Source organism: Columba livia, chromosome 3, assembly GCF_036013475.1.
Source record: "Columba livia isolate bColLiv1 breed racing homer chromosome 3, bColLiv1.pat.W.v2, whole genome shotgun sequence".
In the NCBI taxonomy this organism is placed as follows: domain Eukaryota; kingdom Metazoa; phylum Chordata; class Aves; order Columbiformes; family Columbidae; genus Columba; species Columba livia.
Window position 1 is genome coordinate 70,801,373 of NC_088604.1, and position 62,739 is coordinate 70,864,111.

Consider the following 62,739-nt stretch of genomic DNA (forward strand, 5'->3'; position numbering starts at 1 on the left):
GCCTAATCATGTTCAATTGTTTCTCTTTTTTTTTTCTACATTTAAATAACTTAGCTTTCATCTGTACCATACATGTTTCATAATTATTTGCCTTTGTGCAATTGCTACATTATTTTGTTTCTCTACATGTCCCTTTATGCATTTGGATCTCAATTCTGGAGACCATCAAAGCGGAGTTAAATAGGGTACCGCAAGCCTGATAAAGATTCAAACTCTTTCCATCTGCTGGTGGATTAAAGGTGAAGTGCAGAAGGGAAGGGGCTGAAGCCTCAGTTCATGTTCTATTAAGTATTTATAGTGATATTTGTAAAGTTTTAAATACAAGGGAATCCTGTCTGTAAGCCTTACTTCAGGTGTATTGTCGTTTTTGGACTTTGCATGCCTGATAACATTTAATGTTAATCTGAGCTCATCTTACATTGTTGATTTTGTGTTTGCATTGACGACCTTATGTTGTAATCAGTCAAATATTACGTCAAGAATGACGTATTGGTATATGGTACATTTCATAAACTAGGTTACTTAGTGCTGCCCTGGTACATCTGTATTACTTATTCTCTACTGAATTTTGGAAAGGTGCAGAGACTGCATTCACTTGCATAGGGTTGTTCAGGAACTGTACAATGGTTTTCTAAAATACTCTGTATTGCTTGTGTGGTAGATCTACTAATTACTTACTGATGAGTCTTATGAAAAGGCACCAAACATGTTTTTCCCATCCAGATTTAATCTGGTGTCTTTGTTAGTGTTATCAGCTGCCCTGAGTGTACAGCATCATTAAAGAAAAGCTGTAGCACATGCCCGTTGCCTTTAACGCATCCTTAGGAGACTGGTGGATCGGTCCACCTAAGCGTTTGGCTGCCCATGTAATTTTCCAGAGATTTCCTTTCCTGAAGATATCTGAGGGGATTTTTCTCTTGACAAAAGCAGGAAACCCAAAGTGACTGAAGAAACCTTATTACACATGGTTCCCTCTTTTTGCCTTATCCTTCAGCCAGACTGAAATATCTAAAAGGAGAAATCTATTTTGAGTGTTGGAGTTACTCTGACCAGCATGGTTTAACAGAGTTATTGCTGAAATCCAAGGTAGCAGTCTTGCTTTCCATAGCTGAAGTGGGTTTATTTTGGTTTTTTTCCTATCTAGAGATGCTGTAGCTTTTTACATTGTAAAGCAAGAACAGTGACTGATAGGAGCCAGAGGAATCCAACTCAGGTATTGCATTGCTCCTATTACTCAGTGTTACCACACAGAGAGTTCAGATACATTTTTTGTGTGCAGACTTAATACCACAAAGTTCAGATTAGCCAACGTGCAGCATGAGATCACAGGTGTATTAGTGCATCCCCTGTCACACACATTTGTCGTCACATACTATGTGCTTTTCTAGGACTTTGTATCTTTTTTTCCCCCTCCCTGAAATCCTGCTGAATTTTACTACATGGATTAAAAAAAAAAGAAAAAAAAAAAAAAAAGAAAAATAAAATTCTCCCAACTCTGCTGATACTGTAGCTAAGGCAGGAGCAACAGCACATTTTCTAACATCTTCTTGCTCTTCAGTTGCAGCTTCAGTATGGTGCTTTGGCAGGCATGTCCATCAGGCTGAGTATCAGTTCTGCAAACAGGTCAGCACAGGACTTAGCACAGGAAGGAATGAGGACCGAAGATCTGGGCTGTGAGACAGATTAGTGTTTTCAGCACTTTTTTTTTTTTTTTAATTTCTGTTACTTTCTTTGACCTAGGCTTTTGGTTACTCCCTTTATTCTGTCCCTTGTTCCTTCAAATATCTTCATATTTTTGCATCCCAGCCCGTATTTCTAGGCTTCCTAGCCGCATTTCCCCACAGAGAAACATTTGTCTGCCCGCCCTGCTAAGGGTTTGGGACATCCCTGCTGCCACCTCCTGCCCTGCTCCCAGCGCCGGGTCCCTCTCGCCACCCCGGCTTTCCCCTCGCAGCACCCACCTCCCCGGGGGCAGCTCGGGAGCAGCACCCTGCTTTAAATGACTGTTGTGGTTTGTTTATCGTGGTTTGTTTTTTGTTTGTTTGTTTTTTCTGTTCACATAGATCTTATAAAATTCTACCATGTCATAAACAAACTGCCTATAAGCGACAATATAATGGTAGGGCATTTCATCTGCATCTTTCATTTCACGGAAAAGCAAACCCGAGTATCGGCAGGAGCTGTCCCGAGGCGGACGCGCAGCCCCCGGGTGCAGCAGCGGGCAGGCGCCGGGAGCCGCGCAGCAGCCCCGGGCGGGCAGGCGGAGGCGTTGCCGCTGTTCCCTCACCGCCCCGGGAGGGAGCTGAGGGGCCGCCCTCACGCCACCGACACCCGGGGGACGGGTGGGCCCGGCCGCCAATCAGCTCCGTCGCCCGGCCCCGGTGCCGGCAGCGGCCCGCCCCGCGCGGCGGCAGGCGAGGGGCGGGACCGGCAACACGCGAGGGGCTGTCCCGCCGCCGGCTCCACTGTCGCTCCGGACGTGGCCGCTGCTCTGACCGCCGCTCCTTTGACCGCCACTGCTCCCACGGCCGCTGCTCCCACCGCCGCTGCTCGCCTGCCGCTGCCGCCGCCATGAGCGCGGACCCCGTCGTCTTCGTCTCTGCCGCCAGGACCGCCGTCGGTGAGGGGCGGGGCGGCGGGTTCCCTGCCGGGGCCGGGCCGGGCGGCGGGTGCTCCGCCGCCCTTGCCGGGTGTCCCCCGGGCCGGTGCTGAGCTCTCTCCCTCTGTCTCTGCCCAGGCTCCTTCAACGGCGGCCTGTCGGCGCTGCCGGCACACGAGCTGGGGGCGGCCGCCATCCGGGAGGTGCTGCGGCGGGCCGGGCTGCGCCCCGAGGAGGTGTCGGAGGTGATCCTGGGCCAGGTCCTCACCGCAGGTACGGCGCTGCCTCCCCACGGCCACATCGCCCAGCGGCCCCATTGGAACAGCCCAGGTTTCACGTTTCAGAGCGTTATTCCTTGCCGTTGGGAACGTGGTTCCTTGACAAAGGCTGGAGGGGCATCCTGGGCGCTGCTCCGTACTCATTGCCGGGGTTCTGGAAAAGATGTGCTGGGGGGAGAGCTTGTTTAACGGTTTTTTGTTCCTTTATTTGGTTGGTTGGTTGGTTTCTATCTCGAAACTAGCCAACAGCGTACTTGTGAAAGTCAGTTTCTTTTCTTTGTTGCAGCATCCCTTCTCTCCCTGCCTTTGTCGTCTCTCGTAAATTTAACCTCATAAATAGGTAACTCTGAGAGATTTTAACAGTGAGGCCTGTATTTGCATTTATCTGCATGATCTGTGATGTGCTTGCTTGGAGACAAATATTCTGATTTCATGAAAATGTGCCTGTTAGGGAATTGTTTGTTTTGAACGGTCCTCTCCTTTTACCAGGGTAAAGTTTAATCAGCAGAGTCATAGGGCAGGTTTGTGATTTAAAGATGAAGACATAAAGGAAGTAATTTTTTTTTTTTCCTTACTTAAAGCTGATTCAGGTTCTTGTATATTTTTAGCTCACTGAATGATGTGCTCCCCTTATCCATTTCTTTGTGCACAAGGAGCTGGCATCACTTTGGCCTGGGGAGATGCAGATAAAGAATGTTTTCTTTGAAAATAGTGCTCTTATTATTTCCATCAGATTACAACAAAGAATAGAAGCTTTCAGGCCTGTCCTTGCATAATTGTGCTTTTACTTTCCGTAGGAGCTTTTAGGGAAAGTTGTCCGTTCGTGATGTGCAGGAGATGTCAAAAATAAACCCTTCAGCGAGTAGCAATCGAAAGGACCTTTCATCTTACACGTGCAACAAACTAGTGCTAATTTGAAGTTGGTGTTTTATCTGATCTGCCATCAAAAGCAGAGTGGCAGATGTAGAACTACCAGTAGCAAGTCCCTGATCTTGCAGATATTTTATTGATCGTCATAAATGAGAGCGGTCACTGAGCTGTTTACAGCTGGGAACTTCTCTATCTACCAGCTGAACATGGGAGCGAGACCTAAACTTTTGGTGGAATCAGGGTACCTGTTGTGAAAAGCGACAAGGCCAACATTTGTTTCTTAAAAACAGACAGAAGAAAAATAGATCCCGTTCCTGCAGGTGCTGGCCAGAACCCCGTCCGGCAGGCGAGCGTTGCCGCGGGGATCCCTTACTCTGTGCCCGCTTGGAGCTGCCAGATGATCTGCGGGTCGGGCTTGAAGGCCGTGTGTCTGGCTGCTCAGTCCATCCTGACAGGAGACTCCAGCATCGTGGTCGCAGGAGGCATGGAAAGTATGAGCAAGGTAAAGCAAATGATGGCACTCACATCGCGCTGGCTCACTGGGAGCAAATAGCATTAAGTTATGTGGAAACCCTGTGTTTCTAGGCTAACGCTCTGGAGACAGGTTGAAAGACCAGCTTCAGTTTCTGCACTTGAGAATGAATTTGCACATGCAACAGTTGACTTTGGTAGTTCTACTGAAAAGGTGCCGTGCAAACACGAACTACAGTTAAAATTCCATTTTAATTTCCATCTATCCCTGTCATGTTGAATGATTTGCTTGTGACAGCTGGCAATAGACAGTTTTTTTGTGTTGCAAGAAGCCCAAAGAAGGAATAACTGGAAATGTTGTTGTTCAGCAAGCACTTTGAGCTTGGAAAGGAAGCGAAGTACTTTCATTTCAAGGTGCTCAAACAAGGCTGTATTGAGGAATGGTGATGGGATGGTGATCTGATGCCTGAGAAGGGGGAGGTGTCTTGTGCTGGGGCTCGCTAGCTTCCTATGCTGGAAGTGATGCTGACGTTTGCTGGCAGTGAAGTGTGATTGGGAACCACCTAGAGCAGCCTGGTAGGACAGGGGACCTGTGGCCATATGGCCCCAGAGACGATTGATTTGATCTATGGAGAGAAAACACTTGCATCTTGGTGATCCACTGCTTGGGACATGCACAGGCCAGCTGGGAGACACCAGGGGGTAGAGATGGAGCAGACTGCCGAGGGGACTGCCGAGATTTGGGGTATCTACCTGCAGCCACAAGGCAGGGGTCTGTCTCTTCAGCTGTCTGGCTGTATTGTGCACCAGAGATATGAAACTTCTCACTCTTCTCAAAATACCTTCTTGCAGGCTCCTCATGTCATTCACATGCGAGCTGGGGTAAAAATGGGAGAGGCTTCTTTGCAAGACACTATAATCTTTGATGGCCTTACAGATGCTTTTTATCAGTATCATATGGGTATAACAGGTAAGCGGTGACAGTCCAGAAAACGAAATGGCTAACTGGAAAGGGGAAGAATCCACAGACAGGACATTTCAAAATAAAGTGTTTCATGCTGTTCTCAAGTTGTAGTCGTGAAAAAGAAAGAAATCCATAATATTGAAATGCATTTAAGGCGTTTTCTGCTTTGTTTGTAACAGTACCTTTTTTTTTTTTTTTTCTGTCTGAGCTAATAAATTATTCCCCCCGTAAAAGTACATTTTTTGGACTTCCTGGCTTGTGCCTCTTGGCGTCTTATCCCACCGCATGTCTTGCATTTGAGCAATTCAGTTAAACATCAGGAAAAATAGGCAAAATAATCCCTGTGTTACTGGAGCATTCAGCAGCACAGATTTACACGGGGGGCAGAATTACGTAAAGTGTACTGTGGATACGCATGGTTCTGCACCTCCAGGTTATTGCACCCTGGATGGGATCGTCAGCCAACCCCTTTTTCAGTCCCTGCTTACAAAACAGAGTAACTTCAGAACTGTTCCCTCCTCTGTCTGAAGTGTTATAGCTGTAGAGAGATGTAAGCATAATAATCGAGAGAAGCAGTAAACTCCAAAAGCTTGGTTGCATTTGTATTTAACTTGATATGCCGTCTGGGAGGAGATCCTGCATAGGAATTTTCATGCTTAGGAGAAAACAGAGAATCATGAGCAAACAGAATGAGGAAATCAGAATGAAAACTGACAAGCTTAGATGCTTGCGACAGAAAATGTTAATGACTGGTTACAATTTTACAACTTGGAATTTTAGCATTTCCTGATGGCAATTTACGTTTTGTTCCTATTGCAGCTGAAAATGTGGCCAATCAGTGGCAAGTCAGCAGAGGGGAACAAGACCAACTTGCAGTACAGTCCCAAAACAGGGCAGAGGCAGCCCAGAAAGCAGGCTATTTTACAAAAGAAATCGTTCCTGTTCTTGTACCTTCTAAAAAAGGTAGGCGTGAATGGATAATGAGAGCCGATTTTGATGAAAAATCTGTTCTCTGCTATGATTGATGGATGATTTCCCAGTTATACAGCCTTTTCAGCAAGCTGTTCTGTAAGCATGTAGCTGTTACTTGTTAGTTAACTATGTCAGGTTACATATATTAGGTATGTTCTCTTTAGGTCTGTTGGGGATGTATTATGGTGTTTGATCCAAAGATCTGTTTCTAGAGCAGGGGAATTCACCCAGCTCCTTGTGAGGTGGATGCAACAACTGAATTTTCCAAACAGAAATCAATAAATCATTTGCATGGAATAGACCTTGTAGGAAAAGTTCTGGCATTAGGCCGGTTACAAACTAATGATGAGCTTTCCTCTTACCAGTTTAGATAATAATATTTAATGACACTTGAAGAACAAGATCTGCTTTTATACAAGTAGACAGTATTTTAGTTGTTAGTGTTTGTGTCAGAAAACCCAGCTGTTGTCCTCAGAGAATCAGCTGGAGGGGGGTTTAATAATTAGCACGGAGTTGGAAGCTGTCTCCAACAGAGCGGCTTGTTGGTTAGAAGGAGTGTGGCATCTATCCCCAGTCAGCCTGTTGTTTGTGCCAGATTTCTGTTTGAGTCAAGTGCATGCAAATAGACCCACCTGTGAATATAACGCTTTGTTTTTCAGGTCCTATAGAAGTTAAAACAGACGAACACCCTCGACATGGGAGCAACTTGGAAACAGTGGCAAAGTTAAAGCCCTGTTTCCTGACAGACGGAACTGGGACAGTAACAGCAGCTAATGCCTCAGGTTGGTCTGTCTGGCTAAAAACAAAATGTAGAAGAACAGTAGCTGCTTGTGGCTCAAGGCAGAGTCTCTGTGAGGAGTTAGGCTGCCGGGTGGTTATTGCTGAATATATTTTGCAGGAAATGGCAACGTGTTTGACAACATAGGTAGAACTCAAATATAACTGTGGTGGAGGATTTCTTTACAGATGAATTGCATTTTGTTTGCTTGCTTTCTATGAAGCAATACAAGTGTTTGGACAGTAACAGTGGTTTCTAATACTGTGGGTCTGGACAAAGGAACACTTAGCAATTTGAGTTTGAAATTTCTACTCCTGTGGGACTAACTTTCCTGCTGTAGGCAGCCTTGAAACTTCTTCCTTGGTCCTTGCACTGCATCTTCCAAAGCCTGCCCAATAACGCTGACTGTGCCTCAACTCTTCCGCCTGCTGCTTTCTGCATAGAAGTCAGAAATGTGTCACATTTACAGCAGTATAGATGTTACCCATTTTAAGTGTTGGCGCCAGAGGTCAGACTTGGCTGATCAGAAAAAAAATACTGAGCTAATCCAAGAAAAGATCTGTGATTTTTTTGTTTTGTCTACATTGAACTTTACAAGCTGGAAAAGGTGGTACAGTAAAAGCCATAAAACCCAACAGATACATACAAGTCGTTTGTCATTACACAGGTATAAATGATGGAGCTGCAGCTGTAATTCTAATGAAGAAATCGGAAGCTGCTAGGAGAGGTCTTATGCCTTTGGCTCGGATTGTATCTTGGGCTCAGACAGGTGTAGATCCATCTGTAATGGGAGTAGCGCCCATTTCAGCAATAAGGAAAGCTGTAAGTAGTTATCTATGTATCTTATTTTAAAACCCTTGCTTCTAATTGTTTTTCATTTTCTGGCCATGTTTTTTCTATATTCTAAGAAAAACTTACTAGAAAAAATAAAGTTAAAACAACACTTACAATAGTGGAGAGTATATAAGATTAACATTTCTAGTGCTATCAGGCTAGTGCCTATTCATTGGGAAAAAAATTAAATGCATAGGCATATGAATGGAGTTCAGAACATAAACTAGTTGGGTTTGGATGCATATACTAACCTGATTTGGGGATGATTTGGTCCTGATACTATATGGTTCTGCTGCTGTGTCTGGCCAGGTTAATTTTTCACATCGCTGTCTGATTGTATTTGCAATAGTACAGCACTGAGAGAAGGGCCAGTGGGTGCATCTGCATTAGCCAGTGTGATGGCTCCCTTAATGTTTTAGTTTGCCCTGCAAAAAGAGAGGAACGTGCCAGCTGGATCCCTTTCAGGTGAAACTAAACAAGAAGGTGCAGTCCAGAACCACATCTAACGTGCTCAGACCATTATTGCACCCACTGATGTGCTGTGTTTGGTCCACAGGATGAGATCCTCATCTGAAGTGCCCTGAGTGAGCAGCCCCTACGGTACCACAGTGCTTGTTAGTACAGACTCAGCCCTGGGCAACCCCAGCTGAGAATGTGCTAAAATTGCGCTACGAAACTGAGCATAAAAAGTTCTTGTACAGCTGATAAGGACAGTTTTGCTTTAGTATTCTTTCTTTGGTTTATTTATACTGTGCAAAGGCCTTATTTTGTTCATCTCTGCAATGTCATAGCAACGTAGAAGCCTAACTTCAACTCACCCGAGCTCTGTGGCTTTTAACGGGAAAATAAGAACCGTAACGCTGAAGCTTTCCCTTACTAGATCTCAAACTGTTCTTTTAAATGAAGAATGCTATAAATGCATAGCAAATATATTTTTAATTGTAGAACAGACAGGCTGTGTTTAACAGTACCTATAATCTTATAGGTACTCTGAAAAAGGGCATGTGACTTCTTAATGTAAGCTTTTTAATGTATATTGTCAAACACTTCAGTCTCCATATATTATCAGTTTCTCTCTGGAATTTTTAGTAGCACCTTATAGTGATATAATGACTAAGTCATGCATTTTAGCGTTGCAACAACATAGTAGATCTTTAAAAGGTAAGACTTTTCCTAGAAGCTGAATGGTTTCATAGAATCATAGAATTGTTTAGGTTAGAAAAGACCTTTAAGATCATAAATGGTGACTCCACCACTTGCTGGGCAGCCTGTTCCAATGCCTGACAACTCTTTTGGTGAAGAAATTTTTCTCAGAACCCAATCTAAACCTCCCCTCATGCAACTTGAGGCTATTTCCTCTCATCCTGTTGCTTGCTACTTGGGAGAAGAGGCCAACACCCTCCTTGCTACTGTCTCTATGATATCTGGTAGAAAGAGGCCCTCCTCTCTGACTACAGAGTCTTTCTTGGAGATGCACCAACCTCGCTGGCTGGTTGTGAAACATTATTGCTGTTAGAAACAGTGATATGTGGAACACGCCTAAGCCTGTACCCAAGTAGGCAATCACACCATGAGTTTCTCAAGTGAAAATATTAGCCAAGTCATCTAAAATAGCCCCTCTGTGAAAAGCTTCAAGAGGCAACTTTCAACTTAAAGGAAGGAGAGGCTGGAGAAACAACACTTGACACCTACCACTAATGATCATTTTACTATTTCCTGTGTAAAAACCTGTATTAAGCAGAGAATCTCTAACAGTCAGACTTAGGTCCTGAAAAAACTGCTTTTAATCTGTTAAAACCTACTTTTGAAAACATTGCTTGTTCTGTTACTGGCACCACATACAGTTTGAGTCCTACAATTGCATCACCACCACTACATGTATAGAATCAGTCAAGATTTTTTAAGAGCAACCAGCATGTTATAGCACATTGTATTGACTTCTGCTGATGCTGAAATTTTGTATGTTGTCTTCAAGCATTCTGCCATCACCCTATTAAAAAAAATCAGTTTCCTTTGATTTTTTTAGCAGTGGCTTACTATCAGCCAATATATGTGTTATGAAAAGCTTTCTCCAGTGCTGAGAAAAACCTGTATAGTAGTAAAGCCTCTGTTTGTTTTCTCAGATTGACAAAGCCAGCTGGACTCTGGAACAAGTTGACCTGTTTGAAATTAATGAAGCCTTTGCATCACTGTCTATTGCAATAGCAAAGGAACTGAAAGTAAATCCGGAAAAGGTAATGAATCTATTTCAGGGTTTTTCATTCTGTGCAACTGTATTGTATCCCAAAGAGGCAAGAGCAGTCTTCCTGCAATAACCTTGCCATGAGCAGAAAGGATGGGAACCACAGTAGGAGTTTCCTTACACTGCTCAGCTGCAGCCTTGCTCTGCTAGCAGGCACACTGGCTCCTAGATGAGCAGGCCGCAGCTTTATTGTAGTGGATTTGTACGCAAATATAGAGAACTGCTTGAGCAACCTCAGTTGTCACCTTTCAGAAGAAATACTAACAGCTGTTGCATGCATGCTCTATTTCTCCTTGAAATGGTGGCAACAGTTCTGGTCTTATTCACCATCAGGGACTATATCCAGTGAGGTTGTTCACATTGAACCTCAGCTTAGCTAGTTCAGTGATTCCTTAACTTAACCTTCTTCTTTATTGGCTTTTTTTTTTTAGATTAACATCCAAGGTGGAGCTATTGCTCTTGGCCACCCTCTTGGTGCCTCTGGTTGCCGCATCCTTGTTACTCTTCTACATGCACTGGAACGAACAGGTGGAAAACGTGGTGTTGCTGCTCTCTGCATAGGAGGAGGAATGGGAATAGCCATGTGTGTTGAGAGATGAACGTGAATGAACGAATGACTACTGCTAACTAGCTTTGGAACAGTTTACTAATAAACTTCTATTAATGGAGCTTGTTTTGGTTTGCCTAAAATTAAATAAGCTTACTTTATTACCTCTTGCCACTCAGTCATCACCCTGACAAGATTAGCAGCTACTGTACTCTCCTTATTTACTGCTCAACCCAAGGACCAACCTCATTTTCAGAAATTAATCTACAAGAAAATTGCAGCAGCATTCAATCACTTGTTTTATTAACATTTGAGTTATGAGAGTGGGAGGTGTAAGTTAAACAAACATAAATAAAACCTAAGTTATTCTTCAAGTGCTCCAGAGTGAACTGCGTCCTCGTAGCACCCTCTCTCTTCCTTAGTTTCAGGGTGCAGTTTAATAAGATCATCAATTCGAAGAATAGTAATTGCAGCTTCTGTTGCAAACTTCAGGCTCTTAGTTTTGACCATGGTTGGTTCAAAAACACCAGCTTGCTTGTTATCGCGTGGTTTTCCATTGATCAAGTCAAGACCAATCCTGAAAAGAATAAACAGTCAGATGGAGAGATAGAAAAAGCAGAAATACAGTTGGGAGCATGCTGCTTAACTACTACTAAGGCCCAGTGCCACACATCTAGGACTGCAGGACACAGGAAGTCAATGATAACCTACATCCTTTTACATGCAAATCACGGTTTAGTAAACTGGCATGTTTTTCAGCTAAGTCACCCACCCACTTAATTCTGAGCAGCCTTCCTACAAACAGATACTTGCCATTTCAGATTTTTGCGATCTGGGTTAACTTGGGCCTCATTGTGGAATGCTCTCAACTTCGCAACAAGATCTGTTGCATCTTGAGCGGCATTTACTGCCAATGTATTTGGAATTATTAAGAGAGATCTTGCAAATTCTGCTATTGCAAGTTGTTCACGTGATCCCTAGAGAGAGGAAAAAGTTTTTAAACCAATTGCTGCAACAAAAGAAAAAAATACAACCATGACCAAGACTGTCAATAGTAGGGAGGGGTTTTCACATGCAAAACCTATTTTTAGGCCAAAGAACCATATAGTCAAATTATCAGAGAAAGAGTAACTAATATTCTCCATTTTAAAGAAGCAACTTACATTCTTTAAGATGATTACGTTTTCATGAGCCACAAAACCAACTTCTACTTTAAAATAAATGCTTTAAAATTCACATTATCCAAGTCTGACACATACACATTGTTCGTCATGTGAAACTCACCATGCTGGTTGCATAATTTTCAAGATATATTGAAAGTGCTGCCTCTACAGCCCCACCACCTGGGACAACAGACTTGGATTCCAAGACCCTTTTAACAACACAGAGTGCATCATGTATAGATCGTTCCATTTCATCACACATGAAGTCATTAGCTCCTCGTAAGATAATTGATGCTGAAGTACGAGCCTTTGTACTAGGGGAAAAAAGGAATCAGAAGTCAGTCTTGCTGAACAGAATACAAATTAAAACTATTATTGCAAAATTTTTTCTTCTACAGCCAAGTTCAGTTGAGTCAGATTCTTTCAGTATCTAAAAGAAAAATCTTAACATTGTTATGCACACTTGCAGTGTATGTACCCTGTACCTATTAAGTGAATATGCAAGTTCTAATATGCAAGAAACTAGTTTGAGTTCAGTCTTTTAGAGAAAGCTACCTGACCAAAGTGTGACAGATGTTTTCCCATCAAATTAGTGGAAAATGTCATCAGATACTGAGAAAGTTCTGTTTTGTATAGGCATCAAGTGAGCTCATGACTGGCAGCATTTACAGTACAAGCAGTCACGTAACAGCCACACAAGTGCCACGGTCAGAATATTTAATTCACACACAAACGAGACTACAGAAGCTGAACACCAAGAAGGGATACTGAAGCAGTGCAAAAGCCAATATCCAAGGTTTGTTCTTGTACCAAACTTCAAGGGAAAATGCCACGTGTGGACAGTTAAACATTGCTCCTCTTACCCATTTAAAAAAAAAAAAAAAAACAACTTAAAAAAATACCATTTTGACAATGTGGTCCATTTCATTCTGCCAACCAAGCGACTGATTCAATGAAACCAGCACAAGTAAACCCTGTCTTCCACTACAAATCGTACAATTTAGCTTGCACCTCCTTATTCAGATGAAATTACTCAGATGGTACCCATTTCCCTTTCCTGTCTGTAAGGGAAGCCAGTATGACTATTACTGCTAAAAGCCAGGTAGAGGAACATGATATGAATGCTCTTACAATGTCTCTAACAATTTAATTTTATTGTAAATTTTAGAAAAAGTTGTTCATAAGCAAAACCTTAAGTAAAGTCTACCTAGCAATCTGATTATCTTATATATTATGCTTGATAAAACAGGTGTCCAGCCCCAGAAAACGATATTCAAGACTTCCACTTCTAATTCTCGGTGGACTTGCATACTCTTCCCATGCATGTAACTACTCATACCACTGAGATAGCATGGAAATTAAAAAAAACAGGATTTTGCCTCCAACTTAGCAGAAAGTGTACAGAAAAGAGAGTATTTTAAAAATGATCCTTACTTCTTGATTAAAATGAGCTCATCATCGCAGATTCTCTCTTGTATCACCTCTTCTGCCTGTCCCAGCATTAATGCTTCAAAACTCTCCTCACCTTCGAGGTTTGCAAGGGTTGAACATATGGTTGCTTAAACAAACAAAAAAGTGCAATTAGCATTCCATTCCAGCACACTCTTTGCCAACTTCCCAGAACAGCCATGAAGAAAAACAGAAATTGGAAACAGAAATAAAAGCAGTATAAGCAGATTTTTCTTAAATTCAACAGCACTTCTAATTCTCAGGTAACAATTCAATACTCCACAGTTTATAATCAATACTCTTTTTTTTTTTTGCTCAGCTTTTACAGGGCTTACTTTTCCACAGCTAGTACAAGTTCCTGTCCTTTACCACATGACAACGTTTTCATGCAAATTTAAGAATTGACAGATAAAATCTGTATAAGACCAGAACTTTTTTCATTATGTGTTTAATGATTTAGGAATGCTTCGTTTCACTTGAACTACCTAAACAAAGTACTTAACAGAACCCCCCCAGAGGCTTATCAAGGTGTGCTCGATAAATACTTCTAAATAAAGGCAGATTCTGGCTCCTATTTCTACAAGAAGACAGTCTTCCCAGTGCAAGGCAGAATTTCTTTTCCCCTCTGTAAATCCTCAGCAGTCAACTCTTAGAGTACTCTCCTATTGTGACAAAATGGTCACTTAAAAGCAACAGGCAAGTTCTAACAAATATGTCTCAGCTATACTTATCCTCTCCTTGCATGGCTTGCAGGGTAAGAAGCAATGTTTTGAAAATCATTACTAATACTCTAACAACATCTTTTACTTCAAAAGAGACAGAGAGACATACCTCCAGATGCCTTAGCAATTCGCTTAAGGTCCTTTTTCACGACTCTCCGTACTGCCATAGCACCAGCATCAACAAAGTATTTCAGACACATATCATCAATGCCTCCCGTGGTAAGAATAACATTGGCACCAGTGGCCAAAATCTTCTGGATCCTTTCTTTGGTAATATCTGATTCTCTGCAAGGATAAAGCCAAAGTTATAAAAATGTATTTTAAAGTCTTCAATCACATTCTACCACCCCATGTCTCAAAATCTTCATGCAGAGCTCCACTGCACAAGCATACCTGGAATCCTCAAAACTGGTCCTAATACCAGTTCTGCCTCCAGAAGTGAAGGCTTTTACAATTAATATTTGCATTGAGAAACGTAAACATTTACAACATTTCTACCTCTTGTGCTCAGCCAAAAATACATCAAGCCACCTCAACTGAAGAGACCAAAACAAACCTGTGAAACCCCCCCGTCTCAGTTACTCAAAGCTTCCACACACCTCTGCCTTATCTGGTCCAGCTTCTCAGGGTCTGAGATAACAATCTGAACACCAAGCTTCATTTTTGCTTTCTGCAGGCTGAAGTCAAGGCATGCAATCTTTGCATTGACTATTCTTTTCGTCATACCTGACAAGAGAGAACAAGAAAAAGGATTTTGTCAAATGTAGTTAACAGTAACTCAAGTTAGCAGCAGAGACTAAAACTAATGCTATTTTCGTATTTCAGATTTGTATTCAGTTTGCTTCTCTGCCTCCAGTTCTGCTCCAGTACAGAAAAATGCTTAGCAAGGACTTTCAAATATGATTTTTTTCTAAAAAAATCTCTACTATAACCTCTGTTACCTTTTTACATACCCCATCCTCAAAATGTGAAGGACCGTGAAAAGCTGACCCATCAGTGTTGCATTCTTTAGGTTAGCTTATCAACACAGCTCTGCTAAATGTAATGGTTTCCTACCAACATGGTAAGGGAGGTGCTTATGCTCCAGAAGATCGGTTTTACCATGTAGATGCTGGGTTATGGTAACTACAGTAACTTACCAACACTTTGTGGATCACTACTAGCTGGCAGACCCTAGCCTACAAACTATGGTGAAGTGGTAACATTTTTTACATTCTTGTTTAATTGTTCCAAACTGAAAACATACATTATCTGCAACTAACACAGTCAGTAAGCAAATCTATGCAGAAAGACTAAGAGGACTGAGTTTACACAAAAGTTTAATGAAACATTGCATATTCTTACCCTGTGAGCCCACCACGCAGTTCAGAGCGTAACCATTCACGAGTATGCTCTCTTTTTGGCTGCGGCCATGTGCCTTCAAAACATTAACCGAGTTGATTGGATACCGAGCCTGACCCTTCTGGTCTGTGTATTTAACTGCCAGCGCAGCATCCACCACCATGTTAGCAAAGAAATCACCATCACTACAATGCTGTTAAGGTTAAAACTGAAAACTAGTACTACGCTTAAGAAAAAAAGAAGTCACTGACAGTGCCCAAACTAAGAGTCAAAAACTGTTTCCAAAAAAAGAGCTCCAGAAAGTTATGGAAATGCTAGCTTTTTGCACCATTCTCTTGCAGGAATGAGTTAATTCTGGTAAGAAAGTTTGACAGGCTAGTGTGATGCCTGCATTTTACGCACCTTTTGCTCCTTAACAGAAATACTCTTCCTATGGGCGGTCTCCATTCCCTTGGTAGCACAAAGGCTAAAAATGCAGGTTTTTCTATGACTATGAAGCAACCTTCTTTCCTCTAGTTTCACTCCCCTGGTACTTGACTTCTGCAATGCACTCTTCCATTCTCACAATGCCTTGTCTAGTCTCACTAAGGAAACATTGCACTGTTAAAGCTCTTGCTTTGTGCCTAACCAAGTTTAAATAAACACTAGTATCTGTGAAAAGATTTTCACATCTGTGTTATAAAAATGACAGCTTGAATACTATAACCCATTCATAAGAACTGCTGCAAAGGGAACTAGGCTAGCTACTCAGTTCTCCAGCTAATCACTCTCACTTAAATAACTTGACAAAGGTAAAGGATACATTCCTATAATTTTAGAGGACATCGATGTTTTAGCAGCATTAATTAGGCACTCTCTGCCCAATTCATCTGTGTTAATAATAAGATTTTCATTGATGTAGCGAACTGCTTCCCTGTAGAAGACAGAAAAATACTGGTAAAGAATTCCACACACACAAAGAAAAAAAATCCTGCAGGATATGAGCCCGTTCAAACGTTATCTCAAAGAACAGAGGGATGAGATCAATTCATCTTCTAGACAAAGTGACATTTTTATGTGAGACTATAGAAATTCTAAATAAATAAATAAACAATAAATTAAAAAAGAAAATAATTAAGAAGAAAGCCCAGAATACATGCCAAAAACAAAACACTGTAAACACTTTGCACAAGAAGTCTGTATTAACACAGTCACTAATACAGAAAGAAACAAAAAGCATGCAGTTATTGTACCTTAAAAAATGCAACTTCAACTGTATTAGTTTCTTACTTGCAAGCAAGTCGGTATCCACCAATGATGGAGGTAGGATGAATTTTCTGTTTCACTAGCTCATCTGCATTTTTTAGAAGTTCTGCAGCAATAATTACCTATTTGAAATACAAACAATAAATATATGTATTCCACACAAGCAAAATAACTACTTGTTGCTACTAAGTGGAAAGTAGAATCACAAATATTTGTTCAATGGCTATTCAGTGGAAAAGTACTTGCACGCTGGAATTATTAATAGTTTCTGACATCAGGTAAAAGCTACCTCATTTGGTCCCCCCCATCCCCCAAGGTATCAAAAGTCTCAAGCAAGTTTTCAACATGCAACATCCTTATTAGTCCTAACACTTCAGTTTCTCATGGTTGTTAAAAATTAAGAACTTCAATTCAGAATCTATCTTCAAAACCTCAAGAAATGAAAAAACAAATATCGAAACTGAAGTAAGCAAATTCCATTCCAGAGCACCAGCTGCATATGGAAAGTAGCATCTCTAAAAAACCCTCAAGTCTAATTGCTTTATTCTGTAATCTACTTTAAAAAAACATTTATATTCAGTCAGCCGCAAGGTTTTTCATTCTGTATAGCTGATCCACATTGCATCAAGATTTGTAACAGATAAATCAAAAGCAGCAATGTGATAATGGAACACTGACTTTTAGTGTATCTGCCTGTAAAACTTTCTACATACCACTGAGGTTGTCCCATCGCCAACTTCTTTGTCTTGCAAGTCTGCCAGCTCACAAAGAACTTTTGCTGCAGGATGTTCCACTTCTAGCAGTTTCAAAATGGTTGCACCATCGTTGGTAATGGTCACATCCTAATTTTCAGAAATCAAACATTAACATGAGGTATATTTCTATTATGTTCTTATCGTTGTGTTTCATACTGTTTATGCCAGTGAATTACTTTTCGTGAATTCCCATAAAATAACTATTCTAAGTGTTCAGAGCTTCTTTTTAGCCAGGAGTCCCACTCTTATAACAGAAATGTTACCAGAGAAGAATCTGCACTTCCTGTTTATCAGAAAAGTTTTTATGTTACAGAAACTCAAACATTTTGCACATACCAAATTAGTAGTAGTGAAATGACTACTCTCTAATACTGTATATTATACAGCAACCCCTAAAATGGCAAACTTTCCTCATTTACTTGAAATACTTTAAAATATGAACTACTGCTTTTAAATGGGTATGGGATTATTTCAATCCCTTTTTGTTATTTCAGCAGGATATACAAGTCAACACCATCACAAAGCCTAACTTTAATGGTGATACTCATGCCTGTGAACTTGACCAACACTTGTAATAGGTGAGAAGAACTTACATGTAGAAAGCAGAGAACTGTGCCACATAAACTACAGTACCGAATTAAACTAAAATGATGTAGCGTACATTACCTGATGCTCAATTTTACCACATCTCTCCTCCTACCCCCTCTCAGAACCATGGAAAAGAACAGGTATGTGTATGTTAGACCTTTGAAACACACCAAGTGGAAGAGCTTATACATAAGAATACAAGTCCTCCTGACACTTCTTAAAATAAGTTTACTTACCCCAATATCATCCACCAACATCTTATCCAGACCAACTGGCCCAAGAGAACTCTTCACAATGTTGGCAATAGCAGATGCAGCAGTAACTGAATAAACAAAAGAGAAAAAAAAAAATTATCTTTCCAACTTCAAGACAATCCAGGTTTACAAGAAAATGTGCCAAGAACCTGCAATTCAGAAACTTGAGCTAAAGTAACCTAATTTGGCTAAGCTAGTAATGGCTTGTTTAAAGAATGTTCTGCCAACTTCATATAGGAAAAAGATACAAACAACCTTTTCCTTCAGACCGTGGCAAAAATTCTCTATCCCACAAGCATAGCCACTTTATCTGGAAATTGAAAAAGTGGTAGTTTAATGGGAGTAGTAGCAAGCCAGACCTTCACTCTGAACTTCAAACAAAATAATCCATTTTGTTTTGAAGGAATAATGGCAGGTTTCTGAAATAACTAACCACTGCATCACCGAAGTCGCCATTATAAACTATCTCAGCCATAGACTGAGGTATCTCTAACTGTTCTGCCTAAAGCATCACCAGAACTGCATGCCTCTCACGATCATCAGAAACACGTCTTAAGCTTTTTCCTTTGTGTTTTACCTACTCAGAAATTAACAACAGTCTACAAATTTTCAGCTTTCCCCCAAAATTCAGTATAAAAGCCAACAGAACGTGCAACATTTTCGAGAACTAGTTAAAAGACGCTCATCTTGAGGACGGTCCCCACTTACCAAAGCAGGTTATTTTCCTCTGCTGGGAAGCAACACGCTTCCGCAGCCGCCCCGGCCTCACCAAGGCCCGTCTGCAGGCCTTGACGGTTAATGCCCTACGAGCTCGGGGTGGGACCCAGCCGGTCCCTGGTCAGCAGCCCCCCCGCTCCCGGTGTGAGCTCCCACAGAAACACAGCCCACGGGAGCGGCGCGAGCCCGCAGGGGCCTCCCGTCTCCCCGTGGAGGCCACGGAGCACAAATCGTGCCACCCGCCCGCCCTCCCGCCAGCAGCGGCTCTCCCAAGGGCCCGGGACCGAGAGCGGCCGGCGGCAGGCAGAGGCCGCTCCCGGGTAAGCACATGGCGGCGGCAACGGCCACGCCATGTTACCTCCTTCCCGCCCCTCCCCCCGCCACTCATCAGTGCCGTGCCGGCAGCGCGCGGCCGTTACCGTTCTGCGTGCGGATCGTGTCGCCACTGGTCCGATCGCCGAAGACAGCCAGGGGCCCGTCCATCGCCGCCATCTTCCCGCCCAGCCGCGGCGCCCCACTCGCACACCCGGCAGCGCGCCGAACCGCGGAATGGCCACGGCGCCGCAAGGAATGCTGGGTACCCCTTCTCCCCCTTCGGGAGAGGGTGGAGGGCCAGTGGCCAGCCTCGCGTGCGCGACGGGCGGGGCCACACCCTGCCTATCCAATCCCGGGGCGCGGCACGGCCCAGGCTGAAGCCGCGATTGGTGCGTGCGGTTGAACAAAGGCGCCACACCGCGGGAGGGGCGGGAGGACTTCCAGGAGGTTCTAGAAGCTCTGCTGGCTCCGGCGCATGCGCGCTGGCTCCTGTGCCTGTCGGGGCGCGGCTCGGGGCTGGTGGGGTGCTCGTCGCCCATGGGCTCCCCTTGGCGAGGTCTTACAGCGTCGTACTGGGCGTGTGCACCCTCTAGGTTCCCGCACGCGGTGGCGCTGGGCAGAGCTCAGGGTGACTGTAGCGGTGGGGAAGCTGGGCGGCGGCTGCCGCGCGGCGGTGTCGCACGCCTGCTGGCGTCACTCGTAGCGGTACAGCCGCAGTCTGCAGCCAGGATGAAACAGTTCTGTTTTCACTAAGAGTATGGAGTTCTTGTAGTGGCTCTGTGTCCCGCGGCTTCGATAAGCGCTGGGAGGACGGGAGCCCGCCTCCCCGCTTGCTGGGCTCAGCTGCCTCTTAGGCGCTGTTCCAGGAGGCGCAGCCCCGGGACCTCCTCACGCCCTTTTACTGATGGAGGGAAAAAAAAGAGGTTCCCTGGGTCGGGGAAGAGTTACTGCCTGACAGGCTATCCGCTTTTCCCAAGGAGCTTGCGCGGGGGCTCCCTTATCCAGCGGAATGGTACCCGGCCGCTGCTACACCGAGCGGCCAAAAGGAATCAGTGCTTCCGTATGACAGCATCCACTGCGGGGCGGAAGCGCTTCCGAGGACGGCCCTTTCCGCCGGAAGCCGGCCTCACCGAGATGGCGGCGTCCGGGTGCCCCTGAGCGGAGGTGACTGCAGCCCGAGGCCGCGGCGGGCACCGGCTCCCCATGGCGCTGAGCAGCCGCCTGCTGCCGGCCGCCCGGCTCCGAGCACGTGGAGCGGGTAAGCGCAGCCCCTCCGCGGCTCGCCCTGCCGGCCTTTCCGTGCTGCCGGAGGAGGGCCGCTCGCTGGGTGACCCGGCAGCCGGGGGTCTCGGCGCGGCTGCTCTGCCGTGCGCGGGCCCGGTCTGTGCCGGTCTCCTGCTTGGAACGGGCGTTCGGGCTGCTGCGGGACGCGGGCGCCGCTGGTGCGTTTCGGCCGGGGCGGGCGATCTGCAAGGGGAGGCCCTGACAGTTACTCTGGTGAGGGGTTCCTGCTGCCTCTCTGGACCAAACACTTGCGTGGCGGATTGAGTTTGCAAGCATGTCTACTCATCTTCTTTGTTAATTAGCGAGACGATTTTTACCTTGTTATTTGGTGGTACTGCCATTGGTTCTTTGTGTATTTAACTTTCAGTATTTTGTAATGCCTTAGTCCTATAGATCTTTTAGTCATGCATCAATTTATATTTTATGAGTGGGTTTTGAGCCACTGTTAATATACTTTTCATTTTTAGCCTACAGCTCACCTCATAAATGGGAGAAACAGGTTGAACTCTGGTAATCCATCTATATGTTGTGGGGTTTTTTTTAAAAAAAAGCCAATTTTGTCCTGGGAACTTTTACAAGGTGCATCATTCTGTGTTGTATTTGTTCTACTGTCTGCAGTATACTTTTTAACTCTGGGGTTTTTATTTCTTGCTTTACCTCAAGGTATTAATTTTGCATCAACTACAGCCAGTCTCAAAGCAGAGACTGAAGTGGACACAAGCGAAAATGAGATTGTTGCCCCAGAGTTCACTAACAGGAATCCTCGGAACCTGGAGCAGTTGGCCCTGGCTAGGAAGGAGCGTGGCTGGAAAACAACATGGCCAAAGCGTGAATTCTGGCATAGGTGAGTCAGAAAGTCACCAGCAGAAATTACAACTCTAAAAGAAAAACAAACCAAAAACCAAGCAGGTGGAAATGCTACAAAATGTGCTTTTGGGGTTGCTGAATCAGTTGCCTCCCTTAGTTGTTCTTAATCGACAGGCATTGTCCATGTTCAGAGAACAGCACGCTAGTATCGCATGGTAGTTGGCATATGTGTTGAAGATCTTGCCCTGCAATGTAGCAGTAATATCGCTTAAGCAACTGCTGCTTAACTTAGGATTCTTCTAGTTGTGTGCTGACCGTGCATCATTGTTTTATTTGGGACACCATAATAGTCTGAGTTTTTGTTCTTAGAAAATGCTGATTGCTTGTCGTCTGAAAAATAAGTTCATTTTCAGCTGGGGATTCAAAATCGTTATTTTGTTCTTGAGGAGAGAACCATGTCCAGTTTGTTCACACCTGGAAATCTGATATTGCCTCAGTGCAATAGAAAGTAGTTGCTCTCAGTACTCCGTGGTTATGTGTTACGGCTTAGGAAGTCGTGCTTGACCACTTGCTCATCCTGACAAGTTGTTACCCACTGTGTAAGTAGAAGCCTTTAAGAGACTGCGTAGCAAACCTAGAGCTACATTTCTGCTGGAGCAGTTCCCCTGATTGAGCGTTTTAGCACCTGTACCAGGCTGTGCTGGTGTACACTGCTTGGCTTAGAGTGAGTGCAGGCGTGAGACAGCATAGGACTGTCACCCACGTAACTTCCAAAAAGTTACTGTTGGAATTTCAGCACATTGGACTGGCAAAACGAGCCCTGTTTGTATGTTCTGATAAATAAAAACCTAGATAAGATAATAAAAGCAATATTAAGACATCATTATTGTAGTAACAGCTCAGTACTTTGTTTTATTTACAGTGAGTCATTTATGTATTTAAGGATTTGAATGTGTTCTCTCTTTAGATCTGGAAAAGACATCACATCCCATGTTATTTCTTTCCTTCGCTCAGATTACGGCTTGAGCGGACGCAGCATTATGTAGAAGCCTTCGTTGAGCGCTGTAATGGGGACATTGTGGTATCTGCCTCTACCCGAGAGTGGGCCATAAAGAGACACCTGTATAGCCCCAAGGGAGTAGCGGCGTGCCAAAACCTCGGCCGTGTAATGGCACAGCGCTGCTTGGAAGCAGGAATCAATTTTGTGAACTTTAAAGCTGTTATCCCCTGGGAGTATCGTTGTGACTCGGCAAGTACCCATCTCCTGACACTCATTTGGTCTTTTTTTTTTTCCTTTTTAAACATTATTTTTCTCCACCGTTAGTTTTCTTACGTGGCTTGACAGTCAGAAGGGTAACTTTGACAAGCTTCAGTTGCTGGCATTATGCTTTAGTGAGGCTGTTAACCTCTGCCCCTCCACATAAACATGTCCCCACTGATATTTTGGTGCTGTGGCTTTTCTTTGTACTTACTTGTGTCTCTCTGTCTTTTATAAAAGATTCAGGCATTTGAAAAAGCTGTGCAGGAGGGTGGTGTCGTTCTGCGTGAACCACGAAGAATCTATAAGTAGATGGAGACTGTTGGGAAAACTTTCCAAAGAACAGCGAACGCTTCTTCAGGTGTGTGTAGAGGCACAGTGAAAGTCCAGCGCTGGGAGAAACTTGAAATGTGACATCTTATAATAAAATGTTCTTAAAGGTGTGGAAGTGTGTCACATTCTTGATTTTGAAATCTTCAATGCCCTTATTTTAAGGCTAGAATAAACTGTTACAGTTCAACCTGACAGACTAACAGAATTCACTTCTGAATTCAATAATTTTAAAGTATATTTTATCTTTTTTTGTATTTGATTTTGTGTTTGCTCTTTATAAACACCTTGAAATGCTTGATCCAGCAAAATGCAGTCATTTATGTGAATGTTCAGAACCGTAATAAAGTTATGTGCTAAACTTGATAAAAACATTAAATTCCCCGAATTCATCCTTGCAGCTTTCTTGCAGCCGTTGGATTTGTTTTCCTATCCCTCGCAGGTGGAGGGGTGAGCTTGTGCGCACACGGGCGCTGGCAGCTTCCCAGCCGCCGCTTCCGCCGGCTGCCGCCTTTTGTTTAAAGGCGGGGAACGCAGGCGCGCCGGGCCGGGGCAGCGCGGAGGCCGGCGATGGAGGTGGGGGCTGCGGGATTCGAGCGGCACCTGCCGCTTCTGCGGGGCCGCATCCGCCGTGCCGCCTTCCTGGGTGAGCCGCGGGGGCGGCCCGTCAGCCGCTACCGGCGCCCTGAGCCTCGGCTGCCGTCCCGGCCCCTGCCCGCGCTGAGGGGCGGCGGGCCTGGCGCGGGGCCAGCCCGTGGCGCCGCGGGTAGTGGGGTGCGCGTCAGGCGGCCATGGCGCTGGCGTGTGCCAGAGCAGCGAAGGCTGAGGCGCCGGGTTTTGGAGCGGGCAGCAGAGGTCGGGACGGGAGCCCGCTCCGAGGTGCTGGCCTCGGTTCGGTGGGGCTCAGGGAGCAGTTAGCAGGAGGACACTGCACAGAGCGAGGCAGCCACCGCAGAGTGTGTGCGTACGTGAAGGTTTGCGTTCCTCGTCCTGCCCCAGGGGTGAGGGAGCAGGAGAGCTTGCTTCCACAGCAGGCAGTTGCCTTTTCTCTTGAGCTCATACCTCTGGGTCTGAAACAGGTTAGGGTGAAGAGAGGTGCCCCAAAGACCCTCCTCCCGATGCTGGGGAAATGCATGCTTCATATTTCAGATTTGTGTGTGTGTGTGTTCTTTCCATCCCAACAGCCTTTGATATGGAGTTTACTGGCTTGCATTCAAGTTGCCCAGAAAATAACGAGCCCAGGTAAAGCTGTTGGACTTGAAATGTGAGGGAGGCTTGCTGCTCTAGCTGTGTGAGAACAACCTGTGCGCTGCAAACCGTGTTTCTACTCCTCCCAATTCTGGTTTTGTTCATAGCCTGTTTGATTCCCCCGTGGAGCGGTACCTGAAGGCCAGGCAGAGCGTTCAGCGCTTCACAGTTACTCAGCTCGGTAAGTGCTGTTCTGACACAGAAAATAATCTCCTGAGGTCTTAGTGGTAACTGGGTTTTTGCCAGCTGGTGAGCCCTGCAGGTAGCTCTGCTCTTAACTCACTCGTTACAGAGACATTTGTTTGCCGTGCTAGTTTGTTTGCTTGTTTGTTTTTTTCCTCTCTGCTGTTTAACACTCTCAACTATTTTCAATAATTAGAAGTCGGGTTGACTAGATACTTTTTACATGTCTAAAGTTGTTGATGTTTAAAGATTGCAGGTACAAGCACAGGGCTTTTAAAACAGAGGATGCAAGCAAGAAGTAGGTGACAGCAGCTCCTATTCAAGGGTGTGTCATTTAATACAGTGTATGAGTAAGGGGACTATCAGAGGAAAATGAAGGCTAGTATTTCTGATATTCCTAAAATAATAATAAAAAAAAAACACAGGGAAGGGTCTATGGTAGTGAAGGGCTACACTCAATAACCAGGTAGAGGTCAAGAAACAGCTCCAAAACTGTTTAAAATATTGTTCAAAGCCATAGACTACGTAAAATCTTAATGTGCTTTTTAGGGATTAATTAAAAAAGAAAAGTAGTAAAAACCATGTTTCAGTCCTCTGTGGTGCCTAGCTCCTTCCAAATGCTTCTGTAGTGTAGTTGGACCTATGGATCTCTGTACACATAGCTGGAGATTTTTGTCACCCACTCACCTCTTCTCACCCATGGCTCAGTCTGTTTCCTATTTAATCAAACTTAAGTCCTTTTCCCACTTGGCACTAAAAGCTTGTCCCTCTTCAGCTCTCAGAGAGCTAGGGAGCAGCCTGACGGTGGCGGTTCCTCTTAGGATTTGCACTGTGGCATCAGTGAATGGCAAACGTGTACTCCATCAGGGGATCCCCGCATCCCTGACCTAATTTTCACAGTGTCCAGAGACATCCAGCTAAACGTTGCCATGTCAACAGAAGTTTCTCTCTCTTGCAGGGCTGGCAATATTCTCAAATGAAAATTCAAACAAGTAAGTAAAAGAAAAAGGCAGTTTTCTGTTATAATGAAGACAGTGCAGTTGAGATTTTATGCAGAATTCTCTTGGGAGGAGTTATTTCCTGTAACTATCTTCTAGAATTTTTTTTATTTTAATTGTAGGTATGTGGTGCATTCATACAACTTCTATCTCTTTCCTGCAACATTGGGAGTTATGGATGTTGAATTTACCCTCTCTGCATCTAGCATTCAGTTCCTGTCTCATTATGGCTTTGACTATAATAAGGTATGTAATCTCTCTGCCAGAAATCTAGAACAAAGGAAGTCTGTGCAATTACAGGAGAAATTAGGATTAATATCCCTAAATGCTCGATTTCTGGGGTAAGTACCATCTTGCTAAAGTATGAATGCTTCATGTCGTTCATTATCAAGAGGGTAAGTGGTGGTTTTTCTGAACTGCCATAGGGTCAATAACCACATCTTTGTCAACCTAAGACAGATTTCCTCACCTCTGAAAAAGAAAACCTCTCTCTGGTGAGGTGAGGAGGTACTAAAAAGACCCCAGTGGGAGTCTTCACTAGCCGTGAAGGTGGGGAAGTCTCAGCTGCATCTTGCATATCACCGCATTTCCCGTAACATTCAGACTATGTCATCACATAAGAGCACTGTTCAGCAATTGTGGACAGGAAGCATCACGATATCTTAACATTTTAAGTATCTCATTAAAGGAAACGTAAAAGCAGAGCAAAAAAAGATCTTAGAGGTGGTAAAAATGCTTTTCTTTCCTTCATACATAAACACATCTTCCTTTATGTAAGAATGCATCTTGGATTACCTGCAGTTTGTATTTCCAAAGAGGATATTCTGAGAATGAGGAACACCAGCGTCTTTTAAGTATATACCAGTTTTGGACCTACCTAACCTGTTATTCTCTAACTTGCTGCAAGAAAGTCCAGGAGAGAGTAACCAACCTGGCGTATTTTTTTTCCCCTGCTCAGTTCCTCAAAGATGGAATCCCATACATGAATGAGGAGCAGGAGAAGATCTTTAGCCAGCATCTCTTAGCAGGTAGCTGGAAAGTCAGCAGGTGGGCACTATTCAGAGAAGTAGATCCTCAGTACTGACTGTGTTGACAGCTCGCCTGCACTCAGATCACATTTTGTAGAAATATTAAAGCCTATTGGTCTGAATGCCTCGCTGCCAGCTGTTCCAGCATGCTGTGGTCTGTCTGAAGGAAGACTGAGATCACAAGACACAATCTGGAGAGCTGTGTGAATGTTGGAAAGTGATGCTTTTGCATTCCTGCAGCAAGGCACAAGGCTCCCTCTGTAAAGAGCTCTTTTTCACACTGCCTCTTTCTCCCCAATACTGCTGTAGTGACCTAGACAGGGATGTGCTGAAGAAGGCTATTGATGAAGTGACCTGTTGGATAGCTGCAGCAGAGGAAGATGACACTATGGTTCTGCATGATCTGAGTGGTAAGAAACAGGGTGCCTCCCTTTGGCACCTGTGGGCTCTGAGGGGCTTCATCACTTCTCCTGAACCTCTAGGGCGGCTACTGTCCTTTGCTGCCTGTTCTGTTAAACTGCTTTGTTGAGAGTGAAAGCATCTGTGCCCATCCTGCCTTCACAACTCTTTGCGCCCGTCCACGCCTTAGTTCCTGTGAGGCATTCATCTCTGGACTCTACTTTTCTCCTCTGTTATGGTGATGGGTCTTTCTCTAGTGGAAGTGGGTGTCTAGATGCTTGGGGCATGCTTTGTGGTAACCAGCTTCCATTTTGTGCTGCTTCAGAGCAGCAACTGGGGAATTTGTAGTTGCTCTGGGTCAGGACAACTTTTGACTTGTTTTAAATCCTGGGGGATCTGGTTTTTGTTTTCTTCACCTTGGAGAAGGGAAAGGTGGGCCTCCTTTCCAAGTTTGTTCCTTCTCATGGGGAGCAACAAGTTGCCCCATGGAGACACGTGTATCTGCCAGTGAGGACAAACAGGCTGCTTATCACCTCTGGTAGCTTTTGGGAGCACTGTAGCAGAGCTGAGGAATTTCTGTGCTGGTTTGGAGGAGTTGAGGGACAGGGAGTTTTAGCAGAGAATAGTTTGTACGTTTGCTCACAGCGACCAAATCTTAATCCTTTAGGTCAGGGAGTAAGATACAGAAAAGGTTAAGAAGGACAGGAAGTAGTAAAGGCTTTGTCTGTTGTTGATTTTTTTGCAGTGTGTGAAATACAGCGGGTGGGGAATGCGCTATGTTTTGTATCTGCTATGCCAGCTGTAGTAGATATGTTACTGACACTGCAATAGGGTCTGGCAATTGTGAGCACCTGTGACAAGAAAGACATTTATTTAAGTAAGCAATAAGAGTGATTTGGGTGTCCTTTTGTGTACTGTTCAGAAGAGGGTTGGGTTAGTTCTTTATCAGCTGTGGGTGAAAATATGCTGGTGCCTTTCATCTGTGCTTGGCTTCTGAGTGTGTTGCTCTGAAACTCTCCAAAACCACAGACAGTCTTTTTCAGAGTAGTAGCCTTCCTCCTTGTTTTCAGATAGCTTTTTCCTTTCCTCTGTGTCCCCAAAAAAGCTTATTTGCCTGTAATTCTCACTGTGGCCTTTTTTTTTGAGGAGGGGGAGGGGGGTGGGTTTGGTGGGGTTTTTTGTTTGTGTGGGGTTTTTTGTTTGTTTTTTGTCTTTCTTTGGTTTTGTCTTTTTGTATTATCGTGTATGGTAATGTACCAGGGTCTTATATTCATGAGTATTTTCTGCATACTGGGGAAGAAACATCTGGTCAGTCCTTTTGTCTAGAAGAATGCATTTTCCTGAACAGGCTTGTCTGCACCTGTGAAGTTTTCACTAGTGTTTTGGGTTTTTTTTTGTCTCAGGCTATCAGATGTTTGAAGTTCAGCTGGTTTTGAGACAGGCTCTCCAAAATGTTTGGACACAGCCTCTTGGAGACAAGAAGGTGAGACAGTAGTGTGGACTTACTGAAAAGGGGGCTTCTGTCTAGGTAGATAGAACTGACATTCTTGCAGGGACTCTGAAATGTTGCTTATACATTTAATGATAGGGTCCTGGAGGAAGAGAAGAAAATTACAAAGGAGTGTTCTGGAAGTGTTGATTGTGGGATCCCAATAAAAGGGATACAGAAAACTGAGTAACTTTGTTTTCAGTTTGTCCTGTAGCCGCAAAATACTTTGAGGTGGAAGTGCTTGTCCTCGGGGCACTTCTGGAGGGACCCTTTCTGTGTCTCTAGACTTTGTGAGATCTCTCCTTCAATACCTCCACAAGAATGTACAATAAGCCTCTTTTTGTGTTTTTTCCTTTGCTGACTTTTGCCATGTAGTTGCTTTGAAGACTTTTAATCTGTTATGTGGCTTGCTGTTTTGCTATTTGCTATTTTACATTTGATGCAGTGTTTTGTGAATTATACCTGTGGTTGTGGACTTCTCAAAACACGCATCAGAAAACATACCAGTCAGTTGCTTAGAAGTAGATTACAGAAGTTTGGGGGTTTGTTTGGTTGGGTGTTTTTGTTGTTGTTTGTTTGGGTTTTTTGTTTGTTTGTTTTTAATTAGTACTATTTTGGTCTGATAACCAGTGTCATCAGAGTGACAGATTTACCCAGACTTCTCACCTGATGCATAGACTTTGGGGACACTGTGTGATTGCTGTTTGATTCTGCTTTTCGGTACTATGAACTTACCATATTGGTGTCAAATTGAATGGTGTTCATTGTGCTTCAAAAAAACCTGTGGTAGGAACCATCCCCTTATCCAGAGAAGCATTAATAAGACACCCTTAGAGCAGGTCTCTTTTGTTATTGGAGCACTGATCTCCATATGGAAGAGAAGTGAGACAGTTCTGAGGACCCAGGGGATGTGCTGTTTCTGCATTCTTCATAGCCTAGAAGCTGAACTTGTCCTCAGCATTACTGAACCCCAGTAAGCAATGTACATACAAGTAGCACGGGAGGCTGAGATACTCAATGACTCTTCTTTTTAGGTAATGGTGAAAAAAGTGAGTTTCCAGCATCGCCAGCTTCTGGAGAACTCTCCTCATGACTGCTGCCAGAAGGAGCTCATTCTCCTGTCTGCCCGGGGCTTCACCAACCTCTTCCAGACACTTGTTAAAGCCAAGAAGGTAAAATGCCTCATCCCTACTCTTGTTTTCCCTTTCTTATGTTCTATATGCAGATTATTGAATGAATTTCGGCTTCAGGACACTATGGGTGATGTGCAGGCAAAGGCTATCCTTCCCCTTGTGAGTGAGCCTGTAAATCTGATCACTGGAGGATTTTACCAGTGTTCAGCTGAGCTGAGAATCCACTTAGCTCCTTAGGTCCACTCAAATTAGAATGCTGCTGAGAAAATATGCTCCTTAGAGAGTCCACAAGTCTGATTTCCTGAGAGCAGTAGTGTTCTCCTATGAGTTTTGCAGCCTGAATGACTTTTGGGTGAACATGTGTGGGTGCTGTCTGCAGGAGGAAAGCATTACAGCTGTTGAGCATGCCTGAAATTGGTTTTCTCTGAGCTCTCTACAAAATTATGCTCCAATGGGCTGTTATGTTTATATTCTTCCCTTAGCCCCTGGTGGGACACAACATGCTTATGGACCTTATGCATCTTCACGACAAGTTCTACAAGCCCCTTCCAGGTAATGCTGTACTTTTCTGTCCCCAGGCTGCTACCTTTGCAACAGGGATGGGACAGAAAGCACAGTGGTTGTTTGCTGCCCCAGCCACACACAGTGCTTAGCAAGCAGCTGTGCTAGATGCCTCTTCTGAGCTTTAACTGCTGGAGAGGCATATTGTTCCTCTGACTTCACCTCTTTCTTATTAATTTGAAATACCTTTGGCTTTTCCGCAGTTTTACAGTGGTTTTATTCACATGTGTTTCGCTTTCAGAAAGCTATGAAGAGTTTAAAAGGAATATTCACATTCTGTTTCCTGTCCTCATAGACACCAAGACTATAACAAAATCTATCTGGAAGGTGAGATGCAAAGGTCTTTTTATTTAGTTAGAGCTTGTCTTTCACCCAAAGGAGAGGATATCTTTCCTCAGTGGTCTGTGGTTGCAGAACTATGAACAGTTCTCAGTGTTGCCCTGAGACATTCTGCTCTTTAGACCTCATCTAATGAATCAGCAGGACCACTAACTGAGCTCACTTACCACGAGGTCTGTCTTGGTTGGTTTTCAAACATGTTCTTCTTTTATAGAAATATCCGTTTCCTCGAGTATCTAATCTTTTGGAGGTGTATGAGGTGCTGTGCAGGTAAGTGGTGGGCTATAAAGCCTTCAGCAATCCCTTTGTTTTCTTGGGAGATATATTTCAAAGTCAATAATTTCATATGTTCATAACTTCCCTCCTCCCACATGTTTTTTTCAGCTGCTTGCTTATCTTTCATATAAAGTAATAATGCAGTAAATTATTTCTTCTAAGTAAATTCTAATAGTGTACCACCATTACTTTGGTCAGAGGTTTGGCTTGTAGACAGCCTTACGCACAACTTTAGTGTTGTATGTTGCTTATGTCATGTTATGAAATGGGTGAGTTTCAGTTCTCAGTGAAAATGCACCCTAATTTCAAATGCCAGCTCCCAAGAGAGAGCTGCACTGAGCCCAAAGCAGTAACTAAATACAATGTTCAAATGGAGCACATGAGTAGATATCGTGTCTGGTGAGCTTAGCTGTGATATAGTAGAAGAGCTTGGGTTTTTTTTTTTTTTTTCACTTCTTTTGTAGATAAATTGTTTTCACATCAATTTTGGTAAGAAAAGGAAGATTTTTGCAACTTTCCCCTTACCCCCTACTCCCAAGAAGGAGATGTGAAATTAGTGCTTATAGAAACAGTACTGGGATTCTGGTTATTTTTGTTTATCAGTTTCAGACTGCAGATTCTCATGAGCTTTCATGCTTGCTCGTTCTTTTATTTCAGTCATTCCATGGGTATCTTTATTAATTTGTCTTCCCAAGTTCCTCATTCAAATAGAACCATCTAGTCAACCCCTTTCCTTGGAGTTTTCACATGTTTTGCATGCAGTTAGAGCAGACTTGCTGCTTAAAGGTTTGATCGGGGGAGGAGACTGAGAAGGTATTTAGGAGTTCGTTTTCAGGAAGGAAACTGGTCGATATTATTGAGCTAAGTATCTTAGCCTTTTCACAGAATTCTACCAAAAGTCCTTTTAAAGTCTTCAGTAGCTTTTTCTGAAATGAAGCTGCTGGTCACTAGAGAACAGTAACTTTAATGTAATGATGAGGCAAGACAAAAATCTTACACATCCACTTGTCTTCAGCAGAAACCTAAATCCAACAGATCCAGCATCCCCAGTGATCACTCTTGCAAGTGACTGCTCAAGATATGGTATGTTCTTCAGTAAACCTTCAAAGTCAGGTAGCTAAAAGGGGTTTTGTTTTACTTTATGGCTGTGCACATGCAAAGCATGAGTGAGGTCCAGTGGGTCTGCTGAATTTGCACCGAGCTGCCAATACACTTTTTTGTCCAGACCCAAAGCCTGGGTTCCCAAAATGTCATGTGTCCTGCATGTCTCCAGTAGCTGCTGAGGGTAGTGCAGGGCAGGTTTGCATCACGCTAGCACAGATGGCGTTCATGCTAAGTTGGGTTGAACTGAGCCCAACTTGGGCCTGCAAGGAGTTGGTAGCCCTCGGAAGGGGCAGGGGAGGTGGGAAACAGTGGTCCTAGAATAGAAAACAGCAGGAGTTGGTGGCTCATGTGCAGAGTTAGTGGTGCTGCGTGTGCAGGGGGCTGTGTTCAGTGCATGGGGTGATCCTGGCTGCAAGGCAGATGTTTTCTGGCTTCTCTCGGCAGTGTCATGTCCTGCAGCGCAGGGCCTCCTGCATTTTGAAATGTTTCCTGGTTCCCATGCCATCAATAACGTATACAACACAATCTGGTTTAGATCTTCATGTGAGCTAGTATTTTGTAACGTACATCTCGCTAAGCTTTTCGGTGATTCATGTAACTGCAGCCTTTTTGTTGGTTTTGTTTTAAAATCCGTGGTAGAAGCGTTGACTTTCTATGGGGTGTAAAGGTTTCAGGGCGAGGAAGGAAACAGAGCTGAGGGTGGGGGCAAAAACCCCAAAACAGAACAGTAGTTCTCATGAATGTTTGGATTCTGCAGTGGAGCGGTTTCCACAGTGTACTAAAGGTGTTTATTTCTTTTCTAAATTTATTTTGTTGGACACTTACAGCTGAGAAGAAATCTCCTCACGAGGCAGGCTATGATGCATTTCTCTGTGGTTCAGGTAAAATGCTTCTGAAACACTTCTCTAAACTTTGTGTAGGGACTTGGTAATTCCTTTCCTGCTCTACAGCTCTCTTTGATGCTAAGAAATATTTGTTTATATACAGTCTGTTGCTATTAGTAACCTAGCTGCACTTTAGTGAGTTTTTGCTTTCCATTTGTTTAGTTCTGTTTCTTTAGCTTTATTCTAATGCCACCTCATTGTTCCTTCTAGTTCTTCTGAAGTCAGCTCATTTGCTACTATGCAGATCCACAGAGTGAGTGATATTTAAATGTTTACTGAAAACTGCATTACATGAATGGGTGCTACGGAAAACAGTTGTCAGTTCACTCTGGCTGACTCTTTGTTTTGCAGGCTGGCCTTCCTTTTGAATCAGAGAAAGTGTTACTGGAAATGTCACTGTTCTAATTAGATTTTTATTTTATAAATCTGAAAGTAGTAGCTTTATGTCAAAGCTGGCATTTAAAAAATGAATTAATGGGCCATGCAATGGCTCAGATGTTGGGAAATGGCATTGTGACTCCTTTATCGTCGAACAAGCTCTCTCAAGTTCAGTTCACTTGGGTAACATTCAAATAATTTTCCACTAGTTTCCATTTTTGAAATCTGTGTGATTCAGTGCCTTCAGTTAAGTTGCTAAGAGGCAACTGTTCAAATCCCTCCCCTTTGCTTGCAGCTTTTTAACTTCTGTAGAACATACCAAGATCTGAAATACCTATTTTGTCCCTAGTGCAAGAGCTTCTTCAGGAGCTCTGTGCTCCAGAGACACTGTGCAGCAGTGCAGCGCTGGAGAAACAACACTTTGTTCCATTTTGTTTTCTGATGTAGTGATGCAGTGGAGGCTGATCCTTCTTTCTCTCAGTATCTCACCGTGTTAGCTGAGTATCTGAACAAAGTGAATTTCATCCGAGGAAGTGTTTCAAGCATTGTGCGTATGAATTGCAGGTCTGTGACCAGTTGGTGGGGTGCGTAGGTCAGTCGCCTTCTTGATGGCTTCATTAGAGGAGAAAAATCCACCAGTGTCTGGGCCCACCTTGGCAGAAGTTGCCATCATATAAATGACACAACTGATGTTTCAAAATGGCAAATGAGTTGAATTTCTGCTTTGTGAAATGTTTTCGTATTGTTATCCTGTAAGATGGCATTAGTCAGTTTACATTGCCCTAATTCTCTCTGCTCTGTTAGAGAGTTTGCTGTTTCTCTGGTGGTTTCTCCATGGTAATCGTGACAGTTTGCTTTTATGACTCATGTTCAGAAGAATCTTGGGACAAAAGAAAAATAATTTTACATCAACAGCTGTGTTGTACAACCTGTCTTATGTGTCATGTTTTGCGTATTTTCTGATTATATTAGTAGTGCATCTGTAGTATTTCTGAACTCAGATCTATGTCTCCGTATTGCACATTTTCCAGAATTTTTCTGGAGAAGATGCTTCGTGCCAACATCTCCCTCTTCTGGTTGTCCATGTCCAAGGCTGGCCAGGGCTGAATGAAAGGCAGATCTACCAAGAGTTTAATGCTTTTTGTTGCTTTGATGTCAGACGGCTTTCAAAGAACCAGTTCCTTCTGCTCTCCAATAAATTTAAGGAGTAAGTCTTAATTTCCCGCCCCTTGATCCTCTTTGATTTACGTCTGGTCTGACCGCTCTTGGATAAAGAGATTCCTGTCCTGAGCTGTGGGATGCTGTAGGCAGCCTGCAAGCCGTGGCTCCTGACATCTGCTTTCATTACAGCATCAGGCATGTTCTGAGAGATTATAAGGATCACCCTCACCTGCGGGTTTCTGTCTATCGCCACTGGAAGCACTCTCCGAGCGTGAACTGCCTGCTGCAGTGAGTTACGGGTTCCTTCCGAGGGGGTCTGGTCCTGTCCCAGCAGCAGTCTGGTGCTCTTTGCCATGTTCTTCTGCCAGCCCTTCAGGAGAACAAGGGGTTCAGAAGCAGGTTCACTCGCCAACTGCTGGGTGGCCACCTGTGAGCTTTCAGCCCTGGGCAACTGGACTTTAATCTTGATACTGATTCACCAGGGAACGTTACCCCATGGATAGCACGAAACTACGGGTGTGCTATCATAACAGACAGGGGCTTATCTTAATGAGCTGTAGTGCTAGCTCTAATAAGCTTGAGGAGCGAGAGGCAGAGTCTTTCACGTGTGGGATGGATGCGTGTTTTCTCCAGCAGAGTCAGAAGCTCTGGAGAGAATTCCAGATTGAAAGTGTATCCCTCTGGTGAGGTTGTGACAGCAATGCTCTTGCAGGGTGCATTTCTGGCCTGACGCGGTTTGGAATCAAATCTCAGAGCTTAGTGAGAACAAAATTGAGCCCTAAATATAAGAAGTCTAACAGCATTTTATTTTTCTTGCCCTTTAGAGTCTCTGGCATTGTGGTGCTGTGGTCTGTCTTGGCCTTTGTACTCGGAGGAGCTCCTTGCTCTTAGTTCTGAAGGATTGCCTTACAGATGAGATGTCAGGAACACAGGTTTTATTTTTTGTGTTTCTCTGTTTTGTTTAATTTAATTCAATAAACTATGAGGAAAAAAAAAAAAAACTGTGAATAGTATTTTCAATTGTTTTATTGCAAATGTGTGTTTAAAGAGGATGTGTTGGTTTCCATTTTGTGCTCTTTTGTAATCTGTTAAAAGCACAGTCCTCTCCTGAAGAGGGAGAGAGGGTTCTTCTGATGCCTAATTTACTTTGATCCTCTGTTGGTTCTTCACAGCTATTCATAAGCCCAGTTATATCCCAGTGCTTGTGCTGCTGTGTAAAACACATTTGTATTGAAGTCTGGGAATTTATGAAATGAAAGAGGCTATTTTTAGTTTCAGTTGTAAAGCAGAGGAAACGTCATAGTTTACAAAATGAAAATGGGCAGAGTTGATTCAGAAACTACTCTTGGGCCACATGAAGAATTCTGGTGAATAGTAAAGAATTTGCAGTGCTGTCAGTGTTGTGCAGAAGAGCTGAGGACAGATAAAGACAAGTGAAATGTATCAGCTTCCAATTTGTAGAATATACACAGGTCGGGTGAGTTGGCACACATTTTTATTTGTTTCTAGCGCACAGCACGTGAGCAGTCCTTTATCCAAAACTATCACGAGGGGGGCTTTGTTGATGTGTTTCTCTGATATAGCTGCATTATTTGTCAGTCCAGGAACTGTGGTCTTTATTAATTTCATTCTCTTCTTAAAAACAACCTGCCGATTCATGGTTTCCATGTAATGGTCCCTAGATTTCATCAGTCAGAATTGGATGGGGCCCGTGATCATCCAATACATAGAATCTGCCTTTTAATCGGCTGTCAAATCACAGAATGGTAGAACGGGCATAGCTGCAGGGGACGAGCAGCAGCAGGAGGGCGTGGCGGCCTGCCCGGAGGTCACGTGCGCTCTGCTGCCAACGGCTCCTGCTTTGCTGCTCCTCAGGAGAGACGGGCAGCGTCCCTTCAGATGTGGTTCTTGAGATCTGCGCAGCTTGTGGTTTACAGCTCTTACTTCATGAGCCACCTCCTAGCCACACAAATAACTGACTTCTTGATACCTTTTTTTTTTTTTTTAATAACCCTTCAGTGACAGGGTTCTCTGTCACAGTGTTTCTTCAAACACCAGTGTAAGTATCTCCCTATTTATTCTGTAATGGTGGGTTTTTTTTGTCATTTAGCATCATTAGGCACCCCCCCTTGTGTCAAGGAGAGCACAGGCTCTGTGCGTTATGTAGATTTGGGAAAGCTTTCACTGAGTGTTACACATAGGAGCATGCGTTTTCCCATAAAAAGCACTCTTCTTGGTTTATGATCTGGGAATTGTTATACCCTTGTTCTCTGGGGTCCGGATTCAGCTAGCTGCTTAGACGTGGGGAAATGCAGCATGCACTTTGAAGGAACAAATAAATTGTTTGTTCTGTGTTAATTTTTTCTCCTTTCCTCCCGTGTTTTTGTCCGAGTGGCACACAGACAAATAATGAATTAGTTCCCTGCAGTATTATTCTCTCTCTCCTGTTTCACCATCTAGAGAAACACACTTGCCTGTGGAAGAAAGCAGAGATCCTTTCACCCTTCTGAGAAATCGCCCATGGGTCTGACCTTGCCTTCTCCCTCTCCAAGGGACAGATGTACCTCATGGAGCAACATAGTGTAGTGAATCTGGAGACTACATTAGAGATGGGACAACTTTATAAATAGTAATTTCAATAGATCTACTAGATAGTTCTACTATAAATCAGTTAAGTGTATATGTAGAGTAAATGCATGAAGAAGAAATGAGAGCAGGTTGAGTATAATCTGATCTCTTTCCTAGGGGAGAATTTACAGAAACAAGTTGCTTTTCTGTAATAACCCAGGGTCACTGCTCACAGCCTTTCAAAGACATCAATGAGATGTACTAGCAGTCAGTTCCCATAAAATGGGTTAGCTGGGGGCTATTCTAACAAATCAGCAATTTATAGCTATGGGAATAGATTTACAAGTTTTCCTGAGTGGCTGAAGATCAAGACAAAATCTCTCTGAACATGCCAATCTGGCCATTCTGACCTCAGCTATTGCTTTCGCTCCAGACTAGGGAACTGTTATTAATTGAAGTTGAAAGTATCAAAAGTAGTTCAGGTTATGCCTGTTCCTGTGTGGCTCCTGCAAGGAGTAGGGCATACTTTTGATTCTTGTGAAGCCAATTTGAAGTGGTGCAACCTGCCTCATTACTCTGGCTTTGAAGAGGTGCCTGTCAAAGTTGCTGAGTGGACCCGAGGGCTGGCAGCTCAGAAAATCAAAACTATCTTCCTAAGACAGTGATAAAACCACAGCCAAGTCCTAGCAGCAGTTATAGTACATCTGCTTCTCAGCACTATGAGAAACTTGTACTTTAGCTGTAAGGATTGAAAGGATAATTCCAACCCCCAATTAAAGAAAATCTTAGAATTCAAGTTGTGCAGGTGTGCAGTAAAAGTATAGCCCTGCAAATGGAGCATTGCAGATCAAGATATCAAGAACAATTAGATTTTTGATATATTGTTTTTTGGTTTTTTTTTCACATGTTAAAGGTTAAATTTGTCTTTTTAAGGTAACATCTCTACTCTGGTGGGAAGCCTCTCAGAGCACCTCCTGTTGCTGAACACCCAGAGTGCAAGTCTTGCTGTGGAGGAGCTCAGCATTGTCTCAGATGCCCAGTCCCCTCTGTAAGGCAGTTGTGTTAAGGAGATACAGACCAGCGATGCTGGGCAGAGCACAAATCTCTCTATCTCTTGGTTTGCTGGAGGTGCCCAAAAGCACCAAATTAGAGCTGCGCTGGAGGTGTGGCATGTCTCCTGGTGGGGATGGCTGACAGCTGAGATGTCTGGCTTGCAGAACCACCACAGGGGCCAGCCCAACCCCCCCAAGAGTGCTGGTGGAGAGCCACCCATGTCAGAACACATAAGCACTGCCTATGTTGTTATAAAGGCTGTGGCTGAGCAGCAGGGAGGGAGGAAAGCCCTCTCCAAGCCCTACCTGTGCTCCCAGAGACATGGAGCTCATGGGGCAGAAGATGGCTGAGGGTGGCTGTGGGGCACAGGCTGGGGCAGGCAGAAGGGGGAGGCTCAGCAAGGATGGAGACTAGAAGGAAAACATGCGCAGGCGGAGGTGATGGAAAAGGAAGATTTTCTTCCGGATGTCCCCAAGGAGCTGTGAGTTTGTTGCAAGGCAGAAGGCCAGGAAAAGTGGAGAAGAGTCATGCTGCCAGGATGCATGGGAGACAAGAGAGGCTTTGCGCCCAGTGTCTCACCCAGCTCATCTCTGCTTTCTCTTCCTGCCTTGTTCAAGTTTGTGGTTTTAACCAGTTTCACCAAAGCCAGTACTTTAATTATTGTGTGAGCACCTTTGGACTCAGCTTCAGGGAAAAAACATGGGGCAGTTCCAGCTCTGAGGGGTACCTGGGCTGGGGTTGTTCACTTTTAACAGAGACACTGCAGCCACAAGTGATCCTGCCTGACATTCAGCCCCATGCCCTGCAGCTTGGGTGGGGGAACAGGACCCGGATCCTTGGCATGAGGATTCTAATGTGCCTTTCGGTATCTTAACACACAGGCAAGTAGTCGAACCTTCTTGCAACTTCTCCCCACCCAGGTGAGCATATAGAGATGAACAGATGTCTTACCAAAGGCAGTATGAATATGGGGCTACTGTGTCCCCTTCTCCCTGTGTAGGACAGCCAAGGACCCCTCTAGTCACAGGAGTGATTGACACTGGTTCTCCTGTTTGTGGAGCAAGTGTGCTCACCCACAGACCTCTACAAGACCTTCTGCAGCCAAGCTTTAGAAGAAAATGGCAATCAGGAAATCAGTTGGCAAAGAACTTAATGCCAATGCTGTAAGCTAGTGCTTTTAAAATACCTGTGCGATGGAAATCTGTAAGAGGTAATGGTTACAATACAGGAGAAACACATGACGTCCTAGCAGAAACACATCCAGTTGAAAAAAAGCACTATTTAAAACATGAAAACGTGTTACTCAACACCACCTAGGCGCGCACACAAATTGAGGAAATCCTAAAGTAGTTCTAAGTCTGGACCTGGTCCAACTCACTGACACGCCTGGAGTTCACCTGGGTTTCAAATCAGTGGAAGAATAATCGGTAATCCTTATTCTGTATTTTGAAGTAATACAAAACTATTTGACTTGTCCCATAAAACCTGGCACTAGAGATTGGACAGAGCTGGGGCATGTTCTGAGTTTGCTCCGAAAGACGCTGCTAGAAATTTCTGCTTTGTGTCCAGCTTTTGGTTACCAAAGGTCACTCTGTCTATAATTTCCCATTGTTTAACAAGCTGCTTGCTTACAAGCGCAGCCAGCATAACCAAAACAGGCAGTTGTTCACTTACCCATCAGAATTCATCTGTCCTCTGCATGTAACACATACAACAGACTTTGCCATTCCTACATAAATTTATGGATTTGCAAACCCACAGGCTCCCACAGCTGCCTGCAGTGCTCAAAACTTGCCCCCTCCCCTGGGATGTGGGACTGAAGCAGCCTGATGTAATTGTTCCATAGGGCCGTTGGGTCATGGGAACTGATGCCACAGGAGACGTGCTGGGCTCCTGGACCTCCCCTGCAGTCCGGCAGCCTCCAGCAGCTGGGTGGCCTCCAGGGGATGGGCTGGGGCTGGCTGCTCAGCAAGGGGTGTCTGGGGGTTGTCTGCAGCCAGGGACATCCCTGTGGAGGGGGGATGCTCTTTTTTTCACAGCTTGCATGGATGAATACCCTACGTGTACTGTAACTTAGCACAAGAAAAGAGCATGGTGGTGGGGGGCAGGAATGCAACCAGGCCTCTTCCTAATCCCATAGGCACCTGTCACCATCTTTAGACTCCCAAATACTTCGATAGTGTGGCAGACACCTCTGACTCCACACCTGCTCGCTACTGAACAGAAATGTAGGGTAGTGATGTAGAAGTCTGTGTTCCACAGTGCTTGCCAGCCTGACAGGCACAGGAAAGATGACGGCTGCCATCATGGTGACAATGATGGCAAGTTCAAGCCTCATCCAGGGGCCTTGCTGTGGAGAGCTGATTTGGACAGTGATGAACAAGATCAAACTGGAAAGAACAACAAGAGGGGTAAAAATAAGGTAATTAGCGACAGAAGTAAAGATGATTATTGCATTGCTGTTCCTAGAACCCTTGGCAAGCAGAGCCTTTGGGTCCCTCATATGGTGAAATCCCCCATTCCACTGAGCAGGCAGGACAGGTGCCAAAGAAGAGCATATGTGCGGGATGAGAGGGGCTCAGGCTGACTGTGCCGGTGATGTGTGGGGGACAGGACCCTCAGGCACTGTGCTGCACTGGCAGTTATCAAAAAGAAGGGACCAGCATTGTTCCCAGTGAAGAAAACAATGCCCAGCACCAAGCTCAGATAGCTGAGAAGCCCCTCTGAAACTGCAGGTGACTGCAGGTCCATTAGTATTGGCATGGAAGTCACTTCAGCGATGGCCATATTTAGGACACGCACAGTAACTTTGCTCCTCTTCATCCTGAAGCACAGAAACCAGGTGGTGACACTATTCCCACTTATCCTCAAAGTGGCATTGAAAAGCACTCACCTGACAAAAACTGCCTTCAGAAATAACACACTGTCTTCTCAGCCCTTGGATTCAGTCTCATTTGGTTTTGCTGGGTCTGTAATGAGGGATAACATAGTGTTTGACTCTGTTATGGCATCACTTGAATCAAGAGCTGTTTTCTCTGTCAGCAAGCGGGAGATGTTTTGCTATCAGTTTGCATTACTGAAGCTGACTGAAAAATATTGTCATATTATTAAATAGTTTAAAAGTTCATAGGTATTATAATTCAGAGGGATTGCAAACAATTTAATTTGTCATGAGTCCAATGTATTAGGAACAGTGTAGTCTCTGAATGTTACTTTTAATAAACAAATTACTTTTACAAATTACTTTGGGTTTATCAAACACCCTAGAGTTAAAGCTGATACACATTTTGTACTGCATATTCTACTCCAGCTGTTTTACTGAGTGATCCCGATTCCCCGTTACAGCAGGTTTACAAAGATCCCAGCTCAGGCAGGGAAAGCGGAAGGTAAAAATAGCTTCTTGCTGAGACAAAGCTGCCTGTTGGTGAGGGCTTCTGCAAAGGTTAGAAATAAAATTCTGCGAGTTATGCAAAAGTCCAAGCGGACAGTGTTGAGCTGATGGCACAGCAGAGATTCTCTTTTAAATAGCACTGCATGCAAAGAAATAACTAGAAAAAAAAAAAATAATGTGAGCCTACTGATCTTAATTTTGCAGATATTAGGAATCCAGAGCCCCAAAGCAATGAAGGATGCTTCTCTTATGATGAAGACCCAGGAAATGTGACTATGTTAGCAAATTATCTGCATTAGAATACGCTTCATCAGCTACTAAGTCATTTTAATGAAAATTAGTCTGATAAAGTCATAAATACAATGAAAGAAAAAAATCACCACAGCTTGATCAAGTCTTGTTTACATAACCGAAAAGTTTGTAATTTTTTAGAGCATACTAAGTCATTCATCAAAATTATTTTTTGTCCCTCTGTGTTAAAATGACAATTAATGCATTGTGTTAATAAATAAATATGCATAAGTATATATACATAGCTCACTATATAATTTGATCTTGCGCCTTTTGCTATCTAGTGTAGTTTTCTCATATTTATATAGGCTTGGAAAAAAAGTACAAAGTAAAAGTACCGAGCACAAAGTACCAAGCATCTTTTACCCCATTTATGCTAATAACAGCTGATGATGTTCAGTGCTTTGTGGGACCAGGGCCTATGTTTTCCACGAGTCCTGAACTTCATTGTAATTTGTCTCCCAGTATCTAACCAGGGGTGCAATGCCGATCACTCCAGCTCTGGTGTGCTGAGTTCTATTGTTCTCTATGTCCAACAGAAAAGGGGAGAGCTTGTTTGGGGGGTTTTTTTATAGCCTTGTGCTCCTTGGGGCTGCATCTCCTTGCTCTGAGACACAGCCTCAATATGTCTGTTGTGAGGAAGGGCTGGGTACTCAGCCCTGTCACCCTGACCTTCCACAGAGAGTGCTGGGTTATCTCCTGTCCACAAAGGCAAAGCACCACCAGATCAGTCTGCTTTTAGAGAGATAACAGGGAATACCTAGGACATCTTAAATAAGAACAAAATCCTACCATCGCTCTTTAAAACAAAGACCATGAAAACTGGGAAAAAAAAAAAAAAAGTTCAGGATGAAATCTTTATTCTAATGCATTTGATCTCTCAGTTTTGAATTAAAATGGCAAAACCCCTTCAGGCTGTTTAAATACTTCTTTGTATACTCCATTAAATAAAAAGAGTACTAAAATAAAAAATTTTAGTACTAAATGGCATTGATTTAAAACAGTAAGACAACCAGTATTACAAGTCAAATTACTTCTTTCATAAGTAAAGTAGGCAAGGAGGCATGTGCCATAAGGAGTCTTATTTTATGTTTGCTGTGCCCACACCTACCATCCCCATGTCTTCCTTGCTGGGGCAGGACGTGGGCCTTGTGGCAGCCTCACTTGCTTTTTCAGCTCCCTTGAAGGAGGAACTGTGGGCACGATGGCGTACACTCGCTATTGAAATTGTTAAAGGCTACTCTGGTCTCCAGGGAATGGTAGGAGACGGCCGCCTTCATTCTCAGACAACACTCTTGCTTGCAAGGCTTGCTGAACAAAGCAAATGGGATGCTGAAGGTTCTACTGGTCATACAGGAATAGGAAGTCCCAGACATACCAATGAACTAGATTGAAGCTAAATAAGCAGACTTTATTAGTACCACTGCTGCAGACACAGCACTTGAATACAGAATTCCCAAGAGCAGAACGTGCAAAGGAAAATATACTGATTTTTATTTTTTTTCCCTAAACTGAAGTAAGATCATTAATGTGCTGAAGTAAATGGGAATTCAGGAGTAGATCAGAGCTCTTACTTTCCAAAGCCCAATTTCTCGATATTACATTAAAAAAAAAAATAAAAAAAAATCCCATATTTAAGCTGACCATACTCTTTCCTAAAAATACTCAGGATTTTCTGCCTGTTCTTCTCCCAGCTTGCCAGGAACTGCAGTCCTGTGACAACCAGATCTGTTTCCAGTCCAGATGCACTATCATGCTAGAGGTGATACAATCTTGTCAGCCAGGCCAAGGCACTCTGACACTTTTAGGTAACGTTTGACATGAGTAACCATGTAATTTCCTAACTGGAGGAAAATCATGTGCTTCACAGGCAGTTTTCCTCTGTTTTTCAGAACAAAAATATAAATCAGGATTCAAGCAAGTTTCAGGCTTGGGGCCTGTTCCCAGTCAAGCCAAGGGGGAAGCTGTGCTGGAGGTTTTGATGGGAGTTGCTGTGGTAATTAAAATGTTTAAGATACATGCTTAAAAATAATTACTTTTATATTGAATAATGCCAGCATGCTAACTTTTGCAGAAAATGGGTAGTTGTGCATGTGAAGAATTGAACACATTCAGTGACAGCCACCACAGTTGTGGCAAAGGGGTCCCCAGCTAATGCAGCTCATGACTTCTTTGCCAAGGAGGTTAATGATGTCCCATGGTCAGTAGACGAGCCATATGGGAGGAAAGGCAAAAGGCAAAGCCAAAGCAGGTCACCGTGTGTGCTCGAACCAGCTCCAGGGTTGGCATTGTAACTGGAGGGACAGCACAAAGCTTCCAAGCAGGTAACATTTCCTCAATGCTCAGTGCATCTCAAAGGTTAAGATTAAAGAGAAGGTTTTCTGCCTAAATTAGGAAAGCAAAGAAACTTCTGACATTCCCTGTTTCATGTGTATGTCTGTGTCCTGGAAGACCTCTACCAAATAAAGACTTAATGTAAACAATTGGACAAAAATAAACCGTCTGTCTGAGGTAGAAGGAGCACATTGTAAGCGGGAGTGATTTTGGAATGAGTGTGTAGAGAGACAAGAGGTTTTATTGCTGGTGGTGTGACAGGAGAAAGGCATGAAGCAGGGTATGATGAGACCTGCTGGGTAGAAGTGCAATGATGGGATGTCGCAGGGAGATACTGAAGATGCATGCTCTCCATACTCGTTTTACTTGTGCTTCAAGGGCTCTGTCTGCACTGAAGTATAAAGTCATATTTTTTTTCCTTAGAGCTTTTTCCTTTCCATCATTCTTCCCTTTTCGTTTTCGCAATCTGTCAAGCCTTGTCTGCACTTTGAGTGGCCACAAGAAGGAAGGGAACATCTCAAGGGAGAGCTGCAGAGCATGTAGGTGGTGAGAGAAAGGGCAGAGCAAAAAAAAATCAAGAAACAGGCATAAAGAAAGAACAGAGGGAATTAAAAAACAAAAGCTATGGACATTGGAGTGATATGGAGGACACAACAATCATTTTAGCGCTGCTTATTCAGCGTGGTCCAAGTCAACTCAGGGATGAAAGTTTGAAACCAATGCAATGGCAGAAACACTATTTTAAGGTTTGTTTGTTTTCAGATCAGTTGTCAAATAGACGATTTGGCAGATCAGGCCTTTGCCTAGCCCCAGGAGGGTATCTCTGGCTTCTACATCTATCAGATTGTAAAGTTATCCAAGAGTAAAAGGGACCAGGGCAGAGGCCCAAAAAGGAAATGCTTCCCTTCTTTTCCCCAGTAGTGTTTCCAAATCCTCATCTGAGAGAAACAGCTTGGCTTTGACATATGAGAAAGAAATGACCCTAGAAGAGAGGGGCCACCTGTGCCCATTCCAGGAGGATTTTGACTCTTATGCAACGTTTTGTAAGGAAAGAAAGGCTTTTCAAAGCACAAACACATCATTCACCCTGGTGTTACAACAGCCATGTCTGAAAGTGACACAAAGGCCTGATCTGCTTGTGATACAAGGGTGTATTTGAGATATGTGAGGAACAAGTGAAAATATGAGTGCTGCTGCTCTGGAAGATTGTGCTGGTTACTGCAGTTGGGGAGTGCTCTCAGCTGTGAATTAGGGCAGAGAATGTATCTCCTGTTGCATTAATGTAAAGGGCTGTTCTTGGAAGACAGAAGGTGTAATTAGGCTTACTCAATCACATTTCCACCAGGGAAGTCTGTTTCATCACTGACACATGATGCTTGAAAAGCCCGGCCTTGTTTTGCCTGGCACGACATGCCTTCAGGAAACCCACACCTACAGTTTAATGATCATCATGAGAAAGATTTGCAATTGCAATTATGGGACAGACAGTGCTACCCCCTCAGCTCTTTCTTCACAGCTGATGAAAATGTGAAGACTGAAGCATTTCAGCCTTGATTGAATAAAGTGCCTGAGCACAGGCTCAAATTTTGGTGATGTGATTTAAGTCATGTGCTTACACCATGCTGAATTGAGCTTTCCTTTCAGAGGAGTTAGTGGTTTGTATACCATACAAAGCCTTTGTATTCAGAGGCTCCACCCTGATCCCATCCTCAGGTACACATACCAGCTTGCTTAAGTAGCTGAGAAGATGCAAGAAACCCCTGTAAAACTAGTTGGCTGGGATTGGGAAGCACTCCATTGCCTGGGGCTCATTCCCTTTTGTTGGGCTCACAAATTCTGTACTGTTAACTGTGCCAAAACAGCATTAGTAGATGCACATGGAGACTATCACAGGTGACAGGAACAGAAAATGCATGTTTACAGGTCCTGGTCAGCATCCTCCTGTTTTGCCTCCTTTGTCACAGTGCAGTCATTAAACTGATGGTCGTAATCCATAGGAGACAAGGACTCCAGTGACTTGTCTGCCACATGAGGGATGAACCCCACTGCCTCATCGTTCTGACATGGTGCTGCATTTAGCTCTCGGGGTAACCAGTTGCTGTCTCCACAGCTCTCCTGGAGATCCCCTTTACGCACAGATCATTGCTGGTGTATGGAGGCAGGAAAGCGCAAGTGCCATGACCTCCCTCATCAACACTCTGCAGGGGTATGACTGCTGGTAGACCCTTTAGCACCAGCTTCAGGAATTAATTCATCTGCACGGTCCCTGGCACCACAGCAAGGCATGGCAGGAGCAAGTAGGGCAGCTGTGCACACAAGGGATGATGCCACAGAGGTTCTGTGTGGGTGACGGACCTCTGCACCCTGTCTGCAGGGTCCATGGGCTGCTGCTGGCCTGGAACAGTGGTGACCTGCCAGCCACTGACAGCTTTAAGACCATTTTTGTGCTCTGTCCCTTTTCAGTTCTGCTCCTCCCCTATTAATTCTAGTATGTAATTTATTTGTAAAGGAGGGGGCAGCCTGACACCCCTCTAGTGCCTGTTTCAGGGCTCTGTCCCTGGAGTCACCTGGCAGCTCTGAAGAATGGCCCTTGATTTCTACCTGGTGTGAAAAGATAGCTCTGGTTTTGGTCTGCAGCTGTCACAATGCCTCCAAAACTTTCCCATGAAAGAGATACCATCCATCTAGTTATTTCACTAACCTATTCACCTGCTTTTTTTTTCTTCTGACCAATATGGTTTCTACACAGTCAGCTGTATTCTAGTCTCTTACTGATTCTTCCTTCCCCCATCCCTGTCCCCAAAAAAGCAACAACTAAGCCTTTCTTCACCCGGGAGAGTAGTAAGTTTAATTGTGGCAAGACGTGTGTATGTGTATAAATACTATGCAAATTATATATTATACAGTCATCAGGACTATTGTTACTTTCAGCCTGACAAGGAGGCCCTGTCTGGCTCTGTGACTGACACCCTGTTATCTCCTTCCATCAATCCATATTTGGAGGACTATTAAGGAAATAGCTTTGCTGAGAATATATCTCAGATCACAATCCAGTTTCTTTGTACTACAGTGGAACAGTCCACATGACAACGTAGGCGGAGAAAACTCAGTCTTTTGTGGATATTAAGCATGCCTTGAGTCATGCGTGTAAACTCTGCTCCTAAATGAGAATGCATATTCCCGTCAGTGGGAATGTGGGTGCATGTAAACCACAACAAGGTATTAAAAGATTAGGCCAGGAACTGGAAGAAAAAATATAGGACAGTGAGGCAGAGAAACAGGACGGATGAAGCAGAGCTGCCAGCCTTCTCACTTTTTAACCTAAGTGCCTTGTGAGCAGTTAAAGTGCAGTTAAGTGCTTCCTTGCTAGGGCTATGTCCTGTGATTTTTCTGAGACTCTGTTGGCTAGGTGGCTGGTGGTAACCTCAGCATTTCTGTGCTACCCTGGCTCTCCTCTGCACAGCCAGCCCAGCCCCACTCCATCCCACCCTGGGTGCACAAGCAGACTGCCCACCTGGGCCATGCGCTGGGGCCCGTCCTGCAGCTGGCTACGCTGTGGCCAGCAGCAGCTATTGCGTGGCCAAGAGCCACACAGAAATGCTGGTGTGCTGCTCATAAGGCAAGAAAAATCGTGTGTCCTTGACACCAAAAGATAGAGGGAAAGCATGACAAAGAAGAAAAAGTACAGTTCTAGAAAACGTGTTCAGCAGGAAACAGAGGCAGCAATAGTCCCTGGAGCATCTAAATTCTGAAGAAAATATTTTTTATTAACAAAAGACTGAGACTTCAAGTGCTGGAGGTCCCTGTTAAGGGAAGGGAGAATGCAGTGGCGTCTTTAAATTATCCACCTCAGATGAAGAAGGAATCTGATGTTTTCATGCAGGAAGAAGTGGAATTCCTAAAAAATGCAGAACTTCAGTTTCTTTCTCTCCAGCTGCACTTTGGTTGCTTGTTGTTCACAACCTAACCTCACTGTACCTAACTTATTTTGCATTATCTCAACTCTGCAGAGCAAATGCTGTTATCAAACCAACTTATGAATAGAAGAGGACAATCAATACTGTTTCTGGAAGCAAGAGATGCCACAGCCAATATAGATCTTCACGCTGAAACTTTGACAAGATGTAGCACCACATCACTATGGGAGCTAGAAATCCTGAACCTGGAGTCCTCAAGATCAGCCTTTCTTCATGTGCAGGGGCTGAATTGCTCCCTGGTTTACTGATACTTATTTCCATGACTTGGTGATGACTTACGACAGCTGAGCATCTTGTCCCATTTCTGTCACAGGTACAAAGGAGAAAGCTAGAAAAGGCGGAAACGTAAGAAAAGCCAAGCCACTTATTTTTACTGTAATAGAATCAAACTCTCTTCTTATTGTGTTAGTGGGGCTGAAGTAGTAGGTGAATTCCTTTCATTTTTAATATTTATATTAATATGCTAATTAAGCATCTCACAGATTTGAAGTTATCCTCCAAGTGCTCCCATTTTGCAGAGGAGGAATTTTGATGAGGAAGTCTGAGACAGAGTAAACAGAGGCCTCATGAGTTTTACCCTCGGAATCATCGGTTTGTACTGTTACTACATTTATCCTTTTGCATAAAATATAATGGCGGGTTTTTTTATATATTTTAGGATTCTATATCTACTCCAGTCATATACACTTGGTAGAAGAGAGAGACAGTTCAGTGTTTTCATTCAGTGACCTTCTGGCTTTATGCGGTAAACCTACTGCATGAGTTTGTTTTGCACTTGTTTTCAAGTTGAATCACCTTGAAAAGTGCAAATTATCTCTGAGTCTATATTTTGTCTTTGAAAAGAGACTAGTATTAGAAGCAGTTTAAAATAACAGAAAAACTTTATTCATGGGAAAATGTTTGGCTACTTGAGATTCTTAATTTTAAAAATTCAACATTTGGGAAAAATCCTAGAGAAGAAAGAAGTATTTTCCTTCTGAAATGATGTTTTGATGCACTGTGCTCTGGTTCATCTCTGTCAGCCAGGCTCCCAAATCGGATGGCAAGAGAAAAGAGGATTGTATTACAAAGTCCTATTCCATGGTACATTGTGGAAGGTTCAATCCAATAAAGGAGAAATGAGACATGGGAAAACTGGACTACAGTTTCCCTGCAGAACCACAACGTGGTATCCACAATGAAATTTTGATTTTAAAATACTGAATTAATCCATGGAGTTTTACACCACTTTCAAACAGTTCAGATGGAAATTCCTTTTTTAAATCCCAGCATCATACAGCAATACACAGCTCTTCAAGTCATGTCACTACAAAACTCTTTCTGTTTATTGCTTATTATCTAATTACATCTATACAGAGTAATTACATTTGCAAATATGCCGTTGGATAACTTGTATAGGTGTTGCCCTGAGGAGTCACAGACCTATCCTGGCTGAGTCCAAAGAGTGTTCAGAAAAGGCTGTCAACAATTCCTATGTTGTCTAACTTGATTTTTTGAAGTACAACAGCTTTCATACTTTTAAATAGTTTTCCAATACAAGGCACCCTTAGCACTGTAGCTATTTCTCTTGTGTGTAGTGACAGAGTGCAGAAAGATAGGTGGACCACCAAACTGGGGCTGAAAAATCATGAATGTTCAGTGAATCCAACCAAAGAAACTAAGGTTTCACAGTAACAAACATCAAGGGTCTTACTTAACCACGTATTCCTGCAGTGCAGAGAGCAAATAAAGAATAATGGCTAACTTCTGTGATGGGTTAGAAATGCATGTATATATGTGAAACAGAATAAAAATAAAAAGAGGTGTAAGAGAAAGAAGACAGGCAGACTAGTGCAATCAGGAGTAAAGATTATTTCAGGGCAGTCTTTCTTACTACGGCACGCACTTCACATAACATAGTCTGACCAGCAACTCTGTTTCAAGAAGGATTTGGACATCTGTTGGTTGGAACCTCCAGAAACAACACAGGTTGAGGGACAGAGCACCACGGCACCAGACCCTTCTTTCTTTATCGGTAATACACAATTTCTTAGCCAATATGAGGCAACTGGATAAAACCAGACCATCTTATCTCAACCTAAACAAAGTAAAAGCTAAGTTTACTGACTACTTGGCACTCAAAGTTTTCCTTCCAACCTTTTATCATGGAAAGGTCTGACTCACCACTGTCACAAGCCTCATATTTTCTAATCCTGTAACTTCTGCTTTGCACAGCTAAATGTAAAATGATCTAAACTGTCTATACCGGTTAATCATATATGCCAAGTTATTACTTTAATTCTCATCCTATTCTCTCCCCAATGGGTTCCTGTATTGTCTTACACATATAAAATGAAAATGTAGCATGAAAATACTGCTTCCTGTATTGTCTTAACACTGCATAGCACTGGTGGCCCTAATGCTTGGTAGCTGGTGGGGCTGTCAGCAGGCAGGTGACGTGTATTTTCTCTTCTGATGTGTGATGATTCTTGGTTTGGTGCTAGCGTTTGTGCCATCAGTGATCGGCCCAAGAGAGAAATAAGACACAGAATGATTTTAGTAAGGGTAGATTTCTACTGGGGACAAACCCCACCATTGCAAGGTAAGAACTACTACCTGCTACACATTAAGACTAAAGGGTAGGTCTACAGAGAAGTTGAAGAGCCTCTGAAACCCAAGGATAGAGGAGACCTCACATTCAGTGTAGCTGAAGATAGCAGCTGTGTCAATAAGCAATGTTTTGTGAGGGTCTCACTGTGATTTTTCATTAAGAGGGAGACAGGGAACGAAATGTTGGTGAGGCTCTGCAGGAGACTGACTGCTACCAACCAAAGTCTCAGACAAAGCATGACCAAAAGTGGACCAGAGTACAGAAAGCTGTGAGGCTGGTTTTTGAAGAAAGAGACAGCTGCTCTGCACTTTATTAAGGCCCAGGTGCCCCCTCTGCATGACACGGTGGGAGGCAGGCAGAGAGTGGGAACACATTTCCACTTGCAAAGGATATTTCTTCTAAACCAATAGATACAGAAATATGTTACGGAAATTCTTTGAGAGGTGAACACCTGTTGGTTTTAGTAAAGATACATATACTCTTCTTCTTGCCCAGGAATACCTTTTCCATTTATTTTTATAACTTAAAAAATATATATTTTTTCTATTCCCCCCCAAAAACAACAGAGGAAGATGGGCAACAGGAAACCTTATTATTTTATATTTGTTTCTCCCAAGGTCAGAGCATCACTAAGAGCTCGTCGCTTCCTGGTACTCTCCCTCTGCTCCCCACCCCTCTCTGATTTGGGTATCTCCCTGCAATTTCCGTCTGGCTACTTCCTCACCAGCACCATGACAGGACACAGGGGTACCAGCTCAGATCCAGAAAATCATGTGTGCTGCACCCAGGCAGGTAAACGCAGCCACCTGGTATGGTATGGATGCATCTGTACAGCTTCTGTACCTGAACTGGCCGATTTCCTCTCTGTTTGTGGGGCTGCATGAGTGCAGGCAGTCTGCGGTTGTCCTCCCCTCCAGGATGGCTCACACCTCCCTCTGCCCCTCCAGCCACACGGCGTGGCCGCTGAGGGCCTTGGCACACCACCCGAGCTGTGAAAGGAAAAGGAAGAGCCAACTCAAGTCAGGAGCAGGAACATCTCCACATCCTCCCACACTCACACAACAGTCAGTCCATGAAGTTACATGTGAAAAATTCCTCTAACCTGCCGCATGTCTGGGCAATGCAGTAACAGCGCAGACACCTCACTTTGCTTCACAGAATCACACAGAATCACAGAATCACAGAATCGACTGGGTTGGAAGAGACCTCAGAGATCATCGAGTCCAACCCTTGGTCCAACTCTAGTCCGTTTACTAGATCAGGGCACTAAGTGCCATGTCCAATCTCAGTTTAAAAACCTCTAGGGACGGCGAGTCCACTACCTCCCTGGGCAGGCCATTCCAATGCCTGATCACTCTCTCTGTAAAGAATTTCTTTCTAATATCCAGCCTAAATTTCCCCTGGTAGAGTTTAAGCCCATGCCCCCTTGTCCTATTGCTAACTGCCTGGGAGAAGAGACCAATCCCCACCTGGCTATAACTTCCCTTCAGGTAGTTATAGAGAGTGATGAGGTCACCTCTAAGCCTCCTCTTCTCTAGACTAAACAACCCCAGCTCCCTCAGCCTCTCCTCATAGGTCTTATGTTCAAGTCCCTTCACCAGTCGTGTTGCTCTTCTCTGGACCCGCTCCAGCACTTCAATGTCTTTCCTGAACTGAGGGGCCCAGAACTGAACACAATACTCCAGGTGTGGCCTCACCAATGCAGAGTACAGGGGAAGGATCACTTCCCTTGTCCTGCTGACCACGCTGTTTTTGATACAGGACAGGATACCGTTGGCCTTCTTGGCCACCTGGGCACACTGTTGGCTCATGTTGAGCTTCCTGTCAATTAGTACCCCCAGGTCCCTTTCTGTCTGACTGCTCTCCAGCCACTCTGTGCCCAGCCAAAGATTTCCAAAGATTTCCAGAGCCCTGCACACCGTTTTTGGGCCCATCTACCCCCCAGCTTTCTATCCACTATTAACTACTCTCTTCTCATCAGCCATTTCAGAGAAGAACCTAAAATGCATTAATCATCCACAACCAGCTCTGACAAAGAGTAGAAAAGTAACCTGAAAAAACTTTACCAAACTATTTTAGTGGCCTTTGTGGTCTCAACAGTAACCATGAACTGCCCATCTCTCACTAGCTGCCTTATTCTTGCCTCAGATAAGGTTCTTCACAGGGTCTCAGAGCACACTTAGTTTTCAGCCCCCCTGCTACAGGCCCTAAATCCACTTTCACAAACAGGCAGCAGGTCTTATCCACCCAGAAAAAATATGCTCAATTCACCCCTATCAACTTTAGTTGCCAAAATATCTCAGTAGGGCTTCAGGATTAAGCAGTAATCCTTGTTTTTGGAGTCTCCTATTCCATACCATTCTCATAAAAACACAATCCTATGGTTACCATTAACCGGATTATAACAACCGAGCAGCCACCAAGGAGTCTTCAACCTAACCCTGATTCTTAACTTGTACCATAACCTCACATTTAACTATGAAGAGAGGATCCCTGCTGGCCTCAAAACTAGCTGGTGACATCTCCTTTCACCTTGCTTTGCAGAACCCAGCAATAAATCCAGGTCTCATGCCTGTTGCCTATAAAACACAACCCCCCAGCTACCACCTTTTCAGGGAACTGGGCATATGCTAGGTTGATGGCTAATACGAGTGGGATAAAAGATGTCTAGCAAGGTCTGTAGTGTGTTTTGGATTAGGGTTACCTTAACTCTAAGGTTTACCCTAAGCTTAACTGCTACTTGAACAATATTCCAGTATCACCTGTTGAGGAGCAACCATAAGTTATTCTGGCTCTTCTAGTATCTGTTAGTCTTGATGGATCTTAAGAAAGTTAGGTCCTGTGTATTTGTCCCCAGTGTTCCCAAGAGTCCTCTGTTTGCTCTCCATGGCACCACAGAGCGCTCTGGGCTTTGGTCATCTTACAACCCCTCTGTTTTTCAGTGTGCCCCTCAGCCCTCCGTCAGTTTTTTAGGCCCAGCTTCTCCATCCACACGCCTCAACCTAAACCCAACTCCTAACCTTTGTTTGAGCTGAATAATTATGGAATTATTTTCAGCTGGAAAATGGTAATGACTGAATGACCAGCAAGAAAAATTGCACTGCCTGAAACTGCTGCCAATGCTCGTGCCTTAGGGGTTTTTGTCACGGCTCGTGTAAAAGTATAATTAGGAGATCTGACTCTCAGGTGCACAAAGACTCTTTATATACTGGCACCTGTATCAACCACATACATCCCTCTAATTTGGTTTATAAATCCTAAGTTGTTGAGTTTTGTTTAATGAATGGATTGTGAGGTCTTTTCAGGTTCCCTTCTGCTTCTGGGAACTGGAGATATAAGAACATGTTGTTATTCAAAGGCTCAAAGCAAAATGATAAAAAGGTAACACTGCTAGCTTCATATCTGCAAGATACTTGAAAGTGTTAGAACATTCAATTTACACCAACTGCAAGGCTGCTCTTGCAGTGGATATACATTGACAAGGCTGTCCCACCAGGTTAGTGTATGACAGAAAGTTTTTAGGATAAAACTTAATTTGTGTCACATCTTGCTGCATTTTCAGTTTAGATTGAAATTAACAGAGTATCTATACTCTATGTCATGTCTTTACTGTCTATACTATTTTCTAGTCCAAGATCTATTGGGGTTCCATGCTTTGTTATCATAGTCCCCTTGTTCAATCTGTGAATAGTTAAACTGATTCAGAAACAGCCACTCCATCTCTTGGCAGCATCTGATGTAAACACTACAAGGGTCAGCGAGCATGGGGTCCCCCTGTGCTATTCATCTTTCCTGTTATTCCTGAAGTCACCAAAGACAAGCTGTGTCCATGACCTATTCCCCTCAAGACCACATTTAACGCTGCTGCCCAGGCCATGTAGATGACGACTGATGGTGGCCCAGGGAGCAGCCATGAAGGAAACGCTGTGTACATGTGAGAGAGACGTCACAAGCCACCCGCACCATGGAGACACAGAGGCCAGGGCATCCCCAGTTTTGGGTTATGCTTGCACAGCAGACTGAGTAGGCTACCGACCCAGGTACCTAGTCAATCTTGAAATGTTAACATGTTCCTAGAATGACCCTTGTCATTACTCATATGCACACCTGATTTTATGGGAAAAGAAGAGGTTTTTTTGTTTTTCCAAGGTAGCTTGTAATTTGTGGTCCCATAGCTGTTGAACCTAAGGTGAATTACAGCTTAAGCAAACGAAAAGCAATTAGAAGTTGTTTTTATTTCACTCTGTTTCTTTCCTAACTTTATTCTGACCCTCCCTTTGGGGTCATTTATTTCTCACATTGGTTAGTAGTTTCTCCCATTTGGGGATTTGATAGTTCTAGTGAAACATCTAAAGGAGAAGACCAAGAAAACGGTCTCCTTTTTTGGCTAAGAATGTTTGTTCTGCTAATATCTGAATATAAAAACAACCTAATACTTAGGGCAAAAGCAGGGGACATCCTCATGGGACTTTGAAAAGAGTCTATCTGCTCCTAGGCCTGTTTGAACTTTTCAGGGGAGACTGTTTAAATCTCAAGAACAGATTTTTACTTCATGTGTGTAAGGTTTTTTTGGTAGAAAAATCTCAATATATAGTTTTTACCAAGAGGAATGGATGTATGAGACTAACACAATGATGGGGCTATCTTCTTTGCTCTGTGGTTTCCCTCCTTCCTTCCTTCCTTCTTTCCTTCCCTCCTTCCCTCCTTCCCTCCCTCCCTCCCTCCCTCCCTTCCTTTCTCCCTATCTCTTTCCTTCTATTTCTTTTTCTCACCTTCTATCTTTTTTCTCTTTCTTTCTCTTTCTCCCTGTTTTTCTTGCTTTCTTTTCTCATATTAAAAAATAAAAGACAAATTTACGAATCGACTTCTATTTTTTTAGATGCCATTTGGTGGTACAGTTCTAAATTGAGATTTTTCCTTCAGATCTTATCAGCCCCAAATAGATTCCCTACTCACTTCACATTTGTTTGTTTAAACTATGTCTCTTGGTATTGTAGCAGCTCAGGACTTTCCATATATTGCCATTCAGTTCCCACAAGAGTTAACTCCCCGGCTCTCAGCTAGATGACTTGCCAGTTACTGAGTGATGCCATTTGAAGCACAGCCTCAGTGGATGAGCCTGGGGCCCTTTGCTTGGCATGCCTCAGACATCTGGAGCAATGGGAGAACTGCACACTTCTTTTTGAGGGAGTCATGGCACTGTTTGCTCCCCATCTTACCGAAGGCAAATGGTTGGAAAGGTAACCTGCAGCTTCTTCAAGAAGTTCTTCAACAACTTGGGGAAATCTGAACAGGCCATGGATGTATCTGGAAGCGGAGGATTTTTTCCATTCTCATCTCTGAATGCTCTCACTTGGGAATGACCTTGGTAAGTCCAGAACGTTTTCCTCTGTTTTACTCTCCAGAGAGAAATGCTCCATTTATACAGAGATACGAATCAAGAACTTTTTTGAGTCTTTTCATACTTTGAGTCTTTCTTTCGTACTTGAGTCTTTTAATTTTTTTTTTCTTTCCTATTTGTTTTAACTCTTGAAGCAGATAGCTTCTCCTTTTCTCCTGTGAAGCTTTACTACACTATCCAGCAGCACAGTGTTTGAGCACCTTCCCTCTGCACTTTTTGCAGAACACCGCTTTTGGGAAGCTTGCCACTCACTCTGGTCACTGCATTCATTTGATGCATTCACACTCTTCTCTACCACTTTTTCAGCTATGTTGTTTGTTCCCTCTGACCATGTCTCTGATGGTGGCGTGGTCAACATGCAGGTGGGATCATCATTAGCATTTTTGTGCAGGTTTAAATGCCAGCAAGCCCTGAGGCTTCCCAGGTTGTTTACTGAATGCTCTTTTTCAGACTGTGATATCCTGTCTTAAGAGGTTGTTGTGAACCCCAGATACACAGGGTTCATGAGAGAAAATTTATGACTGGGGTCAATGGCTCTGTTTAAATAATCATTGCAAAAGTTGCCCCAGTAAAATTTATTTGATTTTCTTAGCTGCTTGAGGATATGGGTGAATTCTCATTATGGCATGTTAATGGACAGGGCTGCTTATGTGGATGAACCAAGTCAGCTGGGCAAGCTTATTGCCACCAGTCAGTCCCTGATAACATCAGTAAATCAGCAAAGGTCCTGAATGCGACTCTGCATCATCACAGGGGCAGCTGGGAAGTTAACAGGGAGGAGAGCATGAAGTATTTGTCTGAAAGTCAGCTGAAGCCAATGCTGCTAATTCTCTGTTATGATATAAAAAGAGACATAGAAAAGGATAACTCGTTCTATAACTTGGCAAAATAACAGTTAAAACCACTATAACAATGGCAAGAAACCCAAACAACTAGTTGTCCTTGTGATGGGTTGGATTTGTAATGTTTGCAGGATATTTGCAGTTGTGCTAAGTGTTCTGAGTGTGTAAACATGGTTAAATTATATTATGCTATGATAAATGACTTTTAAAACTGGTTAAAATGACTGTCTCAAAATAGTAGCATTTCACCTTTCTTCCGCCTCTGTACTTGGAGAGAATAAAATGCTGGGTAACTACATATCATTTTCACTGACTTAAAGACTTTCCTTGAAAAGTGACACTGGTATCAATTTTTTTTTTTTTTTAAGTAAAAATTTATTAGTAAAATTAACTTGAAATACATACATTTAATTTAAATTTGATGTCATTAGCTTCAACGGGAGCTGAATAGATTTGTCTGAGAACAATCTAGGGCTCTAACAAGAGCCACCAATGCTATCTGTGACCAGTAGATCATTAAACTTTTCAATGTGATGGAGGCTTTACTTGTCCAAGAGCTCCTTGAGGGCATCTCTTTAGCTGTGGTTTAGCAGTCATATGCTGAACCCCATAGAAATGAAAGCTCAGGATTCTTGTAGCATGATGAGCTTGGTGATCTTGAACATTGCCAAGAGTAGTTCTAACTGGGTTTCAGCTAGTGTCAGTATATCAAAGCTGATATTCTTTTTTCTAAGGCTTTCAGATACGACCAGAAATTGAGGGTCCACAGAACAAAAAGAAAAGGGGGAGGGGAGGAGCACACAATGCTCACAGTATATTTTTATACATATTTACAGAAGGAAGAGCTGTGCTATCCAAACTTGAGCTTTCCCCATGGATGAGCCAAACATAACGTTTCATCCCAGTGAAGGCACAGAGAACATCTCAATGCACAGAAACTTTTCAACACAGGAAAGAGTCTGGGAGATATTGACCCCACTTTGGGTAATTATGGTCATCTCCTTCCTGGGTTTTTGTGAAAATGGAATTGTCCTCTGGTGCCTCTGCTTCCAGATCAAAAGAAATCCATTCACTGCGTACATCACACACCTGTCCATTGCTGACATCTCCTTACTGCTTTGTACATTTATTCTGTCCATTGAGTACATTGCTGGCTTTGGATTTGCGTATGGTTTTTACTATTATATAACCACCACACTGTCTATTGTCTTCCTTCTCGGATATAATACTGGTCTCTATCTCCTGACAGCCATCAGTATTGAGAGGTGTCTTTCTATTGTTTACCCCATCTGGTACCGATGCCACCGGTCACAGCACCAATCAGCAATTGTGTGTGCAATTCTGTGGACTCTGTCTTTTCTGATGACAGTAGCCGAATACATAACATGCAAAGATGATTCAACAAAGGAACAATTTGACGATGGCAACCATTGCAAAGCACTGCTCATCTTCACATGGATCCTGACTTTCATGATCTTCATTCCTCTAATGATTCTGTCCAGCCTGATCTTAGTTATCAGGATTCACCGTAACTCCCTGAGACCTCATTCGTCAAAGCTCTACATCATCATTGTGGCCACAGTCATTGTCTTCCTCATCTTTGCCATGCCTATGAGGCTGCTGTATCTTCTGAATTACCACCACTGGTCATCTTTGCTCAGCCAGAAGAACCATGTCACCATTGTTCTCTCCACTGTTAATAGTAGCATCAACCCCCTTGTTTACTTCTTCGTAGGAAGCAGCAAGAAGAAGAGATTCAAGGAGAGTCTCAAAGTGGTTCTTAGTCGAGCACTTGCTGATGGGTTGCGGCCGAGAAGCCAGGAAGTTGGCATGAGTTTGGATATAGCTGAAACAATTTTTTAAAGCTTGGGGTGTATGTGTGGGGGGAACTCTAGGGGCAAATAATTGGACTTTGACAGTTTAATAAACCACTGCAAAGCTAAAAGTATTTTTTTTCCATAGAATGCAAAAAGCAGTGGTGAAATGGTACTGTCATCTTCGGTGACTGAGCAATGGAAAAATATGGACTAGAATAACGATAACTTTTATTTGTATTTTCTTAATTATTCAAACACATGCTACATCCTGATGTGACTATGTCAATCAAAGATACCACAGTGGAAAACAAATGGGCCAACAGAGAATATAAAAAAAGGACGCAGAAATATGTTATAAATAGTGTGACATTTATACAAGCACTGAGCACCCATAAATGCTATTGAAGTCATCAGGGCCTGTGTGTATTTGCATTTTTGAAAGTCAAATCCACTAAATGCAGGATTCACGTTACACACTGGGATTTAGTTTCAATTGTTTCCAGCTTGCTTAAGTGCGCAAAAGAGTTGCTCCCTGGGGGAAACAGAGGAAGAAAACCCTGTATGAGAGTAAGTACCCATACATACCCACAAACATATGGTGTAGTTTTTGTCTAGCAAAACATTTAGGTAGATATTAAATAGTCAAGTTCCTCTGTTGTTAAGAGTCTGTTTTCAAAGTGTGTGTTGCATAAATTCCAGTGACATCAACATTTCTCTGGGTCCTTGGATAATTCGGTACCTGACACACAGGAGCAGCTGGCAACATAGAGATGTTGTCAAGTCACAGAGGGTTTCTGCCCTAATTATGAAGGGTGGGGCTGGCTTATCCCCAAAATGTCAGTGTTCCTGTACGTTTTGTTATTGAAGGAGTCTATGAGAAAGTCAGTCCCAACACTTGCTGTCCCAGCCACCTAGTATTTCGTGGTTCCCTGGAGAATATATATTCCCTGTGTGGTCTCCTTGTTTTATAACAGTCAGTTTTAGACAAACAGAAAAAAAGAAAGGTGCTTCACACAACGCATGACTGGGGCTCCACCCCAGCCACACCGTTCCAGCCAACTCCCTCCAGCTGTTGAATGCCAGGGTACCAGGGCTGGTATTTTGTGTCATTTAATTCCCAGGGCCACTTGCCCAACTATAGCCAAGCTGCAGAGCACAGAGGAAGACAATAGAAAGGAGTCTGGACAGAGATCTGTGGCACTTCCAAAGCGATGTCTGGGAGATGCATTTGCTTCTGGCCCCCACGGAGCTCCAAATTCAGCAGGAACTGAGACCTCCAGCCACAGGCAGAAGCAGCATCTTCAGCTTCCCGCCAAGTTTCCATTGGCACACTTAATAGCTAACTGGGGAAAGAAAAATACAACCTACCCCTCCTTTGCTGAAAGATTGCCAGTCCTGGAATAAGGAAGACGGTAGGTTAAGACTGAGGATTGGATGGGAATTCACACAGAGAAGAGATCTCAGAGGGAGAAATATTCCTTCTATGCAAGCACCCCTTTCTCCTTACATTGAAGTGTTGTAGTATGTCACTGCAGAAAACTCAGGAAAAGGAAGAGGTTACTCTTGTATCTTCCCAATTCCCTCACTCCATCAAAACCTTTATCTGTGACAGCCCTTCTGCTTGTCCCAGTTTTTGTCTTTGAAATTTTAGTCCCAGGCTCGTCACCTCATCTACCACCTGAATGGTGGCAGATTAGTGCAGTCTGCTCCTCTCCAAGGGCAGTGATCTACTGTACTGCTGGAATGACAAATGAGCAGAGCAGCTCCCCATTGCCAATGGTGAGTGCAAGACATGGCAAGCAGGTCTGTGGACACCCTGTCGGGGTCAGAGGGAATGAGTGTGTGTGATGTCCACATACATGTGGCATCTATGTGCATGGACCTGCTGGGGGACTGTTGAGGAAACTGTCGACAGTGACAAATGCCATAAACTTGAATACTAGGGTAGATCTAGCCCAGAAAAACAAACAAACAAGCAAACCAAACCAACTCTTTTCTCTAAGGCCATTCCCTACCCTTACCTCAAGTCCCTTTATAATAATCACATGGAGAGGTGCAGAGTTGCAGTTGCTGTAACCATGCATGTAACCTACTACTCTCAAAGTGATTCAAGTGACACAAGGCATATTATTTACAGTGCTTAAACATACCCAGATTATTTTAACAGGTTGGGGTTGAGGATCACTATACATGCAGCCAGGGCAGTATGAAGAGGCAATGATATGCATCAGGGCAATCTGGGTATATGTGAGCTGAATAGGTGCTTTAGGACTTTCAGCTTCTTACCCCTTTTCGCTTGTGCCTGGCCATGCCCTCAAATGTTTCAGAATTTGGACTGCTGCCCATAGATCAGTTCAAAGAGTAGAAAAAATTAACATATTAACATTCAGCAGGAGATGAACATCTAGAAGGGTGAATGAGAATGAACAGTTAACAATTGAAAAATGATTAATATTTCCCAGTCCACAGATAAAAATATCTCAGGACTGTTCTTTCTCCTTTATCACGGCACCTGATGACTCGTCTTCTGCATCAGGCAGACAAGCTGCAGTACAAGCGGAACTTATCAGCACATTATTCCATTACTAAAAAAAAAAAAAAAGAAAAAAAAAAACTCAGGGAAAATGTGACACTTCATTTGTTGCACAACAGGAACGTGGTTCTCCAGAAGCCTGCAGTTTAAAAAATTATTTGTATCTGTGGGAAAGGATGAAATAACCCTGTGCAGATCAGGTGGTGTTAATAACCACTTTGCAGTGGTGCAGAGCTGGAAAGATTGTCTTGTAAGTAAAGTACTAGCCATGGAGTTTAGAGGTGTGGGTTCTGTTTTAAAGCAGTCTTGGCACGTAATTTTTCTGTTCCTCCCTTTCCTGCCTATAAAATGAGGATTATATTATTCTGTTTCCAGTGTTGTGCCTTCACATTTAAACTATAGACATTTCAGAACTGCAGCTATCTCTTGGTTATGTCTTTTAATGCACTGGGCAATAAGGATTCAATTTTGCTGTGCGGTAAGACGAGGAATCATTCAGGGAAGAAATGCCCAGGATAGTGCTTGCTTTATTAAAATTCTCTTTACCAAACTTCTGTTCTACTTGATACTACTGAGTGTTGTGGGATATAAAAGTGTCATCAGAAATGCAGAGAGAAACGCAGAAATGCACTTCCCTTGGGACTGCACATAGTTTTTTGCTGTGGTAGCTACTCCCTGCTGGAGAGGACAACATGGGGCAGGTTGCTGTACAGGTTCAGGTCCAAAACTATGCAATCAGTTTATGCAGCAGCTTTCTTCTGTAACTCACAGACTTTGTGAATGATCCTTGTGACAGCAAGGGCAGAGGGGTGAGGAAGAGCTAAGGGAAATTGAAATACTTCCCAGTTGTACTGGTTGCTGATGTAGGGTTTTGCAAACAGAGAGGTTCAGTACAAGGGATCATGTATCACTCCTTGAGTTCCCCGTATCATGGATGCCTGATGAGACAGTGCCCAGAGAGGCCGTTTGAATCTTTAGCTGACTTTCATCTTCCACATTCTGCTGTTCTTTCCCCACACTGCTTTCTGGTCCTGCAAATACCCACCACTCTCAATCTGTTATGCTAGACCTGGACTGTGTACTCTTGCCCTGGTGGTGGGGTGTTCACCCCTTTGGTAGCCCCAGTGGGTATGAGGGTGGAACCTAGCTGTGTGCCCACCTCTCCTTCCCCAGCACTGCCTGGTTTCCTGCAGAAAGGACAGCTGCTGCCTGTGGCTTGCAGCTACTCCTTTAGTTCAAGCAGTGGCATTCCTGGATTGCTGATGCTATAGCAATGTTACTGGTCAGCAGAGGTACCATTCTAAGACGGTACCTAGGTCAAGAGAAAGTGGAAAATTGGTGTGAGCTTGTGTGTAGCTGCCATAATATGCTGACTGCCATGTCTGTACTTTGCTGCTTATCTTCCTAACTGCATGCAGAAATCATCTGTTAAGATTCACTACTGGGGGCTTCTAGCTACTTATGCGACAGGAAGGCCAGTTTGCTCACCATTTGGTTGGCCAGGTGCTTTCGTGATGTCCACATGGGGTTATTTTGCTTTTCCAGTTGGCTCCTACAAGCCTAAAAGATGAAGCACCAGGGTCCACATCGAAATAAAAGAATTGTAGGTGCAAAATTCAAAGAAGAGGTACTGAGATGAGGTGGCATGCATGATCCTAATACTTTTGCCTTGCATGTAGTAATTCCATTTTTAATTATATGACTACAACCTATTTTTTTCAAAACTGGACTCTTAACTTATTATGTACACAGACTGGACCTGCTGCTGGTATAGTTAGTATTTCTAGAAACCCTGCTTCACTTATTCCAGAAAAATGGAGGGTAGGAAAGAAGAGAGAGTGGACATGGCAGTGTCCCTCTGGTCCCAAATGCTGTCTTCAGCAGTGGTCACAAGCAAATGCCTACAGAGAGGAAGAAACAGGGCAAACACATATCACACTTCCTTCTCATCCCCTCCAAGCCTTCAAGAGCTATTAGC

The 62,739-nt window shown here is 43.6% G+C and overlaps 5 protein-coding genes and 1 non-coding gene across 16 annotated transcripts in view; 4 read left to right on the forward strand and 2 right to left on the reverse strand.

Moving 5' to 3' along the window:
* Positions 1-2,366: 2,366 nt before the first annotated feature.
* ACAT2 (acetyl-CoA acetyltransferase 2) lies at positions 2,367-10,676 on the forward strand. 2 transcript variants are annotated; one of them, XM_065057548.1, is made up of 9 exons: positions 2,367-2,620; positions 2,738-2,872; positions 4,038-4,249; positions 5,071-5,188; positions 6,002-6,145; positions 6,814-6,936; positions 7,600-7,754; positions 9,890-10,000; positions 10,440-10,676. In XM_065057548.1, exons 1-9 carry the CDS (start codon positions 2,572-2,574, stop codon positions 10,605-10,607), a joined length of 1,215 nt encoding a protein of 404 aa, XP_064913620.1. In that variant the 5' UTR covers positions 2,367-2,571; the 3' UTR covers positions 10,608-10,676. The 2 variants fall into 2 exon arrangements, with proteins under 2 accessions (XP_064913620.1, XP_064913621.1); XM_065057549.1 differs by having other exon boundaries at positions 4,068-4,249.
* Positions 10,677-10,830: 154 nt separating this feature from the next.
* On the reverse strand, positions 10,831-19,590 carry TCP1 (t-complex 1). Its single transcript, XM_065057539.1, has 12 exons — positions 19,209-19,590; positions 18,055-18,140; positions 17,189-17,317; positions 16,500-16,597; positions 16,033-16,143; positions 15,234-15,415; positions 14,489-14,615; positions 13,999-14,174; positions 13,153-13,276; positions 11,840-12,032; positions 11,369-11,532; positions 10,831-11,132 (listed from the first exon to the last, which is right to left on the reverse strand). The coding sequence occupies exons 1-12, from the start codon at positions 19,279-19,281 to the stop codon at positions 10,919-10,921; spliced, it is 1,677 nt and encodes a 558-aa protein (XP_064913611.1). The 5' UTR covers positions 19,282-19,590; the 3' UTR covers positions 10,831-10,918.
* On the reverse strand, positions 18,282-18,416 carry LOC135579273 (small nucleolar RNA SNORA29). The gene has a single exon (XR_010471994.1). It is a non-coding gene; the product is annotated as a small nucleolar RNA SNORA29 (small nucleolar RNA).
* Positions 19,591-19,621: 31 nt separating the features above from the next.
* MRPL18 (mitochondrial ribosomal protein L18) lies at positions 19,622-23,183 on the forward strand. Its single transcript, XM_065057552.1, has 4 exons — positions 19,622-20,362; positions 21,052-21,232; positions 22,210-22,444; positions 22,694-23,183. The coding sequence occupies exons 1-4, from the start codon at positions 20,308-20,310 to the stop codon at positions 22,763-22,765; spliced, it is 543 nt and encodes a 180-aa protein (XP_064913624.1). The 5' UTR covers positions 19,622-20,307; the 3' UTR covers positions 22,766-23,183.
* Positions 23,184-23,216: 33 nt separating this feature from the next.
* On the forward strand, positions 23,217-34,965 carry PNLDC1 (PARN like ribonuclease domain containing exonuclease 1). Of its 10 annotated transcripts, none has more exons than XM_065057540.1 (19): positions 23,217-23,429; positions 23,968-24,025; positions 24,139-24,212; positions 25,173-25,206; positions 25,335-25,458; positions 26,171-26,259; positions 26,550-26,650; positions 28,043-28,122; positions 29,163-29,300; positions 29,744-29,813; positions 30,064-30,149; positions 30,376-30,431; positions 31,453-31,520; positions 32,369-32,422; positions 32,636-32,678; positions 33,251-33,350; positions 33,835-34,010; positions 34,154-34,252; positions 34,789-34,965. In XM_065057540.1, the coding sequence occupies exons 1-19, from the start codon at positions 23,354-23,356 to the stop codon at positions 34,853-34,855; spliced, it is 1,593 nt and encodes a 530-aa protein (XP_064913612.1). In that variant the 5' UTR covers positions 23,217-23,353; the 3' UTR covers positions 34,856-34,965. The 10 variants fall into 10 exon arrangements, 9 of the variants coding, with proteins under 9 accessions (XP_064913612.1, XP_064913613.1, XP_064913617.1 ...); XM_065057541.1 differs by having other exon boundaries at positions 31,456-31,520; XR_010471439.1 differs by having other exon boundaries at positions 23,291-23,429; positions 33,251-33,367.
* A 22,145-nt stretch (positions 34,966-57,110) lies between these two features.
* MAS1 (MAS1 proto-oncogene, G protein-coupled receptor) overlaps positions 57,111-62,739 on the forward strand; it is a 7,497-nt gene continuing 1,868 nt past the window's right edge. Inside the window, exon 1 of the mRNA XM_065057553.1 lies at positions 57,111-62,739. This exon is cut by the window's right edge and continues 1,868 nt beyond it. Within this exon, the coding sequence (XP_064913625.1) occupies positions 57,285-58,274 (990 nt within the window). The 5' untranslated portion in view covers positions 57,111-57,284 and the 3' untranslated portion in view covers positions 58,275-62,739.

Excerpts from the sequence above, each read along its gene's own strand:
- TCP1 (XM_065057539.1), bottom strand. The coding sequence starts at position 19,281 with ATGGCGGCGATGGACGGGCCCCTGGCTGTCTTCGGCGATCGGACCAGT. Across the intron at positions 11,533-11,839 it reads AAAATTATGCAACCAGCATG|GGATCACGTGAACAACTTGC; the intron begins GTGAGTTTCACA and ends TCCTCTCTCTAG. Across the intron at positions 11,133-11,368 it reads GATCGCAAAAATCTGAAATG|GATTGGTCTTGACTTGATCA; the intron begins GCAAGTATCTGT and ends TATTCTTTTCAG.
- PNLDC1 (XM_065057540.1), top strand. The coding sequence starts at position 23,354 with ATGGAGGTGGGGGCTGCGGGATTCGAGCGGCACCTGCCGCTTCTGCGG. Across the intron at positions 23,430-23,967 it reads CCGCCGTGCCGCCTTCCTGG|CCTTTGATATGGAGTTTACT; the intron begins GTGAGCCGCGGG and ends CCATCCCAACAG. Across the intron at positions 34,011-34,153 it reads CTCTCCAATAAATTTAAGGA|CATCAGGCATGTTCTGAGAG; the intron begins GTAAGTCTTAAT and ends CTTTCATTACAG.
- MRPL18 (XM_065057552.1), top strand. The coding sequence starts at position 20,308 with ATGGCGCTGAGCAGCCGCCTGCTGCCGGCCGCCCGGCTCCGAGCACGT. Across the intron at positions 20,363-21,051 it reads GCTCCGAGCACGTGGAGCGG|GTATTAATTTTGCATCAACT; the intron begins GTAAGCGCAGCC and ends CTTTACCTCAAG. Across the intron at positions 21,233-22,209 it reads AAGCGTGAATTCTGGCATAG|ATTACGGCTTGAGCGGACGC; the intron begins GTGAGTCAGAAA and ends TCCTTCGCTCAG.
- ACAT2 (XM_065057548.1), top strand. The coding sequence starts at position 2,572 with ATGAGCGCGGACCCCGTCGTCTTCGTCTCTGCCGCCAGGACCGCCGTC. Across the intron at positions 2,873-4,037 it reads GGGCCAGGTCCTCACCGCAG|ACAGAAGAAAAATAGATCCC; the intron begins GTACGGCGCTGC and ends TCTTAAAAACAG. Across the intron at positions 4,250-5,070 it reads GCATGGAAAGTATGAGCAAG|GCTCCTCATGTCATTCACAT; the intron begins GTAAAGCAAATG and ends ACCTTCTTGCAG.